General features: G+C 38.4%; 3 protein-coding genes and 4 long non-coding RNA genes across 16 annotated transcripts; 4 read left to right on the top strand and 3 right to left on the bottom strand.

Moving 5' to 3' along the window:
* Positions 1–1,845: 1,845 nt before the first annotated feature.
* Positions 1,846–2,820, bottom strand: LOC110379277 (large ribosomal subunit protein eL22). The gene has a single exon (XM_021338884.3). It carries the CDS (start codon positions 2,818–2,820, stop codon positions 1,846–1,848), a length of 975 nt encoding a protein of 324 aa, XP_021194559.3.
* A 1,461-nt stretch (positions 2,821–4,281) lies between these two features.
* LOC110379256 (uncharacterized) lies at positions 4,282–26,177 on the bottom strand. Of its 3 annotated transcripts, XR_010276902.1 has the most exons (8): positions 26,042–26,177; positions 25,542–25,604; positions 19,940–19,991; positions 14,508–14,622; positions 10,104–10,162; positions 8,629–8,693; positions 7,583–7,656; positions 4,282–5,520 (listed from the first exon to the last, which is right to left on the bottom strand). XR_010276902.1 is itself a non-coding variant. In XM_021338855.3 (4 exons), exons 2-4 carry the CDS (start codon positions 25,575–25,577, stop codon positions 18,898–18,900), a joined length of 312 nt encoding a protein of 103 aa, XP_021194530.1. In that variant the 5' UTR covers positions 25,578–25,604; positions 26,042–26,177; the 3' UTR covers positions 17,390–18,897. The 3 variants fall into 3 exon arrangements, 1 of the variants encoding a protein (XP_021194530.1); XR_010276903.1 differs by lacking the exons at positions 19,940–19,991; positions 25,542–25,604; positions 26,042–26,177 and adding an exon at positions 14,876–15,010; XM_021338855.3 differs by lacking the exons at positions 4,282–5,520; positions 7,583–7,656; positions 8,629–8,693; positions 10,104–10,162; positions 14,508–14,622 and adding an exon at positions 17,390–19,121.
* A 4,467-nt stretch (positions 26,178–30,644) lies between these two features.
* LOC110379255 (dentin sialophosphoprotein) lies at positions 30,645–38,256 on the top strand. Of its 3 annotated transcripts, none has more exons than XM_049836805.2 (3): positions 30,645–31,024; positions 31,220–32,242; positions 33,690–38,256. In XM_049836805.2, exons 1-3 carry the CDS (start codon positions 30,808–30,810, stop codon positions 33,758–33,760), a joined length of 1,311 nt encoding a protein of 436 aa, XP_049692762.2. In that variant the 5' UTR covers positions 30,645–30,807; the 3' UTR covers positions 33,761–38,256. The 3 variants fall into 3 exon arrangements, with proteins under 3 accessions (XP_049692762.2, XP_021194527.3, XP_021194526.3); XM_021338852.3 differs by having other exon boundaries at positions 30,645–31,917; positions 32,035–32,242; XM_021338851.3 differs by having other exon boundaries at positions 30,646–32,242.
* A 2,062-nt stretch (positions 38,257–40,318) lies between these two features.
* On the top strand, positions 40,319–48,624 carry LOC135117333 (uncharacterized). 2 transcript variants are annotated; one of them, XR_010276823.1, is made up of 6 exons: positions 40,319–40,496; positions 45,226–45,323; positions 45,479–46,068; positions 47,628–47,884; positions 47,975–48,063; positions 48,262–48,624. It is a non-coding gene; the product is annotated as an uncharacterized LOC135117333 (long non-coding RNA). The 2 variants fall into 2 exon arrangements; XR_010276816.1 differs by having other exon boundaries at positions 45,226–45,337.
* A 1,500-nt stretch (positions 48,625–50,124) lies between these two features.
* LOC110379274 (uncharacterized) lies at positions 50,125–68,167 on the top strand. 5 transcript variants are annotated; one of them, XR_010276841.1, is made up of 9 exons: positions 59,779–60,781; positions 60,877–60,965; positions 61,159–63,213; positions 64,301–64,430; positions 64,578–64,629; positions 64,770–65,153; positions 66,977–67,206; positions 67,307–67,389; positions 67,593–68,167. It is a non-coding gene; the product is annotated as an uncharacterized LOC110379274 (long non-coding RNA). The 5 variants fall into 5 exon arrangements; XR_010276830.1 differs by having other exon boundaries at positions 64,578–64,666; positions 67,593–68,166; XR_010276835.1 differs by lacking the exon at positions 64,301–64,430 and having other exon boundaries at positions 64,578–64,666.
* Positions 51,136–55,702, top strand: LOC110379270 (uncharacterized). Its single transcript, XR_010276855.1, has 2 exons — positions 51,136–51,548; positions 51,691–55,702. It is a non-coding gene; the product is annotated as an uncharacterized LOC110379270 (long non-coding RNA).
* LOC135117375 (uncharacterized) lies at positions 53,528–56,396 on the bottom strand. Its single transcript, XR_010276862.1, has 2 exons — positions 54,982–56,396; positions 53,528–53,663 (listed from the first exon to the last, which is right to left on the bottom strand). It is a non-coding gene; the product is annotated as an uncharacterized LOC135117375 (long non-coding RNA).
* Positions 68,168–71,863: the final 3,696 nt, after the last annotated feature.

Genomic DNA, 71,863 nt, shown 5'->3' with positions numbered 1-71,863 from the left:
TATGGGAATGCTTCACCTATAAAAGAAGTGAGATCTGAATAAGTTCCAAGTTCCATACCATACCTCGGTTAAAAATAGTTAAGTACTTTTTAATGATGTTACTTGGCAAGTTTTAATAGAAAATTATATACTTGATTCATTGCGTTTAGTAGGTTTATAACAAGGTATGTGAAAACTTATCAGTGTGCGGGTACTGTTTACGTCTTTGTATAACTCCAAAAGGTCGTATAATTCAAACGTTCAAAAGTTTGTCCGATTACATTTGAATTTTAAAAACTTTCGGAAAGTTTTTCCCGCGGTTTCACCCGCGTCTCGTGGAAACTAGTGCCCATACCGGGGTAAAATATAGCTTATGTTACTCGGGAATAGTGTAGCTTCACAACAGTGAAAGAATTTGTCAAATCGGTTCAGTAGTTTCAAAGCCTTTAGGGTCAATTCACACTGAAAGAGCAGCGGCCGGCAGCGGCCGGCAGCGGCCGTAATTGCAAGGGATTGAGCGTGAGCGCGGCGGGCCGCGCGGCGGCGCCGCGCGGCGCCGCATCGCGCCGCGCTCTTACATTTTCCGTGCTCTTACGGAAGCTGCTCTTTCAGTGTGAATTGACTCTTAGGTTTTTTGTTAGGGAGCAAAAAAAATCCTCTTTATTAATTTTAGATGAGTAATAGATTATTGTATTTTTTTTTTTTGGGAAGTGGCGGTGGCCTATTGGGCAAAGAATCAACCTCTCAAGTATGAGTGCGCGTCCAAGTCAGGCTTTCTAAGCTTGTATGTACTTTGTACACCAATGTCTGTGTTTCAAAGGGAACGTTAAACTGGTAGGTCCCCGCTGTCAAAGATTGAACATCTTTGGCAGTGGAAGACAGAGGCTTGTAAGTCTGACAACCATTCTTACCAAGGGGTATTGGGTTACCCTTGTAATTGGGTTGAGAAGGTCAGATAGCCAGTCGCTCCTTGTTAAACACTGGTACTCATAATAGTTGGTTTCGTTTTGAAGCTTGCTACCCTGTTAGACGACCACGACCACTCTGCCAAGAGTGTGACGACAAAGAAGAAGACTGATAGTTGGGAAAAGGCTCGGAAGGTGATCTGCAGATTAGTTTGAGGTTTATAACCGAGGACGTTAAGACCACGCCTCATATGTTAAGATCATATTATGCTCCTGTGGTCAATAATGATGATGATGATCAATAAAATTTTTGCTCATCAATCAACTTTGTCAATAATTGTGATCTACTTTATTTTATTTTAGATATGTAGATCTCTTATTGTGTGTAAGTGTAATATTTGTGATTGTTGTTATAGTAATTTTATAACTTATGTGTTATGTAATCTGTGGAAACTTTGTCTGGATTATGTGTTTGCTACGTAATGAATGTGTTATATTTGTTATTAAGTATATCTCTTTGTGCTGAATAGGTAATCTAAAATAAAACAACATACATTTGAGACCAAATCTTTATTTAAAATTAATTGAGTACATGAGTCTTAACCTAACACAATCAAGTTTACTTTGAATCCACAAAATTACGAATTACCCTTTTGAGATTAATTATTAGAGATTGAATTATATAATAGTAATTAATATTACTTTGCTTATACCTAAATGACTAAGAACACATTACAATGATGCGGCCAACTCGCAGGAACACACGTTACGAGAACAACTGGCGCGAAAGATTGAGAAACATCGACACACACTGACAAGATCACACAGAGTATTATTATATGATAATGGTAGGTATTATTATGAAATACCTCCAGATTTTAACACTACGAAAAGACAATCACACAAACATTGTCACGTATTACGTAGACACTTCATTATAGACCCGTAGACGACGGTACATTTACTCGTCGAAGAAGCCGGCGCTTGGTCCATACATCGCGTTGGCGCGATGCAACTCCTCGAGTGCAGCAGTCATGTCAGCATTCAGTTTTCTTAGCCTCTCTTGCTGACGAGCGTCTATGACTAGGTTATTTAGGACCTCCTCCTCATCCTCGCTGTCGTCGGGATACTCCTCTTGCAAAACGCTTGCAGGAATGCTTGGGTCAATCAACCCAGCTTCTTTTAGTTCGCGCTCCTGTATGGCTGCCTCCAAAATATTAATTTGATGAGCGTAACCTTTCGCACTGTTATATGTTAAGGTGTTTCTATATTTATCTGCTAAGGACAGCGGGACACCACCTCTCGGCTTCTTGAGACTCTTCATATAAAAGTCAAACAAATAATATGCGATTTCAAGTCGCAAAATTTCATCATTGACGTTTTCTGTGTGTTGTTTTGTGAGATAAAATATCAAATTCATTTTCTCAGGTTTCTGCGCCGATTTCCTGTAGTTCGCTTTGATTTCTTGACGCGATGTTGGGGCTTCCGCTGCTGGGGCCGCTGGCGCTGCTGCTCCTGTGGCCGCAGAAGCTGATGCCGGGGCCGCAGAAGCCGATGCCAGAGCCGATGCTGATGCTGCAACTGATCCTGAGGCTGATGCTGTGGCTGATGCTGTGGCTGATGCTGCGGCTGATTTTCCGGCTGCCTTAGATGCAACTGGTTTAGATCCCGCAATTGCAGCGGTTTGATTAGTACCACTAGACGCTTCAAAGCTGCTTTTTAAACAGCTCTGACTGCTGGCTTGTATTTTTTTGGTAGATGAGCTGGTAGGCGAGCTCTCCTCCGCTCTCGTTTCCATGCTGGCCTTGGTACGAGACCTGGTACCTGCGCTTGGTCCAGGCCCCGTGTCTGTATGCATAGTTGATCGAGTACGGGCGCGGGTACCCAAGTACGGCCCAAACGCGCCGAAGTTTGATCCTCCAGCCTTATTAGACATGATGATGTTGAAAATTGGCACTTAATTTATAAGTTATTTGAGCAATAATAAACACTTATTGTTCTGAGGGTACACTGATTTTTTTCCGCTGCAGACGCAGTATGTCCGCTCTCCGGGAATGTTATTTGACGAATGACAGAATGGTGTTACAAGAACAAAAAATATTTATGGTAATCACATCAAACTTTTTAATTGAGAGGGTGTAGATAAGAGGCATAAATATTAATTTCGATTTCGTTCAAAATTATCGATACAAAATAGCTAAAGAAATTAATAATTGTAGCTCCTGTATTTTTTGACTAGTCTTGTGAATAAATGTTTTATTATGTAAAATAGGGTTTGATTTTAAGTTCCACAATAAGGGCCGACTTTTTAGTTGTTGGATAACTTTTGTCTGAAGAATATGTTCGATGCTATGACATATTTTCCATTCAAAAAACTGTCAAAAGTCTTATATTTCAGATAAAAGTTGTCTGGCGATTCGAGTTTTGTCTATGGTGCGATAAAGTTACTTTCAAAGGGCACGTTAAACTACGGTCCCGTTTGTCGTTTAACATCCTTGGCAGTCGTTATTGGTAGTCAGAAGCCTGTAAATCTGACAAAAGTCTTACCAGGGGGTATGGGGTTGCTGGGTAACGGGGTTGAGGAGGTCAAATAGGCTGTCTCTCCTTGTAAAACACTGGTATTGAGTTGCATTCGGTTAGATCGGAAGCCGAACCCAACGTTGTTGGGAAAAGGGTCGTTAGATAATTTAGCTTAGACCCAAGTACCTACACCGTGCACTATTGAATTCAAAAGTTAAGTAAATGCCAAAGATAACTTTGCAAGGCTTAAACAAACGCAAGCTGGCTGATGCAAATATATACATATGTGACTAGCTGTTTACTCGCGTATTTGCTCGGGCCCCGAGTTTCTTCACGAACCCGGATAAAGTATAGCCTGTTACTTGGGTATATATTTTACTGGTGAAGGATGGTACATGTTTATGATATTAGTTTAGAAAGAGGTTTTAGAATGGAAATATTTGCTTACTGTCTCGTAAGGCGTTTGTTTCATAAAAAATATTAGCTAGCTATCGTTAAGTTTATGATGAAGGTACACAACAACTTTAGGCTTTTTGCATATACTTACTATAAGTTGAAGCCCCACAAAGCCAGCTATATATTGTCGCTGCAGCACATTATAGCATACTTACACATTCGCGTTTGACAGCAGCTAGAAAAAACGCTTAGCATCGTAAAAAACGCTTTGCGTACCTACATACTGCAAACTTTTAGTCGGCTGACAGTTTGTACGGACCCATATTAATATGGAAATTAATAGTAGTACGCACGTAGTGATCAGGTGTTTGGCCGCTATGAGACCGACTAAAACTTTGATTAAATTCACGATTTTCGGGCCATTGTCGGCTAGCAGTCTACAGTATGCGGATACTCTTAATGGTCTTGCAAAATAACTATGGGTGGCAGAATTTTAATTTTATTGAGCATTCATAAAAGGGTAAACAATAAGACAAATTACCACAGATCTATTAGACGAAGTGAATTTTATAAATAGGTTTTATCTTCACAAAACATTGCTAAATCATGACTATCAAGCTGCTATTGGTGAAAATAAAATGTCTACTTGTAACTGTTAATAAGAGCTACTAAAACTAAATTGCGAATAACCTGAGTTATACCATACAATCTATTTTTACCAGATATAAGTTAAGAATGTTAGAACTATAAGTTACACATGTTTTATCGCTATATTAGGTAATGAAATGGTATAAGTTAGTATATTATGATTGAATGAGAATATTAATACTGACATATTACTGATTATGAACCTACATATATAGGTAGGTATTGAGAACTCGACAAAGTTTTTTAAATGTGTCCATTTACGGTAGATTATCTTACATACTAACGTAATGAAGTGGAATATAATATATAGATACGTCTTAATAAGACCACTGAGGCCTCTTGTTGACGACAACGGACGATGAGACGGAACGATTTTTATAACAATTGATTGACTACTGGTATGTCGCTAATAATAAAAATACGAAATGTTTTTGGAGCTGTCTCATGTAACTGTTCTGACGTTCGAGAAGTGCTGTTTTTCAGCCCACTTTTCGTTTTGATAGAATATCAATTGTCTTGCGTACAACGGCTTAATGTAGGAATTTGCTAACGCGATGGGCTTCGACGCGTAGTTTCGTAGCAATAGATATTATTTGCCGGTATACACTAACCTATTGAATCGTCGCCCTTACAAAAATCCAGCTATCATCCGTTGTAGTTAACAAGAGCCTAAAGCCGATACTTATGCCTCTACATAGCTGGTTTTACTTGCGCGGTCGGCTCAAGCAGAATGTGATGATAAGGCATACTTTCCCGTGAAGACTACTTCATGGAAGAAAACCATATCATATCAGACATAAAGGATTATCAAGCACTCTTGCGGTCGATCCCAATATTCCATCTGTTGATTTACTTACTGGAGATAGAATGCAGACATTAGTCCTTCAGAAGTAGTGTCAAAATCCTGTCACTAGTAAGCTAAAATAGATAGATCGAATATTGGGATCGGCTGTAAGTAGGTAAGCTTAGTTCTTAGAATTAATGTTTATAAAGTACGTAGGGTTCGGTTTCCAGTGGAACCGGAGACAGCTGGGCACCAGGGTGTTACGTTGAGCGACCGATACTCTGCTACCTGTAAAAGTATATTATAAGTAAGGTAATTGAAAACTATCTTGAAGAAGAAACATCGTGGTGTTGGCTTTGTCAACTGTCTTGTAAAGTAAAATCCGTTTAAGACGATTTTAAAAAGACTCGAAAAATGCGTCTTAAGCTTATTGTAACAAAACATAAAACACGTATGTAAACTAGTAGTATGGTCTAATGATTTATGTGATTTGTTAAATAGGAAACAAGCTTGTTATTTTGTAGCACAATACCCACCCTTAGGGTGAGCACTTGTCTGATCTGAAAGAGATCATGTAGAGATTTTAAGCACTGGACCGGTTTCTCAAGTTCATCGTTTCGTCGCGTTTTTGTCTGCGAGAGAACACGTAGGCTTATTGAACGGTATGAACTTAAGGGGAAAATTTACAAGACTATGGCCAGATCTGCTGTCCTACATGGATCAGACTTCTGGCCCACAAAAGCGACGAATGAAAGACAATTGCATGTGGCAGAGATGAGAATGTTAAGAGGAATGTGTGGTGTTACGCGAATGAATGGACTGAGTGGGAATTGGCTGTCATGGTATGGGCATGTGATGCGAAGTAATGAGAGTCATGTTGTGAGAAAGGTTTTGAGCATGAACGTGGACGGATATAGGGGAAGAGGAAGGCCAAAGAAACGATGGATGGATTGTGTGAAAGTCGATATGGTAAGAAATAATGTTAATTGCGAGATGACGGCAGATAGAAGAGTATGGAAGGAGAAAACATGCAGCGCCGACCACAAATAAAATTGAGATAAGGGCAGGAGGATGATGATGATGATTGAATGGGATGACGAATCATGTTAAGTGTTTTGAGTAGGAGAACAGATGTATTCAGTGTTATGAGAATATTGTGTCAAGTTTTATTTTAAGCGCTTTAAGCGAGTTCTGCTGTATAACATAATGTACAAAGAGGTAAAGTTTATTACTTCCGGAGGTTAGAGTTTAATCACTGGATATAATAAATATACTGAAACCAATGTGAAAATTAGTTCTTCTCACACTTGGATAAAAAGTAGACAATATGTTATTCTGATATCTATAAGCAAAATAAAATAATTATAAGCTTTTTCAGTTACTGCAAACATAGACCTCGGGTTCAGTCTATGCGTAAATGGGTAGCAAGCGTCCACCAATCCAAAAGGACCATGCGTCAATTTGTACCGATTTTTTTACATTGCTCAATAGTGATCAAACCTACCATTTGAGAGCTCTTGACGAGCACTTTATTTTATGTCGAATGCGCATTCAGCCCAAACAAACATGTTGTGTTTTCGACTATTTAAAACTTATGTTATTTTACTTTCTAACGTGCAACTTGTAAAGGTGGAAAATATAATGAAACTAGCTTCCGCCCGCGGCTTCGCCCGCGTAGAGTTCGGTTATATCGCGTTTCCAAGAGAATTATTCAAAAATCCGGGATATCCTATGTTTTTTCCCAAGGTCAACTCTATCTCTGTACCAAATTTTATTAGAATTAGTTTAGACCTGAAAGCGTAACAGACAGACAGAGTTACTTTCGCATTAATAATATTAGTGGGGATAATGTGCTCACCGAGAGCTTTCATATGACAAGCATTTCATTATTGTTGAGCAATTTTGAAAGTGGGTGGGTACAGTGTTCTTACAAAAGTGCCCATGCTCCTTTCATGATTTTACAGCTACGTGCAGTGTCAGTGTGACAAAAAAATGAGTTTATTTGATACGCTCTCACGATGAAACTTCTGAACAAATTAGTAAGAATGTATGAGCGGTACCTACTCCTGAGGATAGTTACACATGAGTTACAATCTACCCTACTGCGCAACAAAACTTCTTCAGTAAGGGTAACAGCCTACTGCGGATTACACTAACCGAGCCATGCGTTGTTTTGTGATTGGATATTGAATTTAGTATTTTTTTTCCTACATATAATTTGAGCTTCAGATAAATTATTCTATCTTTCAAGGTCAAAAAATTGGATAGATCGTTTATTGTAATTCGCAGTAACTGTTACTAAAAACTTGTAGAAAATGAACCTGAAGCCCGTCAATTGAAGGACTCTTACTGTTGATGCAGCTGTCTGATCTGCCAGCCGGACTCCAGCGTAGCTCCTTGGAGACCGGCAGGAGCTCGGTGTTTCTGAAATCATTGACATCAAACACATTAATAACATTTGTGTTATGATGATGCTAATGACGTATTGCTCCTAGCAAAACACATACAAAGTGACGAAGGGTCTGTGGTTTGGGGGCTTTCTTCAGTAAATTTTAGACGTTCAAAAAGTGTTGTTTTACAGCCAAGTTTGAATAAATGATTTTTAGTTCGAGTTACAAGTGTTTTGTGAGTTTCAAGTCATTTGCGAGACAAAGCTTACCACGGAGATGCTAATTAATCAAGCTTTAAATTGTCTCGCAAATGACTTGAAACTCTGTGGTTAGCTTTGTAGCTTAGCTCAGCTTTTGTAACTTTTGTTAGGATAGGAGTCAGTAGGGGTGAAAATAACTGTACCGTTTTGTAGGCGGTCCCAATATTCTCCTATCCCCGATATCTTCCAGCTGTTGTTTGCCTTACTAGAGATAGGAATTTGACATTACCTGTAGGTATGGAGCTAATGTCTTCATTCTATCTCTAGCATGAACCAACAGATGGAATATTAGGAATTGCCGTTAATTGGTAACTGAAGGGGTCAGAAAGACACTTTTGTGTGTTACAAGCTTAATACCCCCTTGTACACAGCTGTTAAACTCGAAGCTGAAAATCTGTCTTTGGGGAATGCTTAGGTGATTGACGCTTGTAGCCCAAGAGCCAGTGAACGCCAGACCTACATCGATTTATTCATCTCATACGGGAGAATAGATGAAACCTAAGCTGTGTGTGTCTTGTCTCTTGTACGAAATCAACGATTGCTGTCATAGAAAAGGTGGTCTGTATTGATGTTTGAGTTAAGGTGAAGTATTTTTTTTAATATTTAACAAAGCCACCGACAGTCAAACTTGTAGTAGCCTATAGTTGTAAGGTAGATGCACAAAGTTTCAGCCTTTATAAAATAACGTAGGTTTGGCAGTCACTGGCTCTCGTAATATTAGGAATCATTTAAAGAAAAACACTTACAATATACGTAGTGATTGGGGTTTTTGCAGTGACTACTAAGTAGGCAGGTCACAAGGAAGTAATGTCTGGAACAGAAAACAGTGTATGGTAAGATAGGTCTCAATCTGTATTTTGAATTTATATTTAAGTCTGTTTCTTTGTAATGGATAAACTAAAAAACTACTAGATCGATTCAAAGTATTCTTTCAGCATTATTTGCGAATAGATACATTTTATCTCGGTATGGCCAGTAGTTCCCACAGTCCGCGGGCGAACCCGCGGGAAAACGGTTAGTTTAAAACTCATACTGTGGACAAATATTAATCATGTCAGCAAAAAAAATATACAAATCAGTTGGTAAATCCATACTGATATATTAAATTATGTAGTTTGTTTGTTTGTACCTAGGGGAGATGTTCCCAAAACGGGTAAGCTAAGGGAAGATGTTAAATAAAATAACCAAGAACATTACATGCGACTTGTATTTGTAGTCACATGGTTGTTTATATAATAAACTTTGGAAAACATAAGATAGTCTTAGTAATCTTCTTCAAAATTCAGAAAAAAAATCAAAAAAATAAACCCCTTCCAAATACCCGCTTTGCCCTCGGGGGGGTCCTAAAACGGGTAGCGCCTTTGGGCAAAGCAGGTAATGAATGAATATATGTGATAAATGAATTAGAAAACGTATCTTAGCCTCCTGTTATCCAGGAAATCTTTATCGTTAATTAGTCTCCTTAATTATGTTAAACAGTTTTCTTATTTTGATCAGTCTAGATCACATTTTTACTTTATTAAATGTTACATTTGAAATTATAATCCTACCAGCAGATAATTTTGTTAAAAATCAGAGAAAACATATTTTAATTTCTTTTTCACGCTGTTCCTGTACTTCTTCAGCTCTCTGTGGCTTCCTTTGTCTTCGATTAGCTTTTTGTGGGATCAATTGAGGAAGTGGCCCCTTATTTCAAATCGGGTAGTCACCCGTTATGCCCCTACCCGTTTTGCCCAAAAGCACGTTTTAAATTTCAACTACCTTAACCTTAAAATAGTAAACAAGGAGACCACTAAGTATTCACAATTAATAAGCATATAACATGCAAAATGATAATACAAAACTGCGAAAACCGTATCTTGCACCATATTTGAGTAGTCAGCACTAGCATAATCCGATTTTTTTTAGTAAACTCTGCAAAAAACTTTTTTTACATCTAATCTCGAAAACGCTGGTTCTAGGCGCGCGAGCCAACTGACCGTGATCGGCGGGGTGGTAGTGCACCGCTCTACACTCACAGGTTCACACTAAGACCTATAATATACGAATGGCAAAGCCTACCCGTTTTAGGAGGGGTACCCGTTTTAGGAACATCTCCCCTACTCCACAGGCTCCGAAACGCCTGGACCGATTTGAAAAAAAATCGCTGTTAGAAAACTAAACTCCTCGCACTTTGTAGCCGCGGCGGGTCGCTAGTTTTTACTAAAAAAAGTAAACTTACAGTACTTCGGGCTGGGGTTCTGGTGGGGGCCGAGCAGGCTCGTATCCACGAAGGACGATCTGAAGCAGAGAATAATGTATGTTAAGAGTGCATCTAAATAATGTCGCAACAAAATAAATAAATAAGTAATGCCGGGACACCTCATCACACACGGTCGGTTAACAACATGGCAAGTTATTAAATAACTTGTGCTATGGGTGCTAACACAACTGATTAAACTACATTTAGATACATATGTACACAAAATGTTTTATCACTTGACACTTAACTCTAAAGGAAAAAGATTAATTATGAGCGAGCAGCGGGTTTAGGGCCCCAATCTTTCTTTGATTATAATACCTACCTACTGCAAAACACCATGCAACAATTCACCATAATCCAACTCGATCATGTTCCCGCTCAAAACAATGTCACATCCAGAATAGACAAGATGGCGCCTCGACCCCGCTGAGGCAAATCCTCGGCTCTGATTGGTCAATAATTAACTCACTCGAATTATGAATTTTAAAAAGTAAAGGTAGAATTCCGTGCATCGCGATCGATCGCGACAATAGTCAACCTATGAAAATGTATGTCACCGCTGCCGACGCCCGCGACAGACGCGCGCGGCCGACGAATGGCGTGAGCCGCGCGCACGATGCATGGAATTCTACCTTTATATACATATATTATTAAAACACCCAGACCTCGGCCAACAAGCATGCTTATCACACATGCATGTCGCCCGAACCGGGAATAGAACGGGACCTCAGTAGTTTAAGCAGTCCAGCATTGTGACCATTGCGCCATCGAGATCGTCGCATCTACACGGTGCATGTAGCTAGAGCAAGTTAACATGCGCAAGTGACAAGAGTACATCATCATCATCATCCTCCTGCCCTTATCCCAGGAGGATGATGATGATGATGTGCAAGTGACAAGAGCACGCGGGTGGGTATTGTGCTTTGGAACACGCGCGATTCGCTGAAACCACACGTTTTTAAAATGCATGTAACCTGCGCATGTGTTTCAACATGCGCAAGCTACTTGCACCGTCTAGATGCACCCTAAATGTCGGTGATAAATATAAACCATGTAAATAAAAATAATTATTCAAGTCGGGTGGTAAATGATGGATTACAAATGTCCGAATCGGGAACCTCCTCCATTTTGGGAAGTCAGTTACAAATATGCAACAATAAGCACATCTATACATATAATAAATCTGTAGAAAAGTAATTTTTGTACATTGAAGAAATTGGCAAAAAAAATAGCCAGCATGTTAAAGGATAACTAACAGAACCCATTTCCATCATTTTTGTCATTTTTGTCTGTTTGTCTGTTTGTCTGTTTGTCTGTTTGTCTGTTTGTCTGTTTATCTGTTTATCTGTTTGTTCGTTCGGGATTCACGTAAAATCTACGAATTCAATGCAGACAATGCTTATATACAAAAATTCTACGTAACTTGGGGTATTACTTAGTTTTTGTTGCATCGAAATCGATTCACTCTATCAAAAGATATGATTAATTTTGTGAATTCAAGATGTAAAATATTACGACACGCAATCTGTTTGTCAAAACTGTACATTTGAATGTTGTACTTATATTAGTTGATCGGCCTATTATTAACCTTTACACAGAAAATCACACCTTCATAAGTAACTTCGGAAGAAAAAAAAATGAAAATTGTGTTTAGCCAAGGTTAAAGTAGCTCCATCTGTGGTAATCTGTGTTAAATAAAATACATAAAATTTGTCAAAGGAGCGAGGTGGTAAATGAAAATAAATTACCATACATTCTTTATAGAGGATTATTATTTCAACAGATGGAGTTGTGTATTTTCCGTAATTCACCATATTTTAACACGTAGTGTAATTTTTCGATAGACATTTCAATAGTGTTTGTCAGTTTGCCGTGCCACATCAAAATCCAATTATAATTATTACCTTGATGAAAGGAAAATAATAGTTCTCAGCCAAATTTAAAACGGTGCCATCTAAATTATTTTTTGAATATTATGTAAAAAATGATGACTTTAGTATAACAATTAATTATCATTTAAAGTTACAGATGGAGTTTATATCAGGATTTTTTCATAAACATAGTTTAGCTTCTCTTCCACTAATGTGGTGGCCTTAAAACAAATTACTTTGAGTGAATTAAGTAAAGAAGTATTAAGTAGACCTTCATTATTTTTTCTGATGCAAAGTATGTAAACTTAATCCTAGAAGAAAGGAGGATCTGTCTCTCGCAAGTGCTGCTAAGCGTGAGGTAGGTAGGTAATGTAGGATTCTGTAGCTTTAAGAACAAGCCCAGATACAAAGTGCAGATAAGAAATGGGAGCTTTCTCGATTTAATACCATCTGAAAACGTACCAATTGCGCGTCGCATACCAGAGACATGCTTACTTTCAACTTCTGATCGCAAATACACTGGTCACGATTACGAACAGTCACAGTAAGACCCGAGCCAAGTCTAAAAAAACACCTTTTATATAAAACTACGTTTGATGTCATTCAATCATAAAGACAGAATTGTTTTCTGTTGCAAATCCTATCCACCTGTATCCTATCCTAATCCAGCATGCATTGCAGGTGGGCATTGCACAAAAACCAATGGTATCCTATTCGAGAAGTCAAAAGAGTCGACCTGCCAACGTCAGCTTCTGCGCTGAGCAAATGTTCTTAATAGTACCATCAGAATTACATTCATGGTTGAATGAGGTGAATAAATTTTCAGAAACCACAATAACAGTAGGAGCCAAAGCATATGATCGCTTCATAGAGCTCTGATTGGCCCCAGTTGACCAAGTCAGGTCTGATTTGTTCGTTCATCAGATCTTTGAAAGTTTTTCGGTGGACTTTTTTTACTTACTGTCGTCCTGTTTACGTGTGACACAAAATATGGTATATAAACGCAAGAGCGAAATTTTCCTGGTGTGCGGTAGTGACGCCCAGTATACAACACTTCTGTTTCTTTTGATTTGCTGGCTCCACCAAGAAATGACAAGTTGAGAGCGTACATTTTGAAAATCTTGGCAAAACTGCAGGTTTCAAGTACGAACACATGAAGTGGACTCTCACAGATACGTACATTTTGCCTATTCGTGAACTAATGCAAACATTTCGGTGGAGTCCCGGCTTAGGCCTCCCCCACATTAGGCGTGCGCGATCCTCGGGCGTGTGAGTAGCGCGGGCGTCGCGAGCACGCTGCATGAACGTCGCGTTTTGCTGCCCTGCGGCATTTACCTACAGCGAGGTCGCGGCGCGCACGCGCCGCCCTCCTTGACGTTTAACTGCTAAGGCGTTTAGCGGGTGGCGGGGATAGCAGGCGAAGGGGTAAGAACGCAACTCGAGCGCCGCGTCGCTTGCACTCCACATGCTGCAGGGCAGCAAAACGCGACGTTCATGCAGCGTGCTCGCGACGCCCGCGCTACTCACACGCCCGAGGATCGCGCACGCCTAATGTGGGGTCAGCCTTACCATAGTGAGTAAGTGCACAGAAAATCCCCGTCATACAAGTGTTTCTCCCCAGTAGTGAAACTATCCTACCCTATGCGCCTGCTGATGATGATGACTCATTTTATCATCCATCCGGCTATTCCCCAACTATGTTGGTGTTGGCTTCCAGTCACCGAATCTGTTTGAGTACCAATATTTTGCTTGGAGCGACTACCTATCTACCTATCTTCAATCCAGTCAACTACACAAGCCAATATCCATGGTAAGACTGACAGACTTTCTGGCTTCTGATTAGTCGCAGCAGCTGCAGAAAATGTACAAATGACAGCTTTGTCAGACTCAAAGCATATCATCATCATCATCATCATCATCATCAGCCTATCGCAGTCCACTGCTGGACATAGGCCTCTCTAAGTGCACTGCCACTGAGATCAAAGCATATAGACATAGATTATAACTGTTTCCTGTGAAATTTACTTACGCACCATAGGTAATAATTTTCCAAATTGGCTGACTAGATCCAGAGATATTCACAACGTCACAAACTTTACTTCTTTTGTTTAGATAAATGGTCACATCCACAACACAACCTTGATCAATGAATCTATGCGACTGCTAAGTGCTAATCCTAATTATACTGTCACGTGAAAGAATGCACCTACGGGATAAGTAGTATTTTGACTATTCTATATTGCCCACGCAGACGAAGTTGCGGGCAACAGCTAGTTGGACATAAGATTGGGAGAATAGAACCTTTATCTTTGTCTGTACCAATATTATAAAGAGGAAAAATTTGTGTTTTTGTGTTTGTATTTTTGTAATAGATAAATTCAAAAACTACTTTACCGATTTACACTCTTCCTGAGTAACATAAGCTATATTTTATCCCGTTACACGCAGTAGTTCCCACGAGATGCAGGAAAAATACGTAATATATCATTATTATAAAATAAAGTGTACTTACAGGTTTTCCAGTTGGGAACAAAGGGCTGGGCGTAGGACCGGCCATATCTCTGGGTAGCAGGAGTTCTAAGCACTCGTCAGATGTGAACCGGATCACTGCTATGTCACTGTTGCACCTATAATATAACGAACACCAATAAATTTGAGAGTCGATGCACACTTACTTAGAAACTCCGTAAAGATCTCCATAGGGTTGATAAAGGGGTTAAAAAATAGTGATTCTAACTAGTCCTCATTTTAAATTGGCCAAAAGTATTGGACACGTAATTTTTAATTTAACATAAAAAAAATATTTAAGTAAGGCTTACCCTTACTTAAATATTTTTTTTTTATCTAAAAGCGGACTAATAACTTTTTCGTTCACCTTACCTATAGAAACTCTTTGCTTCGGAGTACACAAAGTTCGTTGGCAAACTCAAAAATTACTGTTTATAGTAAGTAATTAAAAACAGATATTTATTGCAAATACACTGTCGAACAAGTGAGCGGATTAACAAAAACGCATCGTTCGATAAAGTTACGCATGCGTGTTTGGGAGTGAATAGTTGCCAGTGCAGATTTAATAGGTGGTTGCAATTTAAGGAGCCTTATCTACTGAACATAATAGTCTATTCCTTATATTCGAAACAAGGCATGTGAATTTGATGATGAACTATTTAATATAATACCTATTCTTTAAAAAGACGAAATCGGTAGAATTGAATGAGTACTAGTTACTTGTTATACAAGAGTTCGAAGCTGATTTAGAGTGCTGAATTTTGATGATAGAGCTAAGGATTCTAAATTCAAAAATAAGAATCCTGAGGAATGGCGAGTAGAATACGGAGCAAGGAAAGTTAGCAGAGATGCCATACATACATAAGGAATGTAGATCGGGTGCCTTCTTGTAGGTCAAGTTATGTACCTACGGTAAGCGTGATTTTTTACTAGAACTAACGAGACATTCGGGTTCAGGTCACTACGAGATTTTATTTTAAAAATATTGGGCAGGTTCCATAGGAGTGTAAGGCTGGATCTAGTAACGTTTCTCGTCCCCCGAACACCCGCACATTGGCGCGCTACTTTCTTAGAAGATTTTGCGTTATGACATCTCTGCTAATCATTTTTTAATCCATGGATTAGAAGTAAATACCTAGATTTAATGATGAGAAGAAAAATCTGATTTAGCACTGAGTAATCGAAGAGCAAAAATACTCACTGCATGATGATTGAATAAAAACATATTCTTCGTAAATGGGGAATTTACGAAACTTGCACTCGAAAAACTTATCAGCTTCATAAACTATAGATATTAGTCTTTTAGCCATAGCAATTGATATTTACAAACAATAAACTGATTATAGGTAAATGCTTCAGAGCGGGCAGAACTTAAATACAAAATACAACTGAAATTCAAGAGCGTAAATAAACGTTTTGAATGCGACTGCATCTACCGACCGCACATGCAGCGACTGCATGACATCAATTGATACATAAGGGCGACTACCCTCGCTGCTGCCGCTTCGATCCAAAACGGTTTCATGTAAATACATACAAACCAGTAGTGCAGCTGCGGCCGACTTCATTCAGTCATAGCATATTGTGGGGTAATAAATAATAATCTGTATTTAATATATTATTTGTAATCGCCCCTCTGGGCTTCAATCAATAAGATCTGGTTTCAGCTGCAGTTCATTTCTATACGATAAGAAAAAAAGGTGAAATCAGTAAAAAAAACATAAAAGAATACATAAATTAAAAGTAAGTCTGACAACCGGTCTAACTTAGGGGTATTAGGTTGCCCAGGTAACTAACTGGGGTTGTAAAGGTCAGATTAGCAGTCGCTCCTTGTAAAACACTGGTACTCAACCGCATCCGGTTAGACTGGAAGCCGACCACAGATGGGAAAAGAGTATGCAGATGACGACTTACTTTTGGTTGATGTTTGGTCGGGTAGAAAAAGACAGATAGTTGCTACGTTAATTTATTTAAGTAAAATTATTTAAACATTACATTCTTAGACATAAAGGTTAGTAAAATGTTGACACATACTATTTCTAGGGTTCAAAAAATCTTTAATTGCTACGTCTATCGTCTAACAGCCGATACCAAACGGCCGTGATACTGAAGATTGGATAAAAGAAGACCAACCAACCCCAAGTACGTAATAAATTGGAATAAGAACAGTAGAATGATGACCTATTCCTAGTAATTATAAAATGCTTTGTTCCTGACTTTACGTTAATTAATAGGAAGAAACACTTGAGCACGGTCTAATTAAAGTACGTACATAATATATTTTTTTATACAAAAGTATGAATATAAAGCAATCTAACTTAAAAATACAATCGTAAAAGTTATTAAGAAGTATATAATAAAAAAAAATACAGTTTACACCTTTTCCGAGAGCTTCAGTCGAGACAACACCCTGATACTTTCCCCTGTGAGGGACGGGCTCTTAACCTAGGTATTATATAATATTTTACGTAGATATGAATATCAGTGGTTAGAATACAAAAGACCTTATTCAAATGTATTAAAGGTGCGTCTACACGGTGCATGTAGCTGGAGCAAGTTAACATGTGCAGGTGACAAGTGACAAGAGCACACGGGTGGGTATCGAGTCGCTAGACCCGTAGTTATTAACATGCGCTAGCTACTTGCACTGTGTAGACTCACCCTAAATGCTGTAAGGTACGTTTTGCAAGCAAGCTGTCGACTGCAACTGCAGCCTGACATCGGCATATAGATGAGAGCGACTGTATGTACAAATACATACAAATCAGAGGTGCGGTGATGGCCAATTCAAAGCAGTCGGTAGCTCGCTTTCAAAACGTAACTTTACCTTTGGCGGCCGTTCCCAATATTCTGTCTTCTGTTGATTTGCTAGTATTAGTAGTGCTATCGCTAGTAACAATAGAATTTATAATGTCACATTAAGTGAAAAGGTAGAATATTGCGAATAGCCGTAGGTACATAACTAAGTACTAGACGTTAACAGTAAAATCGTTCTAAGTTTGACATTGATATTGTAATTGAAAAACTGGTTATTATCAATATGATTGAAATCTGACTCTTATATCTAGAACACCTAATTAAAAGTCCTTTAAATATGATGCAATTAATGTATTGACAGTTTTCCTGCACACCGTTAAATACTGATTAATTAGTACTAAAATTGAGACAAATATCATCAAACACATTAAATATTATATGAGATAGTCAACGCCCATGCGCTCTGTGGAGTTGCTAGCGCACGGAAACTTGCCTATCTTTGAAAAATAACTTACAACACCAGTTATCTTGCCTATAGTATAATCCTTGCCTATGTATCTAATTGTATACCTTTTCCTAAATGGCGGGCCCACACGATACAGACTTTAAGTTTGTACAAATATCTGTACGAACTTAAAGTTGGAGTAAAAATCTAAAGTCTGAGTGAAAATATGATGACAAGACGTTTGTGCAGACTTACCTATCATTGGCTCAGACTTTACACTAACTCAATTTATTACGCAGACAAAAGTCTGTGTGAAGTTGATATCGTGTGCACTTACCATGAAGGACTTTCATACAGTATATTATAGTTCTTAACCTACTCATTCTTATGTACCTCTATACCTGGACTGCTCGCAGTTTTTCTTATGTCACCTAGCCAAAAGAAAGCTTACATCTATTTAATTTTAAATGGGGCTATTCTGTATAGGTACCTTACAATTAAGTTTTATCCTTTATCTACTTGATACAAGATTAGAAACGAGACTTACGAATGCAGTAGTCATATTTGGAGCGAATTTTGTTAAGAGTCAGAAACTGCCAGACTTTCTATCTATGAATGACATGAGTGATCATGAAAAAATGACCATGTGTATGTACGTAACTTAAAGGCTCTGAAACGAATGAACTGATATGAAAATTTTACTGGTAAAAAGCCATGTTATTTTCGAGCGACATAGGCTACGTTTTCTCCATATACAGGAAGTAGTTCTACGGAACGCCAGTTAAACTGCGGGGCACAGTTAGTATGTTATAAGGGCTAAAACTTCGTGTGTGCCTAATAATATAATTTATATATCTTTCAAAGGCACCATCAGTTTTTCTCTATATTCAATCTTTAAGAGACACACAAAAACTTTCAGCCTTTATAAACTACTAGCATCCACCAGCGGTTTCACCCGCGTCCCGTAGAAACTACTTCCTACACCTAGACAATATTAACCTTCCTGAATAAAAGGGAAAAATATCCATATCTAACACTGAAATATTTTTTCAAAACCGTCCTGTCGTTCATGAGATCAGGGCGTTCAAACAAACTAACCTATTACCTTTATAATACTAATATAGATAGGTCTGTCAGTTGCTGGCTCTAGATTAATAAACAAAAGAAGATACGAAACGGGAATTCGAAACATCTAAAAAAGGTCCAGTCCATTATTTCTTATCAAATTCTCGATCTTTTTTTGTTTCAATTCCAGTTCTTGTCTACCCGGAGGTGATTGCTTGAGCAACTGCTTGAGTCTGAGGAAGTATGTGTCGAGAAGACGCTCGTTGTCAAGGTACTTCTCCATCATTTCATCCAGCATGTCGTCCAAAGGCTGGTTGTCTTCCAGAGGACACGCCTTCGATATCTTCTCGCCTGGAATGTTGGTCAGTCATGTGCTTTATACGTTCGTTCTCTTTTTAAGCTGTGTTCGAACGAAAGTGACTGTCAGCCGCCGAATGTGAGCAGCAGCAAAATAAACGGTATTTTTTTTTCGTGCACAGTATGCTGACAATACGCTATTGCTTACAATATGCCAAGCATAGCGTAATAAGGTATCGTTGGTTAGATGTCAATGAAAAAGTCAATGGAAATACAATAATAAAAAAAGTTAAGTGTAGTTCCACTGTAAGACATGTTATCGGCACGAAAGAAAAAGAAGAAGAATGTAAATACAATAAACTGCGTAACGGTCGCTCATTTTCGTTCGGCGGCTGACAGTCAGTTTGGTATGAACACAGCCTTACACTTTATTTACAACAAAAATAAACACACATATTAAATAAAGATAATACATTTACCAGAATAAAAAAGTATAATGTAAATAAAAAGGAAAATAAAAACTTACTACTAAAAATTGTCAAAAAAGTCCTCCCCATCGCTATTGACTGCGAGCGTGCTCAAAAGGCTGGCAGCATTGCCACGCTGGATGGCAATGCTTGCCCGTTGTCTAAGGTAATAGCCAGCCCTTTGGTCACGAGAAGGTTCAACCAGCCATTCGGATCCCACAATACGACGGTTTAAACTTTATTGGTCATAATTTAATAAACTGTGTAATGTCGAAGCCACGATAAACTGTAAGTCCCGGCTATCATTTGAATGACGTTGGCAGTAGTAGTAGTTACGGGTATTCAGAAGATAAAGTCTACCGAAGTAGTAGTTACCGAAAAAGAAAGAAATAACTTGATACTCACTCAAAGCATTGTATTCAGTCAACGTTATACGAATTATCTCGTTCATCAGACTCTGTAAAATAAAATATACAATTACGCTATCTAAAGAAAATACAAGTAATATTTATGACACATAAGTATGTTTTTTAAAACTTTATACAAATTATAAAAGAGACAACAAATCAAAGGCAATCTGTCAAAGATTGGTCTTGACTGTTTGGCGATTATATTTTGAAAATAATGGGCGGGTTCCACAGAGGGCGTTTAAGGGTGGAGCTAGTAACGTTCCTCGTCCCCCGAACACCCGCATTTTGGGGCGCTACTTTCATAGATTTTGCATTATGACATCTCCGCTAGTCATTTTGTTATCCATAGCCTAACAACAGTCGCTATTGTTTCTATAAATGTACCTATAGTTCGCAAAATAAATGAATTTCGCAAGCAGGTAATGTAGGCTCGGCACTCATAGATACTAATATTATAAAGCTTAAGAGTTTGTTTGCTTGAACGCGCCAATCTCAGGAAAAACTGGCCCGATTTGAAAAATTCTTTCAGTGTTAGATATATGTAGGCTATAGGCTATATATTATCACGCTAAGATCAAAAGGAGCGGAGCTCCAATGAAGAATGTTTCAAAAGGGAGATATTTTCCTACTGAGAGAGCTAACGCTGCGTGCGCTGCGTAAACGGTTAAAGTTTCGTATAAATCATGTATGACAGAATTGTTCCCCTTTAAAAGTTCAAAAAAAAGTCCGCGACAGCAGATGTGTATCTTTTAAGGTTAGCTCACTATAACCTTTTTTATGCTAACCAAATTTGTTCCAAAATGTAACTATTACACGTGGACGAACTCGCGGGCGGAAGCTAATAAGTAATTATGCGTGTTCGCAATGAGCAATATATGGATTGATGGTCGCAAATGCATTGAATCCTTTAATATATACAGGGTTACTGGTAAGTAGACCGCATCCTTTCAGGAGGTGATAGTATAGGTCAATACGGACAAATTTGACCCTGGGATACACTGGGCAAAAGTTAACCCGTTTCAAGATAATCGAATTTTAAGATCTTTTCTTTACAAGTCGTCTAGGTACACGTATACATTTTTATTACTAGTTAAAAGTCTCGTTTTTGCGGATTTTTGTGTGTTTTGTGGCTTTTTGGATAGCTAGATAAATGTAGATGTTTTTTAAGTATTCTGCACAAAAAAATGAAGAGTAATATTTTTGAGAAAATATCTACTAAAAATGTAATTGCTGTTCGCTATAATTTCCTCTGTGATTTGTACAGTTTTATGGTTTTTTATTATGAAATGATTCATCTTCTATCCAAAAACACACAAAAATCCACAAAAACGAGACTTTTGACTAATAATGAAAATTTATAAGGTAAACGTACCAATAGTCGTCGGATTTCGGAAATCACTGACTTTGAAGCGCTACTGTGTGTTAAATATTCAATAGAAAATGAAAATTTTTGCATGACGTGATAGAGTATTTATTCATTATTCTAATTAACTAATGTTTTTTTAATCATTTTGATGGGTTTATATACTTATTAAGGCAAAAGTAAAAAAAGGGCGATTTGTACCAATAGTCGTCTGATTTGTACGGATACTCGTCAAATTATCCCAGTACTCGTCAACTTTTAATGCTAATGTAAACTCTCTGCTCTTGAACATAAGGTTCAAGTTATGTAAATTTTTTTTGTGCTTAAATTTTTTAAGCATACTTGTGCTTTTGAAACATCATGTAGGTAGATAGATAAAAAAACAAATTCCTATTTAGAATAGCAGGTCATAATCTGTTAGAAGAGCAGGTATTCAATAAAACAGATACATGGTTGCATTTTAATTTATATTCCTATCTATCAAACGCTTGGAATCACAAAACCAGTCTATGTATAAAATATCTATATAGTTATCGGCACGAATTTTGAGCTCTGATCTACATCTGCGCAGAAGTGATTTATTAGCAAAGAACCAATCCCGAGTGACCGCTATGACGCGATGCACTGCGGGCCAATCACCGCTTTAGCCCGCCCCCGCGCCTCACTTCATACCACAAAAGGGACCCAATAAATACTTCTGCGCAGGAGTAGGTCAGAGCTCAAGATTCGTGCCGATAACTATACTAATATTATAAAGCTGAAGAGTTTGTTTGTTTGAATGCGCTAATCTCAGGAACTACTGGTCCGATTTGAATATTTCTTTCAGTGTTAGATAGCCCATGTATCGAGGAAGGCTGTAGGCTACTTTTTATCCCGGTACGAGAAGTAGTTCCCACGGGATGCGGGTGAAACCGCTGGCAGAAGCTAGTATGTTATATTTTTTAATCATATTAACGATGCAGTCATGTGCATATGTAGCACGAGTAAAATAATTACTTTTAAAATATTTAAATTGTAAAATAAAATAATTAGTATTCACAAAAAATAAAAGCCACATTCATTTATATAGCTTATCGCGAAATAATTACTAACATTCATAGATATGTAGGTAAGGTTGTCATTCATCAAAACTTCTGAACTGCTTAGCGCATGCTAAGTACCATTTGCAAAAATCTCTATAGACAGTTTAAATTGTCTACTGTCTTAAAGGTATCAATCAAAAAATAAAATATGATTAGGTACAACTAACCGTTCAAACTCAATAATAATAATATCTAATAAGCCCCACAGGGCATCTGAGGTGGATGACGGGGAGTAGCGACCCCGCGGGGCTATATATCCGAGTGCTCCGGGGAGAGTATACTGTCCCCCATCTCCGGCCTGCTGGAGTGAAGGTCTCCCGCCTCTTGGCTTGCCTTCATTGGCCGACCAGAGTGGAGTCGCTAGAGCAGGGTTAGCAGCCCTGCTCGGAGGGTAGGTGCCTCGTGGTAAGTGGCGAGTGGGCCGGTGATGCTGGACCCACAGGGAGCGCGTGATCTGCGTTTAAAGTCCGCCGAGGTATCCTCACCCTTCAGCCGTTCATGTACCTGTTGCCCTCTTGTTGCGATTTAGCAACTGATTCTCGGGGGCCCAGTAAGTGAGGTGGCGAGTCTCCACCTGCCATTTTAACATGTATTTTATACATTGTCATCGGCAGGTGCCATAGTTCCTCATCATCATCATCCTCCGAGCCTTTTTACCCAACTATGTTGGGGTCGGCTTCCAGTCTAACCGGATTCAGCCGAGTACCAGTACTTTACAAGAAGCGACTGCCTATCTGACCTCCTCAACCCAGTTACCCAAGCAACCCAATACCCCTTGGTAAGACTGGTGTGAGACTTACTGACTTTTGACTACCCGTAACGACTGCCAAGGATGTTCAAGGATAGCCGGGACCTACAGTTTAAAGTGCCATCCGAAACACAGTCATTGGTGTCATTGCAGGATATACTTAGAAAGTACATACAAACTTAGAAAAGTTGCGTTGGTATTGGTACATGCCTGACCTGGAATCGAACCCGCGCTCTCATACTTGAGAGGTTGATTCTGGCCCGTAGTGTTCCCATAGTTCCTATAGTTTCCTATATCCAACCAACATCCCTCGCAACGCAATAGCCCAAGTAGTTTTCCTCCATAGTTAGCAATACTTTAGCACAGAACCGGAGATTGTCTTTGGGTTCATTTCTATAGTATATACAGGGATAATCGTCGGTTTTGTGTCACCATTTCATTAAAGTTGTCTTGAAAGGGCGTTTTAAATTTTTTTGCTGCATCTGATGTTGTGTGTGGGCCCTTGATTTACAGCTTTTATGACTTTAAAAAGGCCCTCTTGCTTGTAGTTTCTTTCAGTCATGATCTGCTATTAAAATTACGATCATGCAATCACTAAATACAGATAATTTTAAATAAAAAATCTTACTTAAGATTACCCTTTACCCATCAATGTCGAATACGACAAGCAAAGGAGTGACAGCGATGGAAGCTATGTCATCTTAGTTTTAAAACTGATTTTAATATATTTGCGTCAAAACTAGTTGAATGACATAATTTTTATACAGGCGCTATTAAGGCACGTTAGGAAGACGCGGTACAATACGCATAACGAAATGCAGTTATTTCGAACAAAAAGCATAGTGTAAGAACAGTCAATTTTTGTTTGCCACAAATTGTAATCCAAGCGTAGTAGAAACAAAGGCTAGTGCTAGACCTACTTGTACCCAAAGCGGTAGATCTTAATCAAATGGCGGAGGCCTCCAGCGGCCAATATATACCTGAAAAAACACTCGTAGAAAGTGCATACTTATAGAAAACAGGGGATTTAACCATTAAGAAACATATTAATTGAATCGAATAACATGACTGTGTACGTGCATCTAGAACCAGCAGAGTAAAATTTACCCCTAAGAAAAAGCTTAAAAGAAACGCAGTTTTATGAACAAATGTAATCTTAACCTTAAATATGTTTGTTCTAGACAGTTATCAATTTTGTAAAAGTCCCGATATTAGCTATTTATTCGCATTTTGTACTGTAAAACACAAAATATCCTCATTATGACGAGTTTAGGTGCAACTTTTGAGCATGTCCCAGTAGTCGTCATAATAATTGTAAAATTGACGGGTTTTGGGTCAAATGGGAGTTTTGAAGTACCAATAGATGTCACATTAAAAAAATATATCTTCTATGTTAAAAGTATTCCAAATTGCATATTACATCGCTAGCAAATAAACTTAACTATCTAATTGAACAAAGAAACATACCACAGACCCCACTGGAGTTATGTAAATCAAAACACAAAACCACGTGCTGAGTTTCACTTTTGACAGCTGAACTTCACGAAAAAACGATTTTGTTAGGGCACACACGTTTGAAATAACATATCTTAGAAGCCGTGACTGTTAAAACCCCGTATTGTTATTTCAATTGTGCAATATATTATCAAGAATATGTTGATATATAAACCGGCCCATTTTAAGTTCAGTAGAAAATAATAATAAAAGTTTTAAGATTAATTGACGACTATTGGGGCATGACGACTTCACCCGCGTTTACCTTACGTGTACCTAAAAGACTGATCTTGAAATTCGATTATCTTGAAACGGGTTAACTTTTGCCCAGTGTATCCCAGGGTCAAATTTGTCCGTATTGACCTATACTATCACCTCCTGAAAGGATGCGGTCTACTTACCAGTAACCCGGTATTTTTACTACAATATAAAAAGGAGCAAACATTTTTTATTGTTTGTTTTCTGTACCTACTTATTAGTTTCTTTGTTAGGTTAAAGACTCCGAAACTACTGAATCGATTTGAAAGATTTCACTGTTAGAAAGCTACACTCTTCCCGAGTAACATAGGCCATATTTTATTTATTTTATTCCGATACGGATTTCACCCTCGTTCTATGGGAACTACAGCCCATACCGGGATACAATAAGTATAATCATCGGCAGGGATATTGAGCACTGACCTTCACCTGCGCAGAAGCGATTTATTGGTTTATTGCCTTATGTGTACAGTGCGCAAAGCGATCCCCACTCTCCCGCCGAGAGCTCAATATCCGTGCCGATAAGTATACTTCTTATGTTAGTCGGGAAGTATGTAGTTTTCCAACCGCGAAAAAACTACCACTATATAAACCTAGATCTTATACCGAAGCATTGACATTGAACTAAAACAATAGACAATTGAATACTCACGTTGACATCTGCCGTCGCTAAGTCGAAGGCGACCATCTTGACAAACAGTTGAAGTCAGTTCACCTGGAAACCAAATAACTATCATTATTATGGTGCCTTTAACAAAGAAATAAAACATGTTTCCTCATTAACACATTCAATCATTCACACTTAATCGATGATGCGTTAGTGCGTCGGTTTATGATAAGTATGCTTAACGTATTTTCCGTCAGACGTGAACCTTTAAGTAAACAAAGCACGATCTCTATTTACATACCTAGGTACATAGGTACATATATGCTCGTACAAACACAGTCAGATACCCATACACAAAAGAAACGCATTGCAACAATATGTACCTGTACCAAATCAGTATCTATAGGTACCTACCTATAAATTGTTAGGTACGTTGTAAATGTCGAGGTATCAACAAAGACTTTTCTAGAACCTGACAGGCATTACCTGAAGACTTCCATACGATTAATTCACTAGCACACAAGTACATAGGAATAGGTACTTACAGGATACACGTCCGCAAACTGACACACAAAATCACAGCACTTCTTTGTTTGCCTGACAATAGTTAGTCAGATATTAATGAAGCGACCGATCTCCTGTCTAGACACAAAGAGACTGCCGCTAACGCCACGCTGTCACCTAGGAATCGATTTTGGCGCATGCGGGGTGAATTTCTAGACTTAGGGTGCTTCTACACGGCGCCTAAGTCGTGGTGTCCTAGTGGGTAAAGCACCGACCTCGCATGTTTGGGGTGTGGGTTCGATTCCAGGTCAGGCAAGTAACAATGCAACTTTTCTAAGTTTGTATGTACTTTCTTAGTATGTCTTACAGCCAGTTTCTTCATCAAAAGTAAAAGCCAAAGTAATGTCATAAAGTAAAAGTATTGGTCAAATTCGTTTTTTCAAGGCTAAAAAGTAACAACAAAACTAATAGTTAAAATCGGAAAAAAACGAATTTGACCGCTACGTTTACTTTATGACATTACCTTTACTTTTGATGAAAAAAAACTGGCTGCTAGAAAGCTGAAGTAAAACATCTCGAGGAAACCTGGACTTAGGCCCCGCCCCTTATCGGCATCGGCACGACTGAGGATTTTAGGTGGCAAATAGCAATATACATTAATATAATGACAATAAAGTAGAAATTTCCATTTTATATGGTCGTAATAACAAAAAAAAAATACCGCTTCGGTATGCTTGCTGCTATCAGTAGCCTTAAGAATGCTTCGGGATCCTTTGGTACGCCGCCGGCGACGGCGCCGACGCACCACTCTGGGTGAACCAGCGGGAAACAGCTAGAGTATTGTCTGTGGTCATCCCTTATCTATAGGTACAGATAGATATCCATCCATCCATCCAGGATCATGTACCTATATGTTCATCATTCCTTGAATTTCAAAAAATGAATGAATTTCAAAATTCAAAGAAGGAATGATGATTCTTGATGTGCGCGAAGTATAATGGCGACCACGGCGGCTGTTCTCATTTAAGGACATAAGCCAGCTGCGCAGGACATATTATAGTGCACGAGCATTTGTGCAGACACAGGTTTACAGTACACTCCATATTCCTTCACTCTCATAACAAGATGGGACGGCAATCCGACACGACCGGAAAGAAATCAGGCGCAGGAACGACATTTACGTGCTCTCCGATGCACGGGTGAATCAATCACCAACTTCCAGACTACGGGCTGCTTTGTGATAGTTTAAGAAAACCCACAAAGCGATTTTGGCCCGACCCGGGAATCGAACCCGAAACCTCGAGCACAGCAGCTGCGCTTGCGGCCACTAAACCAACGAGGCAATCAAGATTTTTTGTCGAGGCGAAGTATAGTTCCTCGACAAAAAACGCGGGTGAAACACAAAACAGACAATTATACCGAATCCTTCAACCAAGGCATTGTTAAAAATTGTATCTAAGGCTCTAAATGGACGGACTGCAATGTCTGCAATCCAACTGCGCAGTTCGGGTGCAGTTTAAATGCAGTTGACACGACTGCAATAGAACTGCAAACCAACCGTGCGGTCCTATTGCAGTCGTGTGAACTGCACGCCGTCTGCATCCGAACTGCAAATTTGCAGGTGGACTGCAGTCCGTCTGTCTAGACCCTATTACCTAGATATCAAACAAATAACATTTAACAATAAAAAAAGACTCGGAGGATGAAATACTAGGTATGTTTCTGATTTGCCATAAAACATAATGTTATTTTATAGTTACTTACAATGAAACAATAACAATTAAATCAAACCGATCATCAGTCAGATCAGTCATCGTCGGTTTGGTTTAATTTTTTTATGTGCAATTAAAAAATATTATAAGGTTTAAGTTTTAACAAGAAAGTTTTTTCCAGAATAGTCTATTTAATTAATAATTCGGCACATAATTTACTTTGCTATAGGAATCTTTTGTTAAAAAAACCTTTGTCCCTGGGCTGGGCCTAACCTTTTCTCAACTATGTTGAGAGGTCGCTTCCAGGCTAACCGGATTCACCTGAGTACCAGTGTTTTACAAGGAAAGACTGCCCTATCTGACCTCGTCAATCTAGTTAACGAGCCACCCCTAGGAATGGTAATAGGTAAGACTGGTGTCAGACCTACTGGCTTTAGACTTCTCGTAACGACTGCCAAAGATGTTCAAATGACAGCCTGCGACATTTTGGCAATCTTGTGACCCCATTTATGAAACTGTTAACGCGCAGGGGCCCGATTCTCCTAAGTTAATAATGTCAAAATCGAATAGAAATTGAATCGCAAAATGATCGCGATAGCAGTTTTAACCATATCGGACATTCTGCTACTAATATAAGACCAATCGTATTCGAACGACATTCGATTGGTTTGCGATTGGTCTGCATTTTGGTGATTTTGGTCTATACGGTTGTTTGTTCTACAATCATATTGCAATCGTAAATCATTTGCAGACAATATGATTCATTATTGAATGACAGAAAAGGATAAAAACGTTTATTTCAAAGAAAAAATAGCGGAATGCCACATACGCTTCAATCGTAATTGAGTCGGGATTGGATCTCAGTCGAACGTGAATCGTATGTCGCTTAAGTAAAATTAGGAGAATCGGGCCCCTGGATGTCTTGCACTATGGCCCAGCGCACACCGCTGGAAACGCGTCGGGGCGCATTTGAAGGCAAAAATTTAATATAAACCTTAACTACCTTGTCATCTCTTGTCTACCTTGTTTTCCAGCGGTGTGCGCTGGGCCTATGATTGGAATATGTAAAATAAAAAACTTTTTACAAAAAAATAAAATAAAACCGACTCCCAAAAACACTGAAAAACAAAAAAAAACTATTCTTAGGTGCATCGGCCTAGAAGTCAGTGTCTAATCATCTAATGGATGTAACTAAGTTTATAACGCCACCAACTTGATGCACCTAAGAATAGTATTTTTTGCTTTTCAGTGTTTTTGGGAGTCGGTTTTATTTTTTTTGTAAAAAGTTTTTTATTTTTAGCTTTTCAGTAACAAGCATAGTTGTCACTATCCGCATGTCATATCATAATATCCGCAGTGGAAAGTTCTCATCAATACGAACAATATAAGCCCAAACACGAGGTAGTTTACATATTCAATTGTCGAGTTCCCTCGACCTTCGCTGGTCTCCATCATCAGGTCAGCTTCAAACCTTCACTGTTGCAAAGGTGTCGGAAATACGAACAAAATAAGTCCAAACACGAGGTAGTTTACACATTCATTGTTCAAGTTCCCTCGACCTTCTCTGGTCTTCATCATCAGGTCAGCTCCAAACCTTCACCATTGCATAGTGTTATCAGACATACGCCTTAGTGTCAAGTTTTTACCCTACGTATGCCTACAATTTTCGAAAGTTGCCCTCGATTTCTCAGGGTTTCCATCATCAGATCCTGACCTGTAGCCTTATTCGCTAACTCCACTGACAGCTCGCAGATATCATCAATTGGTAAAGTGTACATTAGTAAATTGTCAAACAGCTATTTTCTTATTCGCTAACGCCAGTTACCAAATGAGATGACGTCATCAGGCTGATATCCACCATGACTCATTTTGACAGCTGTTTCTGTATCGATAAACGTTATATTACGATTCCGTAAGCCCAGTGGACATAATGGATAATGGATAAAAAAATAGAGCTGTCAAATTGTCATCGTAGTTTTGGCGTCAGCAACCGTGTAACGATATCCACCGATATCCACTTCATGCGATACAGAATACCAATGTTTTGAACTTATCGGTTGACATCAAAGTTCCGATGACAACTGAGGCCAGTTGACATCTGAGAATTCGAAAGTTAGCGAATAAGCCAGCTGGTGACTATGGGACCACCTGGGAGGTAAACCCTATCAAACAAAAAAAATTTGCAGATCGGTCGAGGTGTCTCCGAGTAATCGGTGAACATACATAAAAAAAAAAGATCCCGACGAATTGAGAACCTCCTCCTTTTTGGAAGTCGGTTAATAAATTCTTATCAACAGCACTTAGTTTTTATCGATTAGGTATTAAAATGTTTTCCAAAATAATCCTGCGATAAAATATTTCGAAACGATACCTACAAAGAAAATTTTAAAGTAGGTGAAACGGTATTTTTTATTGAACGAAGCAAGTTGCGTTTTATTATTGCATATTGTTTTGTAAACAGGAAAAGCTTTTCCAAGTAAAACGAACATGTTTCTTGTTCAATCTTCATCGTCTGTTAAGTCGTAATAAACATATTTTTTGTTATTACTATATCAGATTAATGTTATTAAAGATAATAATTTAAAAACTTATTTTCGTCCGAAAATAACGAGACGCAAGAAATGACAGTTTGCCGGGTAGTGATGTCTGTAACTGAATTTGATATCGAAATACAAGTGACGATAAAAAAAAAACTTGGTAGTACTAATGTTAAAACATTTACTTAGAATGAATAATCTTTTCAATTAGTTTTTTTTTATCTGACGTAATTTTTACCTCGGTCCAAACAATAACATAATAAGCTAAGAATAGTTTTGCTTCATCAAATCTAAGTATGTACATCATTTATAAAGCTATTTGGAGAAAATATTTATTAGTCATCATGATTTAAAATTTTATATTCTTTTTTATTATATTAATAGTCTATTTCGTAGCCATATTTTTTACAAAAAGAATTTCGAATATCGATATTGAAACACACGATGCAAAGCACCGCGCATAATAGGACATCACTACTAACTTCAATTTTAAAAAAATAATAAAAACTTTAAATTATTTGATTAATGTATTTGTGTGGTGTAACTTGAATAGGTACAATGTCTTCATCGGACTCGGATTATGATATTTACGGAAATATAGCACAAAAACTAGAGGAAATAAAAAACAGCTTATTAAAAGCTGAAACTGCTGTTACGAGCAACAGAACTGACATCGGTCCAAGTAGCTCAACATTACCGACCGTAACTGTTGATGAAGAGTTAAACAGCCCTGTGAACAGTACGGATAACAATACGAAGGCAAAACCGAGGCGAGGCCGTGGAGATAGGCGCAAAGCTTCCAGTAATAGCTGTGGCTCCAGTAACAGAACTGACGTCGGTCCAAGTAGCTCCACATTACCGACCGTAACTGTTGATGAAGAGTTAAACAGCCCTGTGAACAGTACGGATAGTGATGAATACACATTAGACGCGATTATAGCTAACAATACGAAGGCAAAACCGAGGCGAGGCCGTGGAGGTAGGCGTATAGCTTCCAGTAATAGCTGTGGCTCCAGTAACAGAACAACCAGGACTGTGCGAGCTAGACGGTCTGCCAGGCAGAGTACTAGCAATTCTAATGAAGATGACACTTTTGATAAAGAAGATGCTCCTACAACCTCAAATAGGGGCCAACGTGCTGGCAAAGGGCGGTCTCCCCGTGCTGGCAGAGGGCGGTCTCCCCGTGCTGGCAGAGAGCGCTCTACCCGTGCTGCCAGAGAGCGCTCTACCCGTGCTGCCAGACGGCAGTCTGCCGGTGCTGGCAGAGGACTGTCTACCCATGCTGGCAGAGAGCGGTCTACCCGAGCTAGAAGCAGGGGAGTGTCCTCCAGAGAAAGGGGACGCACGGCAAGAAATGAGTTAATCGAAATATTCGATGATTTTTCCTCCCCAGACAGACGTTCTCCAGTCACTTCCAATGATTGTCCTATAATAAGCATTGGTAATACGGATGAGTATCCAGACCAATGTGAAAATCAGCAGCTGTTCTCGTCAAATGTGAGACGTCCTAGCGATGATGTTGAAATTGTAGACATGGACTCTCTAGAAGATGATAATGAAGAAATGTCCGTCAAAGTCTACTGGCGTAGTTTAGAAATATTCAAATTCAATATAAGAAAGTACCAGAAAATAACTCAATTATTTAATTATTTTAGCGAAAAAGAAGGTGTTAGTATTAACCATTTGGTTTTTATTTATAATGATAAGATATTAAAAATGGATGATACACCGGATTCTATAAACTATAATATTGCTAAGTTTATTGATGGAGGTATTGTTGATCAGGATGTGCGAGAGTTAACTGCGGGGAATAATGAAAATAATGAATCCAGTGGCTTTAAATTAAAATTCCAATGTCAAAATAAGAAGAAACCATTTGAAACATTTATGAATCCTCATGAGAAATTAATGTTGGCTATGATAAAATGTGCAGAGCATTTAGAAACACCTTTAGAGAGACTTAAGTTTTATTTCGATGGAGATTTAATATCAAGTAAGTTTTTTGCCTTTGTTTTGCTTTCATTTTTATTATAGCAAGATAAGAAAAGCCTTTGCATTATCCTGCTGTAAGGGCACAGGCCCCCTCTTATACAAAGAAAGAATCAGTGTTCTTTAATTGAGTTTTATTCATCTCAATAGATGTTTTATTTTAGTTTTACTGTTTACAAAAGTGTTCAGCTTATAGCTAAAACTTAACCTATGTGAGGTAGCAATGGAGGTGTAGCGTTTACAATATAATTTAAATAACTTGTATGTGAATAATTACATATATAAATAAACCAAACTACACAATAATAACATTACAGAAAAAGTAGACATACAAATATTATATTTCCAATAACAAAGACATTAATATATGGTGAGATATCAATACTAATCATACCTACATAACAAATACTTATTGGTATTCTATACCCTGCTCTTTGTACTTTTTGTTGACACTATTTAATTTTGAGCTTACAAATACTTACACTTAAAATTACTTAATCTCAATCTATCTGAAACTTGTCTGTTTTAAACAGATCACTTTATATGATGACCACCAAATATGCCGTCTATTATAATTTGTTAGAAGTTATCCTAAATTCTAACTAATATTATAAATGTGTAAGTAACTCTTAGTAGTTGTGGTGACCTAGCGGGTAAAGAACCAACCTCTTGAGTATGAGGGTATGGGTTTGATTAAAGGTAGGGCAAGTACCAATGCAACAAAAGTTTGTATGTACTTTCTAAGTATATTTTACAGCCAGTTTCTTCTTCTAACTAAGTATATCTTGGACACCAATGGCTGATAAAAGGTGAAGGAAAACATCTTGATGAAACCTGGACTATTAGGTCTGAAATCACCAACCCGCATTTAGCAAGCGTGGTGATCAATGCTCAAACCTTCTACGTGTGAGAGGAGGCCTGTGCCCAGCAGTGGGACGATAAAAAGCTGTAGCTGTAACAGTAACAGTGAGTAATTCTTGTCTGTCTGTCTGTCGCGCTTTTACGCCAAAACTACAGAACCATTAAAACTAATTTTGGTTCTCAGTCTAGAACCAAAGAAAGATATATAAGGTACTTTTCATCTGGGTGCGGGCAGGACAATGGTATACATTGTCCAGTGGGAAGTGCACTGGACAAAGGTGAAACTATTGGAAGAAACTGTTTATAAAATGATGTTATAAACAGTTAATTATAATTATATTAACTTCCGCCAGCGGCTTCGCCCGCGTGGTGTGTTAATAAAAAGCCTATGTGTTAATCCAGGGTATCACCTATGTACATACCAAATTTCAACCAAATCTGTCCAGCCGTTTTTGCATGAAGGAATAACAACACATACATCTATACATTCTCACAAACTTTCACATTTATAATATTAGTAGGATACATATATGTATATGAAATCATTGTGCCGATCTATATTTATGATTAATTTTTTTTTTTAATTACAGGTAAAAACACACCTCAAGATCTGGAGTTAGAAGGAGGCGAGTGTATAGACGTTAAGATAAGTAGCTTATAGATATTTATTTATAATTTTTTTTGTCATTTATTTATACATATATTTTACATTTTTTTAACATATATTTTACACTTTTAAATATTAAATAACACAATATTTATTATTACTAAAGTTAGTTACTATAATATTAATAGTATTCTATTACTTGGGGTGGTACAAGTAAGACTACACTCATAAACTTGGAACGTGCACAAAGAGATGTATTAAAAGTCAGTTGTTTTCTACCCAGACTACACCCTACCTTTGAACTGTATCAACATTGCAAAGTTTTGACTGTTAGACAGCTCTTCATTCTAATGACAGTTCTCAAAAAACATTCTTTGACACACAACTCAATTAGTACTTCCCAGAATAAAAGGATCCCCACTGTATCTAAATATATAAAACTCAAAGGTGACTGACTGACTGACATAGTGATCTATCAACGCACAGCTGAAACCGCTGGACGGATCGGGCTGAAATATGGCATGCAGGTAGATGTTATGACGTAGGCATCCGCTAAGAAAGGATTTTGATCAATTCTACCCCCAAGGGGATAAAATAGGGGATGAAAGTTTGTATGAAACTTTGTCAATTTTAAACCGATCGGACTGAGACTTTGCATGCATAAAGCTACTATGGCGTAGGCAACCCTTAAGAAAGGATTTTGATAAATTCCATCCCTAAGGGGATAAAATAGGGGATGAAGGTTTGTATACATCTTCTTAGATTTTATCAAGAAGTCCTGATGACGAATCAGAATTTTATGATGACGTTCGCTTAAATACGATTTTGATTAATTCAACCCCCATTCAACCCCCACGGGTGATAAAATAAGGGATGATGAAGGATGTAAAATGTATTAGTTTGAGCCTATCAGTACGTAATGGAACGAACAAAATAATGTTTAGTTCTAATAAATGTTGAGAAGTTCTGCCTACCGCTATTAGATGGCGCTGTGCATTTTCGTCTCATTTCTGAATCGCGGTGTTAAGATTCTCCGCCAGTTAATTACCTTCGAACTGAACTGTAGGTAATCTGTTTGTTTGATTGCTGCGGATTGCCTTCCTCACTGATATATTAAACATAAATATTTCTAGCGGATTATATTAGTAAAGAATATTGTGTACAAAGAAGTTTTGTAGGCTCTAATTTTTTACACACGCTAAACAAAAGTAAAGCCGCAAAAACCATACCTAATTAATAATAATACTTCTTAACGCGAGCGAAGCCGCGGGCAAAAGCTAGTGCACAATAAACAGGTACAACACCAGTTTCTCACATAATTTTTTTTGGTTTTCTTGGGACATTCCTTTACAATAAAATAAACCAAAAATTACATATCGTTACCAATACTAAATTACAATGTAAGAAGAAACTGACTACATGGCTTCAAAACTTAGATTATGACTCAACAGAAAAATTATTAAAACCTATAAACTAAGCTAAATTAGTAATTATTTATAGTAAAAAAAAAACCTTCATTGTAGGACTACACGTCAAACACTATTGATACCTATGCTATTTATACATATTGATAACTAATAATGCAAAACATAAATTAGATATAAAATAAAAAAATAAATAAAATAAAATTGATGATATTACCTAAAATATGAAACAAAAATTAAAATTATTAAATACACCACTACTAACTACCTACTAAATTAAATTTAGAAAAAATAAAAGTACTTTGCTAACTAAAAAACTTTCTAGGATTAATTCATCTGCCCTACCACAAATTTTATATCCTAAATAAATTATATTTTAAGACTTGATTAGTAATTAAACTACATTTGATCTCAAAATGACTACACTTTTAAGTTACTATTAATTAGAAATTTCGCCATCGTATGTACTATGTGCATAATTGTGAATGTAATTGTACCCACGGAAAAGTGGCTCTTAATATTAAGTTAATTTTGTGTTATTATTATTTATTATTGATAACGCGTATTCATAAGTGGAAAAAGCTATAATTATATGTTATGTGTTTATTAATTATATGTTATGTATTATTGCAAATAAACATTTAAATATTTAAATGTTTATTTGCAATAATAAGTGCAGTGACTTATGTTTGTTAACGTATTCCTATTTTCTGTTATTTTAATTTATCTATGGTATAAGCATTACGATAATAAGCATAGATGTATTTTAGATTTCTCTTTGCCTCTCTCCTTACAAAATGTACTGTATAAAATTCAATAGTAATAATGGTGATCTGTAACACAGGGGTAACTTTAAGCAGACATCATTCTCTTAGAAATGCAACTTGTATTGTAATGTACTTTAACACTGTAATTGAAGAGAAAAATAAAGATTTTTTTATTATTATTATGTCTCTTCCAGACCTCGGGACTACAGAGTCCCGGATTTTTGGGAGGCGAACGTGGGGCCGAAGCCAACGCGCTGAAGCCCTTTTGAGACAACTTTAATGAAATGGTGACACAAAACCGACGATTATCCCTGTATACACTATAGAAATGTACCCAAGGACAATCCCCGGTTCTGTGCTAAACTATTGCTAACTATGGATGAAAACTACTTGGGCTATTGTGATGGGATGCTAATGGACTAGGAATGGGGAAACTACGGGAACTATGGCACCTGCCGATGACAATGTATTAAATACATGTTAAAATGGCAGGTGGAGACTCGCCAACTCACTTACTGGGCCCCCGGGAATCAGTCACTGAAAAGCAACAAGAGGGCAACAGGGACATGAGCGGCTGAGAAGGATGAGGATACCTCGGCGGACTTTAAACGCAGATCACGCGCTCCCTGTGGGTCCAGCATCACCGGCCCACTCGCCACTTACCACGAGGCACCTACCCTCCGAGCAGGATTAACCTTGCTCTAGCGACTCCACTCTGACCGGCCGATGAAGGCAAGCCAAGAGGATTATTTATTATTACTTGTATAGTCAATATAATCAATAGTATTAATATCAATGTAATCAATTTAATTTTCAATTTTTGTATTATTATAATTTAATGCATGCTGTGATTTCCTATAATTAAGGAAACACAAGAAAAGATAATATTTGTTCCTAAAACTTGTCTGTAATGTGTATTTCTTGTTGGAAATCCAAATAAATAAATAAATAACACAACAGAGTACATAGATTGTAGTAAACAAAAATATGTTTTGCGGCGTTATAGTATTATTTTATGGGTGTTTACCTAAGGATTTCTTGTAGCAACAGTAAATACACTGCAACTGTTATGTATGCCACACCTGGCATCTACCAATAAAATGTACCGGTACAATTTACGTAAATGAAATATCTACGTGTACTAGATAAAAAGTATTATAAAAGACACAAGATAACTTAAAAAAGGCCTTAGATTGTTTGAAAAATAAACCGAAAAATTAAAATTTTATTCCGAATACTTTTCCATATTTTATTTTATTAACTACATAATTAATATTCAAATCTATTTGAATAATATTTTTCATAAACATGTTTGTACTTTTAGTTAATAAGAATCACTTTAATCTCATTTAGAGTATGAAGTACAATTTAGGAAACCTAAAATACAATTAAGGAAACCGGTTTCCTAAATTGTACTTTTTGAGACTTTTTAAAAAACTTTATTTTCATATTTATTTTTGAAATTCTTCATTTTCTTTCAATGTAAAATTATTGCTAATAGAACAACCTTTTTATTTATAGTAATATATTCCCTTAAAATAAAGTAGTTTTTGTGGTAGCTTGTGAAGTTTGTTAACTGGTACAATATAGGCAACTCTCATATATTAGTAATAGAAGTAGTATAATTTAAGTAAGTTTAATTTATTATATTTCTAGCATATCAATAATATTTAAGATTCTTTATTTGTAACGCCTTCAAAGAAGGAGTCAGTTGATTTCAATGAAACTCAGAGATACATGATAGTACCTCCTTTATCTAAATAAAATCTAAGGCTATTCACTGGTAACTGATAAAGTATCAATTACTTATCGAATAGTTAATGCAGCTCATAATTTTTGCCAAGTATTGCTATCCGAGATCTGTGAAGCTAATAGTTATAGTTTATTTGTCAGATAGGTTCCTGATATGTTATCAGTAACCGGTGAAACAAGCTATAAATGATGAAAGTATGATAAACCAAAGAACCAACCTCTCAAGTATGAACCTCTCAAGTTGTCTTTTACATTATTTTGTTTGTTGTTATCTTGATATTTGGTTGAGGGTCCGTTCAGGCAGACTGGCTCGGAGAGCAGAACAAATTGTTAACACGTTGAAAATTTAGTAGGTACTTAGTATTTGAAGTAAGGTTTATCGTGTATTTTTTTTTGACGTTTGGCTCCGTTTGCATGCTTTTTAATGCTCGCGCAGTTGATGGGCTCCGGTCTGTGTGAAAAGAAAAATGCGCGCGATGCTCTCCGACCCTGTGTATCTGAACGGACCCTTACGTTAAAGTTATTATGTTGCTTTAGTTGTTCATAAGACTGATTCTGTGATTTTGTTTAACATTGATCTCAATAAAAAGTAAAATTTTGATTATAATATAGTTTTTAATTTCTGTGTATGAACATGGCATCCTGATACTGTTTTTAACCGACTTCCCAAAAAGGAGGAGGTTCTCAATTCGGCCATTTTTTTTTTTCTATGTATGTACATCGATTACTCCGAGGTTTATAGACCGATTTACGTGATTCTTTTTTTGTTCGACGCGGAATAGCTGCCAGTTGGTCCCATAGTCATCAGGTCAGGATCTGATGATGGAAACCCTGAGAAATTGAGGGCAACCTTCGAAAGTTGTAGACATAGGGTAAAAACTTGACACTCAGGTGTATGCTTGAAAGCACTATTGAACAGTGCAGGTTTGGAGCTGACCTGATGATGGAGACCAGAGAAGGTCGAGGGAACTCGACAACTGAACATGTAAACTACCTCGTGTTTGGACTTATATTATTTGTATTGACGAGACCTTTGAAGCAGTGAAGGTTTGGAGCTGACCTGATGATGGAGACCAGAGAAGGTCGAGGGAACTCGACAACTGAATATGTAAAATACCTCGTATTTGGGCTTATTGATGAGAACTTTCCACTTATATGGATAGTGACAACTATGTGGATCACTGAAAAGCTGTAAATAAAAAACTTTTTTACAAAAAAATTAAACCGACTTCCAAAAACACTAAAAAGCAAAAAAAAAAACTAATTTTTGGTGCATCGGCCTAGAAGGCGGTGGCAAAATTAACTTTGTACCATCCATTAGACACCGACTTCTAGGCCGATGCACCAAAAATTAGTTTTTTTTTTTGCTTTTTAGTGTTTTTGGAAGTCGGTTTAATTTTTTTGTAAAAAAGTTTTATACTGCAATTTACTTTATTTCTATTTATCAAAGATAGATATTTAAGCTACATAACAGGACTGAAATTATTTGAAAAAAGTTAACAATTACAATTAAAAAATTCTTAGAAAAAAAGTGCACGAATCCTTATGCTTTGCCCTATTCCATATCAATGAATTTTCTTAGAATAGGTATTTTAATCATCTAATTCAGCGGTCGGCTTGGTTTGAACTTTTCTACCCGCTTTAGTTCAATGCCATTTATTATTATTTATAACCAACTTCCAAGGTTGTATTTTTCTCGTGGTCTCGTGGTCGTGGTGGCCTAGTGGGTAAAGAACCAACATCTCGAGTATGAGGGTGTGGGTTCGATTCTAGGTCAGGCAAGTACCAATGCAACTTTTCTAAGTTTGTATGTACTTTGTAAGTAATCTTAGTGTCTAAACACACTATGCCGAGAATACGCGACGGAAGTTCGGCATGATTACGCCTGCAATGCTATTTGAATTACTGGCGACACATTATGCCGAAATTACGTTGCGTTATAGCGTACAGCCGAACTTCAGTCGGGCGTAAGTTCAGCGGAAATTCGGCGGCAACGTATTCTGTAGAACACACATTATACGCGACCGAAGTCGAACACAGAATATACACACAAAATTGCGCAACTGAACTTCTGCCGCGTAAGTTCGGCACTTACGGTGTGTCATATCAGGCGATTACGTTGGAACGTAAAATCAGCCGCGGAACTTCGGTCGCGTACGTTCGGCATAGTGTGTAGACACTTAGACACCAATGGCTGATAAAAAGGGTGAAGGAAAACATCTTGAGGAAACCTGGACTATAAAGTCTGAAATCACCAACCCGCATTGAGCAAGCGTGGTGATTAATGCTCAATCTATCTCCGTGTGAGAGGAGGCCTGAGCCCAGCAGTGGGACGATAAAAAAAGGGCTGTAACAGTATTTTTCTACAAGAACCAATCCAAGTATAAAAAAACTCTGCTAACAGAAAACAATGGGATTGGAGTAAATAGATACAAGCCAAAATATTATCACATCGAGAATTCTAGAATTTCGTTTATTGCTGTCCAAACGAAATAATATCATGTCTTTTATATGTGCATTTTGTACATAAGTGCCGTAGATTTAGGGTTGCAATTGGCTTAGTATGTTTCCAGACTTGTAACGTGTACGCCTGATGCACCACAGTGCGCAAGTCAGCTCCAGGCCGCTGCAGCGCTCAGCTCCATCGATCTTCATTCGGCCATTACTCTTATTTGAGATCACACGTTCTCGTGCCTCTCACGAGATGTAATTATCTCTAAATATTATTTTATGTAAAATCTTGTAAATACACTCTCTGTAGTTATTTCTTATATGTAGTTTTTAGCTCAATTTGGCCGAAAGTATTTTTTTAAGTGTTGTGCAATTAGCGGTGTTCGTCGGGTCAGGGTAAGTGTTAGAATATTTTTTTTTTTTTCAGAAAGGACTTTGTTATTTTGATTGTACATATTACAAAAACTAATTTGTAATTTTTGACCAGTCCAGCTTACTTTCCGATTATTTTTAAAGTTGGCTTCCGTCTCTGGAACCAAAAGAAAATTGAGAAAAAACAATCTGATTCGGGGATAATTACTGTCGCACCATATCTCAATAATATTAAAATAAATATGTTAAGATAAATAGATGTTATATGTACAACCAAAATGTCCAACAGTGGGAACAGCGGTACTTACCTATACCAAAATGGCGGAAGCTGAAAATCAATATCCTAGACGCATGTGCCGAAAATTTTTGGGTGCGCAGTAGAAGGGGGACAGCGGGGTTCGGATGTGGGGGGTGACAGTGCGCGGGAGGGGGTATGAAGAGGGGTGCAAGGGTGCAAATGGGCTGAGGGGTCGTAAGGGAACAAAGAACGGGTGCATACAGGCGTGGGGTGTGTGGCGAACGAATTTAATGATACTTTTTTTGCTTTATTTAGTTTTTTTTTGTTATGATCTTCTATAATATAAAAATGAATCGCAAAATGTGTTGGTAAGCGCATAACTCAACAACCGCTGGACCAATTTGGCTAATTCTTGTTTTGTTGTGTTTGTTATTGTCAAGAGAAGGTTCTTATGAAAAAAAAAATAGGGTAAAGTAGAGAAGTCAGTTGACGGGAGCGAAGCCGCAGGCAAAAGCTAGTTTATTATAAGTTTAGTAAGATAATTTATAGTTTTAGTAAGATTTGTTTTGTTAACGTAACATAAAATGATTAATTAACTATTTAGATCTTACCTAGCTTTAGGTACCTACTTATTATTTCTGTACGCTTTACGAGCAGGGCAGGCATAGTGAGACAGTATTATGTACCTTACATACTTACTAACACTTTTGTAATCTATGAACACAGAATAAAGAGCTTTGACTATAAGCTTGCTCAGTCAATCAGAACTAACGTACTTGTTTTTCTATCGCTCTGCTGTGTGGCGGGCACTGAAAATTGATAAATTAAACAATGTAGACGACTATCGTGATTGTCATCGGGCGTGGGAGGGGTGCAACTTGGAGAAGGGCGGGGCAAGCGCGGCGGGTGTGTCCGAAGAGCGGGTACACATAGGCTTAGAAAGAAAGAAAGAAAGAAACATTTATTAGCATTGAACATAGGTAGAGGTGGTACCAATTTTTACAGACATTAAAAGTTCAAGCTATATTCTGCCTAACTTGGCATGCAAATATTTATTTTATATTGTATATCAGTTTGAAGGAGTTAATAGCGGAATACATAGGAGGAAAACTGGACTAAACTGGAGAAGGCAGTTGCTGCCTTCAAGCGGCTTCTGCCCAATCTAGGAGGCCAAACGCCATCCGCCAAACGCCGGGATTCATGCGGTCCATGGCCCTTTACGGGTTCGTGTGGTTGTGGTCGGTACGGCCGCGGGCTGTACACTACCTGAACGTGCCAATACGGGTGATAGCCAATAGGCTAATTCGGGGGTACCGCACGATCTCCCGCCAAGCAGCTGGCCTACTAGCCGGACTGCCACCGTGGGCTCTGGAGGCGACAGTCTTCTTGCGCGAGGAGGCACAGCACCGGGGGCAAATCCCGTAGCTCCGGCGCGATCTCATGGTGGACTAGAGGGAGCGAATGTCGCAACCCAGTGCAGGGCAAGCCACCTTAGTGGCGGTAAGACCCCTCTTTGAGGAGTAGCTCGGGAGGAGTCACGGCGCCCTCACGTACCGCATGACGCAGGTCCTCACCGGACACGGTTGTTTCGGGAGGTAGCTGCATCGAATCGGTCGTGAGTAGGCGCCCGGGTGTCACCACTGTGTGGACAGACTCGAGGGCACAGAGTACCACACAGTCCAGGAGTGGCCTGCGTGGGAAGGAGGGCATCGCCGGGTCCTCGTCGAGGCTTTAGGTGGCGATGACCTTTCGCGTCCGACCCTGGTTCAGGCCATGGTCTGGGGCGAAAGGGAATAGGATGCCATCACTTTCTTCTGCGAAGCAGTCATGCTTGAGAAGGAGGCGGCAGAACGTCAGAGAGTTCGCACCTCTCATCCTGGCCGCCACGCTGAACCAGGTACTCACCACGGGCGCCGGGTGTCGCGAGATGACTCCCGGCCACCGTAGATGTGGGTTTGTGGGCGGTGAGTTCGGGTGGCTCATCGCTCATGTCTAGATAGACAACCGACCAACAGACCCGTGTCGGCGGCGCGCGCTCCTCAAAGAGTATGCAACCCCAGCGGGGCCCAACGGGACCAAGGTCTGCCGGGGCTGCGGGATTGTTCGAAAGAGTTACCGAGGCCCTGATACATAAATGGCCTACGACGAAACACGACGGTTTTTTGATGATTTTTGACGTCGTTAAAAAAAAGGGCTGTGGGGAAGGAGGGGAGAATGAAAAAGAGTGGATCCCCACGTTTTTATATGGGATTTTTAATTATAATAGTAGGCAATCAAAACTCACTTAATTTTCTATAGGTAAAATTTCGTATAATCGCAGTGGCACTGACAAAAATGGCGGACACTGAAGATCAATAAATCATGCAATTTATACGCATGTCCCGATTATCATTGGGCGTGGGAGGGGTGCAACCTGGTGGAAGGGCAGGGCAAGCAGGGCGGAGCGGGGGAACACATCGGGGGTTGCACAGTCAGCTACATCGATCTCAGTCAAAAGTCGCGCTTATTAGAGATAACATATACAACTTTTTCATTTTTGTGACGCTGTTAATTAAGATAGATTTTGGAATTACATATTTAGGATTTCTTATCTTATTACGTGACACGCTACTTCTTCGCGTAAGTAGGTTTACTTTTAATGCTTTCAACTTGAGTTTGTGTCTGTTCGTTTGGGCTTTCGACGCTTTAAGTAAAAAAAAACTATTTCATCTAGTATTCTGAAATACCTGGTCATGTACGGGGTAGCTGAAGATAATTGCTTTATGGCAGGTTTTCGGTTTAAAATATACGTTTAATCTATTTTATAGTATAAATTGTCGTCTTATTTTGAGGGTGCCCATATAAAGTAGCCCCGGTCTCCCTGAGCAGGGAATCTACCGCCCTACCTCTCATAAGCAGGGTGTGGGGCGTGTCGCTTTAACTAATAACTTTAAAATCAATATCCCGCACTCGTCCTGAAATTATAAAAAAGTTGCAGGACGCGGGGAGGGCAGACCGGGGCGAGTTGCAGCCCAGTGCTCAGGTCGCAGGTTGGGGGCCCGTGCAACGCTCTGCTGCATCGATCTCAGTTGCGAGTCGCGCTTATTAGAGATAACGTCTACTTGTACATCTCTTAAGACGGATTCCATTGAGATATTGTTACGGTTAAAATTAGTTTTAAATAATCATTTAGGGTACGGTCTTATCTGTGATTTTGTGTCGTGCCACTTCTTTGGGTAAGTAGGTTTACCTATTCAGTTTTCAATAGGTACCTATACATGTATTTGGGTTGTACTTTCCGTTAAATTCGGTAATCTGGTATTTATTATTAAAATTTGTTTTTTTTTAGTATTTATATTTTTTTTTGTTAAGGTCAATATTAATGATTTAATAATTTGTCTTAACTATGTAGGGTCTGAAATAATTGCATTCCAATTGCAAATTTAGTCATTTATGTGGTAGGTGAAGATGTTTAATTGCTCAAGGCAGGGCGTGTTGTAAAATCAATATCTCACGCACATCCTGAAATCACTGAAAAGCGCTGGTCGCCTTCGGGAACGAGTGAGGTGCAGGGGGGGAACGCATCGGGGCGAGTTGCAGCTTTGTGCGCAGGTCAGCCCGGGGGCCGACGCAACGCTCAGGTCCATCGATCTCAGTCGCGAATCGCGCTTATTAGAGATAACATGTGAAGAGCTATAGTTTTTTTGTTGTGTGGTGCTTTTAAAAAATATGTGCAAAACTGTAGTGCTTTACTCTCGTCCAAAAAGGTAACTAAAATTTCGGAATGCGATTTTTGAAGGGAGGGGTTCAAAAGGGGGAATACATCGGGGTGAATTGCAGCCTTGGGCGCAGGTCCGGACTCGCGCTTTTAGAGATAACACTTAGAAAGCTGTAACTTTCCGATACATAGGTCGGCCGGTAGGTGTGGTGCAGTTTCTTAGTTTTATTACCGACTTTATTCGTTAAACGAAATCTTTGCTGCGAATACTTTGGACCATGCTCTCAATTCCGGTGTGGCTCTATTCTTAACTGTTTACTTCTAGTATTTTTTTTTGAAAACTTGTGAGAATTCGATTATTAATATGGGTACTTAAATATTTTACGCATTTAAAACGCTTGCTCCCCCATGCTAGAGATGTCAGGGTGCAGTGCGTATGGGGTGAGGGGGTAAAGGGTCTGGGGGTGTGTTGGGTGAGAGGGGAGGGAGGGTGATGAAGGGAGGAGGGTGAGAGGTGAGGGGCGGTTGTGTCAGGCCGGGGGGTAGGGGTGCAAAGGGGGTCGCACGATTGGTGTTCAAAATTGGAGTGCGGTAGATGATTTTGGGCGTGGTTTCCTTATTATTGATTAGGTACCTAGACATAGGTAATGTGATTCCAGATATAAGTAGGTGTTTTTACTTTCGTCAAACTTTTTGGCGGATCAGAACATCGCGCGAACGCCGTGCAGACTATACACTCGGAAATTTGTTGCGAGCCGCCATCAAGTTTGGCGATTTAGTTATTAAATTATAATATAAATAATTTCCTTTAATTTTAGATTGGAACCATGGATACACCATCATCAGATGGTCCAACTGGGTGTTTCAACAGCATATTACCTAACAGTACCTAAGCAGTATTTGCTGAAAATGGAAGGTTGGGACGACCAGGTTTTAAAAAATTTTGATTGCTTCATTAACATTTATTTTTGTTTCTTTTTTAGTCAATGAGACCCGTTATAAAATGAGCTACCTATAATATTTTTAGTTTTGTTGTTTATTTAAGTACCTGATGCTAATTTCTGATTTCAGAACCAATTATTGGGATGATGAACTATTGTCACTGTATAAGTATATTACGGAGGTTTCATTATTTTATTTTGTATCTGATAGCAGAAAAAAGTAAGTATTATATTATTTAAGATTCTTGCTATTAATCAAAACCAAAGAGGAGATTACTAAATAACTGCCATTTTTATGTTTATTTTCAGATCTGTATAGCAGCACAATTAATTTCATTCAAGTTTCAAATACACATTATCTACGAAAGAAGATTAAGTAAGGTTCTTCCCAGGAGAGGTTTCGAGGCTAAAGAATTATACAAACTTCTTCTATTTACAGAATTTAAGGACATCTGAATTATGACCTCCAAAGGACCGGATCACAGCGAGGCATATCGCTGCCCTAAACACACATTATGTCTAATCAAAACTTCTCTGAAAATGTCTTGCACATGGGTTTTCGCACATCGTTTAGAAGGCAATCCTGTCAAACAGAAAAACCATCGAAATAGCTGAATACCTTCAACTGGCCGACTGATTTCCTTGAAAAGTCACCCCTGGTCTCCATTGCTTACAGACCCACGTGGCCGCTGCCTCGACGCTTCGCTGCGATCTTCCACGGTGAGTTATCTATTTTTATTATTGGGAACGGCTATTACCCGAATTTTAAAATTGAAATTATATATCTTAATTAGATTATATATCTTAATTAGATATATCTAATTAACGAAGTTGTCTTGTCTATATTTTTATTCTATATTTTTTTGTTGCGTAGCGAATGTATTTTTTGCGTAGCGAATGTATTTTTTGCGTTGCGAATGTATTTTTTGCGCTGCGAATGTATTTTTTGCGTTGCGAATGTATTTTTGCATTGCGAATGTATTTTTTGCATTGCGAATGTATTTATTGCGTTGCGAATGTATTTTTTGCGTTGCGAATGTATTTTTTGCGTTGCGAATGTATTTATTGTTTTTTTTTTTGTTTTCTCTTTCTCTCTTTTCAATTTTGATGTTGTGTGTTGTGTATACCTAAATGTTCGCCAGGCGATGGTTTCTTTCAGAGCCGAGATCTTCGATCATCAACTACAGGTGAGTATAAAACAAGAAATTTCTCTTAAAACTTTAATGGAACTGCAAAAAAGCAGAATCTGAAACATTAAACAAATAAAGATATGTACTTTATTTTGCGTTAAATATGTACACACTATATATAAAAACTTCGATGCGATGCGGTATCGCATCGCATCGCAGTTTTGTGTGGGCGCCCTTAGACACGGTCAGTGATCTAAAGATAAAGATAACAAATTAGGAGGGAACACAATTATTGTACATATATCATCATTATAACCCTAACTAATTCTATGTGTACGTTCTGCATTTCAGTTATTATTATTAATTTTCTTGCTTAAACCCTATATATTGTGATAAATATATTTTTATTTTCCTTTTTTACATTTATTCAAATTTACAACTAAAAAACTTAAACCGTACCTACGTACCTGGTAGTTTTTTTTATTAAAGTGTAAATATTTTGAACATGTGTACATTTATTTCTTACTAATATTTTTTTAGTTTACTTTTTATAAAAAAAAAAAATTACTAACATCAATTCTTTTACTTTGTTTAACTATGCTTTTTAAATTATTTTGGCCGATTTTAGTTCCTTTTTTGTTGGAGTATTCTGTTTAGATCGACGCTGTGTAGTCTCGTCACCCGGTCGTGGGGAGAGCATGTCTTGTTAGGTGAGTAAGTGAAAAGATATTTAACGTTAATATTTTTAAAATCGGACAGTTGAAGTATTCCAAGTTTTTGTTGGTTTGTCTGTTTGACATCTACCATAAGCGATGTGAATTATAATACTAACAACAAATCGCCGATTTGAGCATTGGTCGGCAAGAACGCGGCTGGTTATGGATTGGTTATCGTCATAGTGAAGGGGCCCAACTTACCCATATTGTGGTATTTTAATTTCTTCGCTTGTTTTTCAGCCATCGATTCCAAGAAGCTGTCATGGACGCGGTCGCAAATTGTCGTCGTGTGTAATGTGTCTTGTCAAAGCAAGGTTTGATGAGCTGAGCGTGCGATAGAAGCTCTGCGTTGTGTTATAATTTTTGCGAACAAAAAGCGACTAGTAATTAAATATGATAATTTTGACTTAAAAGGTATTCTATTTATTTTTAGCTGTGCCACAGCGGCGTTTGGAGTCGTTTGCAGTTGGGTATTTTGAGCACATTATGGCGAGTGGGAAAAGACCCTGTGGTAGGAGTCTAATTCGCTGGACAGACCAAATGCGTTCAAGCTCCACGTTAAACAGCAGTCTGTGACACCATCCACGCCGCCGAAGATAGGACAAGATGGCGAAAGATAGTCCAGGAGAAACTGATTCATCGAGGTCTAGACCCTCAGCATTGAGAACAGTAGACACAAGGAGGATATCTGTACGTCTGTAATTTTTTTGTATGAAAATTAAGCCATGTATTTATGCAGTAAAACGATGAGAATGACTGATGAAAATTAAATTGTTGCAGGTGCAGTATTAACTGTTAGGTGCGTACCTGGTACCCATGTCTGCCTCACTGTGATGGTCATACGTCGTTTCAACAGGGACATAAGCTTGGTAAGTAGTGTTTCAATAGATAGATAATAAATTATAACTACTACATCCAAAATTATAGACAATCGAATGTACGCACTTTTCTATGGTCGATATAACGATGCATACTTGTCTAAAAATGGCACGGTCAGTTGGCCTTTTTGTAATATTATTTTCTTTTTATGTTAGTCCAAATTCTAAATAGTGCTGTATTGTTCACAGGTACCTTCGCCTCCATCATTGACCTTCCTGGCCACATCGACATCACGTCTATTGGTTAAAATGAGGCAATAATTTTGAAATGTATAATCTGCATGCAAATATTTGAGGAAAACAGAATAATCTATAAATCTTTATTTGGTTCACATTAATGATCCCTAACTTTAGGAGGCTCCAGCTGTTGTAAACGTAGTTTGCTACAACTTATCACATTTCCTATGTACCTGTAGATATATGGTATGTATGTAGGTAGGTAATTAATAATGTAGAGGGGCCTACCTACTTATTTATCAGTTACAAAAGTCAGACCTACAGTGTCTTATATTTGTCATATATTTTCTTTTTGTAATAAACGTCATTATGTTAGCATTTTGTTTTATTTACCCAAGAGTATGAATGCTCTCATTTTATCATCTACTATCAGTTTCACACGGCTTAGCCCACGTCCCGAGGAAACAACTACCCGTAAAGGCTACTACACACAGTGCCGGCGGCAGGGCCGCCGGGCAATCCACCGCCCAAGCCGCCGTGCACCTGGTGGCATACAAAGCCGCCGGCTTTGCCGCACAAAGAAGCCGCCGGCATAGCCGCTCGGCATAAAAACCGGCTGCATTGCCGCCGGCACGTGTTAAGTAGACTTTACAGGATAAAATAAAAGAAGAGTGTAGTTTCCCAAAAGTGACATAATTTTTCAAATCAAATTCAACAAAAAAATTTTCCTCTTCAGTACATAACTGGAGTGGAGACCACGGACTAGTAAGCGCAGCGTAGGACGTCCACCAACGAGGTAGACAGACGACCTTATAAAGGTCGCCGGAAGACGCTGGATGCAGGTCGCTTCCAACAGGTATCTGTGGAGATCAAACAGGGAGGCCTATGTTCAGCAGTGGACGTCCTATGGCTGAGATGATGATGATGAGTACATTACTATAAATACAGGTCTTAACCTTAGTTTATCCAGCGATATGCGGCTAAACTTAATTTTATTCTCTCATCTTCGGTAAGAACTTATTGTAGCATTCATCGTAGACCTGTGGCTAACGTCTTGTGTGTCCTATTCACATCGGCTCTAACCTAGCTCTAGCTAGGTTTTCGATTCAGTAGAGCTGTTCTTTGGTTTTTTTTGAGAGTCATCATCATCTGCCGAGCCTTTTTCCAACTATCTTGGGATCGGCTTGCAGTCTAACCAAATACAACTGAGTAGCAGTGCTTTACAAGGAACGGCTGCCTATCTAATCTCCTCTAACCGGATGCCTGGGTTAACCAATACACTATAAGACTGAGGTAAGACTGGTTATCTGACTTTCTGTACTCTGAATACCCGTAACGACTGCCAAAGATGTTGAAATGGCAGCTGGGACCAGCAGTTTATCGTGCCTTTTGAAACATGGAAGAACTCGTCATGAAAAGGTGGACATCCACTTACCGACCGCACCAGGGGTTGCTCGTCCTTGTAATCGTTCGAACCTCGCTGTTTTGACTTACCCACGAGCTCTTTCTTTCGTGAATCTCCTTTCGTTTGTGAGTTTCATTTTTTTGAGACTCTTCTTCTTCTTCCTTTCCTGTTCTCAATTTCATTATAGTTCGGCGCAATATGTCTTCCGCTTCCATACTTCTCTGTCACTCGTCATACTGACACTCACCCCCTCTCATCTTTTCTTTGGTCTTCTTATCCATCCAACTACACTCTTACATGTTATTATTATTTATCTTGTCTTTGCCATCTGATTCTCTCTGATCTGATATTGAATATTAAAAGCCCCTTGTCCATGTTGGCTCATTAAAACTATATCCCGTGCACGTCCAGGAATCAATAAATAGCGCAGGACGCGGTTGGGAAAATGCGGGGTGCGGGGAAAGAGAACATGTCGGGGTGAGATGCAGCCTCAGTCGCGAGTCGCGCGTATCGGAGATGACATGTACGCGTGCATCTCTTATGACGGGTTCAATTGAGATAATTGTTAAGCTTAAATCTTGTTTTAAAGAGTCATTCAGGATATGGTCTTGTGATACTGTGAACTGTGATTTGGTGATATGCCACTTCTTTGGGTAAGTAGGTTTAATAGTTTACCTGTGGGTTGATTTTTCCGTTAAATGTGATAATATGGTTTTTGTAATATTTATGGTTTTTCTTTAAAATTTGGAGTCTGAAATAGAATGTTCATAGCCCTTTTTAAATGATTAAATTCCCTTTACATTTGCATCTGTTTGTCTGGGCTTTCAATGATATAAACTCGGAAACAATTTCATATAGTTTTCTGAAATATACGTCGTGTATGGGGTAGCTGAAGGTAGTCCATTGTTCTAGGCAGGGCGTGTCGTTAAAATCAATATCTCACGCATGCCCTGAAATCATAAAATAGTGCAGGACGAGATTCGGAAGGCTTGGGGTGCGGGGCGGGAAGCATATCGGGGGAATGGCAGCTTTGTGCGCAGGTCGGCCCGGGGGCCCGTGCAACGCTCAGCTCCATCGATCTCAGTAGAGAGTCGCGCCTTGTAGAGATAACACGTACCTACTTGTTCATCTCGAATAATCTCTCAATTAGTTTAATTTATAAATTAAAGCCTTGATGTGGTGTGGCGTAGCCGTGGTGCAGTTTCTTAGTTCTAGTGCGGACTTTATTCGTCAAACGAAACCTTTTCTGCGTATACTTTGGACCATGCTCTCAAATCCGGTGAGACTCTATTCTTAAATGTTTTTTTTTCCTATATTTCTTTTAGAAAACTTATTTTAAGTAGATTTTTAGTATAGGTGCTTGCTCACCCAAGATAGAGATGTCAGGGTGCAGCTGCGTATGGGGTGAGAGGGGCAAGGGGTCGAGGGGTGTGGTGGGTGATTGGGGGCGAGGGGGTGAGATGCGGGCGTGAGGGCGGGGTGCAGGGGTGCAACGGGGTTCGCACGATTGGTGTACAAAATTGGGGTGCGGTAGATGATTTTGGGCGTGGTTTCCTTATTATTGATTAGGTACTAGATAACTAGATTATTATGTAATACTTACATAGGAGATAAGTAGATGTTATGATTTTTGCCAAGCTTATCGGCAGGTCGGAACATCGCGCAAACGTCGTGCAGACTCTACACTCGTAAATCAGTTGCTAGCCGCCATTAAGTTTATCGATAACATAGCTACAAATATAATAACGTAAATAATTACGATTTTAGGTTGGAACCATGGACGTTGACCACCATCAGATGTTGCAGCCGGGTGTTGCAATAGCACTGGGTGTTTCGATAACAGTATCTAAGCTTTATGCAGTATTTACTGAAAATGAATGGCCGGGATGATGAGGTTTTTAAATATTTTGATTGCTTAATAAACATTTATTCTTGTTTCAACTTAAATCAATGAGGCTCTTTATTAAATGAGCTACTTATAGTATTTTAGTTTTGTTATTTATTTGAGTACTTAATAATATTATTTCTGATTTCAGATCCAATTATTGGGATGATGAAAAATTTACACTGTATAATTATATTACGGAGGTACTCTTTTTGATTTTTTATCTATCAGCAGAAAAAAGTAAGTAGTGTACTACCTAATTGTATTATTTAAAAATCCTGCTATTAATCAAAACCAAAGAGAAGATCATTAAATATCTGCCATTTTTATGTTTATGTTTCAGATCTGTATAGTAGCACAAATACACAATATCTACCAAAGAAGATTAAGTAAGCTTCTCTCCAAAAGAAGATTCGAGGCTAAGGAATTATACAAACTTCTTCTATTTTCAGAATTTAAGGACATTCGAATTAGGAACTCCAAAGTACCGGATCACAGCGAGGCACACCGTGGCCCTAATCACACATTATGTCTATTCAAAACTTCTCTGAAAATGTCTTGCAAATGGGTTTTCGTACATCGTTTAGAAGACAATCCTGTCAAACAGAAAAACCATCGAAGTATCGGAATACCTTCAACTGGTCGACTGATTTCCTTGGAAAATCACCCCTGGTCTCCATTGCTTACAGACCCACGTGGCCGCTGCGTCGACGCTTCGCTGCGACCTTCCGCGGTGAGATGTCTATTTTTTTTATTGGGAACGGCTATTACCCGGTTCGATTCCGGTCGTACGTACGTACAGACATATCTAATAAACAAAGTTGTCTTGTGAAGTTCAAATGTAGTCCAGATGTACAAAAAGAAAGGCGTAACGAATTTTTATTGCGTAACGAACGTATTTATTGCGTTTTTTTTTTCGTTACGGAATTTCTGGATTTGGTCCCCGCGCTCAAGGCCTGCGATAGAAGCTATGCAATAGCTTAAAAATCTCTCAACCCATAGTAATTTCGAGTAAAATAGTTCTCATCAGAGTTCATAGTGGTAATAAATGGATGCGCCCAGCATGTTCAACGAAAAGCGAGCAAGATAAATCTTACGAATCCTAAAAACACGTCCATTACGGCTGAATATAGTTGAAAGTATGGTTACCCTACCAAACGGGCTGCCGAACAAAATAGCACTGCGTCGCAGTTGTGTGTGGGCGCCCTTAGACACGGTCAGTGCTCTAAAGATAAAGATAACAAATTAGGCGGGTACATCATTATTGTACACTAGCTTTCCCGCCGTCTCACCCGCGTTCCGTAGCCGGATGGTGACAAAAACTATCCTAAAACCTTCTCCCGGGTCTAAGTTACCTCCCCTTTTATTTTCAGCAAAATCGGTCAAGCCGTTTTCATGTTATGTCGTGACAACGGAAAGCGGGTTTCATTTTTATATATATAAAAAATAAAACAGTTTAGAATAACACTTTATTCTAAACTGTATGAAACTAAGCTGAATGTCTGCTAATTATAACATTATTAAAAATTAAAAATGACTTACCAGCTGATAATTTATTATCCAGCAAATAAAAATTATGTCAACAATTGTACGACTATTATTGTAAGGTTAAGGTAGTGTAAATTTGCAAAAAAAGAACAAATCTTTTAATAGTTTCGGAGAGTGATAAGTAGGTACATAACTACCTATCTTATATAGGTATGTATGTGTTCTTTGTAATTTTTTACTCAAACAAAAGACTGGCTTTAGGTAGCCCACACAAAACTGCACCGCGGCGTCGCATCGCATCGCATTTTTGTATCAGCCCCATGCAAATTTCTGCGATGCGATTTGGTCCGGCAAACCGGTTAGGAGGGTAACCACACATTCCAATGAATCGTTTTGTGGGCATGGGGCATGTTGATAATAAACGCAAAAGCTCTTCAAATGAAGATAAGGACATTCTAAATAAAAATAAAACAATCTCTTAACCCATAGTAATTTCGAGGAAAATAGTTCTCATCAGAGTTCATAGTGGTAATAAATGGATGCGCCCAGCATGTTCAACGAAAAGCGAGCAAGATAAATCTTACGAATCCTAAAAACACGTCCATTACGGCTAAATATAGTTGAAAGTACGGTTACCTTACTAAACGGGCTGCCGAACAAAATAGCATTGCATTGCAGTTTTGTGTAAAATAGTTCCCATCAGAGTTCATAGTGGTAATAAATGGATGCGCCCAGCATGTTCAACGAAAAGCGAGCAAGATAAATCTTACGAATCCTAAAAACACGTCCATTACGGCTGAATATAGTTGAAAGTATGGTTACCATGCCAAACGGGTTGCCGAACAAAATAGCACTGCGTCGCAGTTTTGTGTAAAATAGTTCTCATCAGAGTTCATAGTGGTAATAAATGGATGCGCCCAGCATGTTCAACGAAAAGCGAGCAAGATAAATCTTACGAATCCTAAAAACACGTCCATTACGGCTGAATATAGTTGAAAGTATGGTTACCATGCCAAACGGGTTGCCGAACAAAATAGCACTGCGTCGCAGTATTGTGTGGGCGCCCTTAGACACGGTCAGTGTGCTAAAGATAAAGATAACAATAAACACTAGCTGTCCCTCCGTTTCACCCGCGTCCCGTAGCCGGATGGTGACAAAAACTATTCTAAAACTTTCTCCCGGGTCTAAGTTACCTCCCCTGTTATTTTCAGCAAAATCGGTCAAGCCGTTTTCATGTTATGTCGTGACAACGGAAAGCGGGTTTCATTTTTATATATATATAGAAAAATAAAACAGTTTAGAATAAAGTGTTATTCTAAACTGTATGAAACTAAGCTGAATGTCTGCTAATTATAACATTATTAAAAATGACTTACCAGCTGATGATTTATTATCCAGCAAATAAAAATTATGTCAACATTTGCACGACTACTATAAGGTAGTGTAAATTTGTAAAAAAAAAACAAATCTTTTAATAGTTTTGGAGAGTGAGATAAGTAGGTACATAACTACCTATCTTATATAGGTATGTATGTGTTATATGAAAACAAAAGAATAGCTTTAGGGAGCCCACACAAAACTGCACCGCGGCGTCGCATCGCATCGCATTTTTGTATCAGCCCCATGCAAATTTCTGCGATGCGATTTGGTCCGGCAAACCGGTTAGGAGGGTAACCACACATTCCAATGAATCGTTTTGTGGGCATGGGTCATGTTGATAATAAACTCAAAAGCTCTTCAAATAAAGATATGCTCAACCTAAATAATAAAAATAAAAAAATCTGGGTTGCTCTCAACCCATTGTACCTACTTTCGAGTAAAATAGTTCCTATCAGAGTCCATAGTGGTAATAAATGGATGCGCCCAGCATGTTCAACGAAAAGCGAGCAAGATAAATCTTACGAATCCTAAAAACACGTCCATTACGCCTAAATATAGTTGAAAGTACGGTTACCCTACCAAACGGGCTGCCGAACAAAATAGCATTGCATTGCAGTTTTGTGTAAAATAGTTCTCATCAGAGTTCATAGTGGTAATAAATGGATGCGCCCAGCATGTTCAACGAAAAGCGAGCAAGATAAATCTTACGAATCCTAAAAACACGTCCATTACGGCTGAATATAGTTGAAAGTATGGTTACCCTACCAAACGGGTTGCCGAACAAAATAGCACTACGTCGCAGTTTTGTGTGGGCGCCCTTAGACACGGTCAGTGTGCTAAAGATAAAGATAACAATAAACACTAGCTGTCCCGCCGTTTCACCCGCGTCCCGTAGCCGGATGGTGACAAAAACTATTCTAAAACTTTCTCCCGGGTCTAAGTTACCTCCCCTGTTATTTTCAGCAAAATCGGTCAAGCCGTTTTCATATTATGTCGTGACAATGGAAAGCGGGTTTCATTTTTATATATACAGAAAAATAAAACTGTTTAGAATAACACTTTATTCTAAACAGTATGAAACTAAGCTGAATGTCTGCTAATTATAACATTATTAAAAATGACTTACCAGCTGATGATTTATTATCCAGCAAATAAAAATTATGTCAACAATTGCACGAATACTATAAGGTAGTGTAAATTTGTAAAAAAAATCAAATCTTTTAATAGTTTCGGAGAGTGAGATAAGTAGGTACATAACTACCTATCTTATATAGGTATGTATGTGTTATATGAAATTTTTTAATCAAACAAAAGAATAGCTTAAGGGAGCCCACACAAAACTGCTATGCGACGTCGCATCGCATCGCATTTTTGTATCGGCCCCATTCAAATTTCTGCGATGCGATTTGGTCCGGCAAACCGTTTAGTAGGGTAATCATACTTTCGAGTGTATCATTTTGTGGGCATGGGTCTTGTTGATAATAAACTCAAAAGCTCTTCAAATGAAGATATGCTCAACCTACATAATTAAAAAAAAAAAAATCTGGGTTGCTCTCAACCCATTGTACCTACTTTCGAGTAAAATAGTTCCTATCAGAGTCCATAGTGGTAATAAATGGATGCGCCCAGCATGTTCAACGAAAAGCGAGCAAGATAAATCTTACGAATCCTAAAAACACGTCCATTACGGCTGAATATAGTTGAAAGTATGGTTACCATGCCAAACGGGTTGCCGAACAAAGTAGCACTGCGTCGCAGTTGTGTGTGGGCGCCCTTAGACACGGTCAGTGCTCTAAAGATAAAGATAACAAATTAGGCGGGTACATCATTATTGTACACTAGCTTTCCCGCTGTTTCACCCGCGTCCCGTAGCCGGATGGTGACTAACCTTCTCCCGGGTCTAAGTTACCTCCCCTCTAATTTTCAGCAAAATTGGTCAAGCCGTTTTCATGTTAGGTCGTGACAACGGAAAGCGGGTTTCATTTTACTATATACTAGCTTCTGCCCGCGACTTCGTACGCGGATCCTGTCCCTTATGCCAGCGACTACGGGGTCAGCAAAATCAAAGATCTGAATAGTCTGAAATTTAATTTTAAGGGCCCGTTGACTTGAAACAACGGAATACGTATAACCATTAGAAACGTTCCATATATTCCCGGGGGCCCAGTAAGTAAGGTGGCGAGTCTCCACCTGCCATTTTTACATGTACCTAATACATTGTCATCCACTAACATCCCATCACAATAGCCCAAGTAGTTTTCCTCCATAGTTAGCAATAGTTTAGCACAGAACCGGGGATTGTCTTTTTTTAAGGACGTCCACCGGGGATTGTTCTTGGGCTCATTTCTATAGTGTATAAAGGGATATTCGTCGGTTTTGTGTCACCATTTCATTAAAGTTGTCTCAAAAGGGCTTCAGCGTGTTGGCTTCGGCCCCACGTTTGCCTCCCAAAAATTCGGAACTCTGTAGTCCCGAGGTCTGGAAGAGACATACCTACAAAATAATAATGAGATATAACGCAACAAATTCGGAGAGTGGGGGCTCGTGACGCCACGTCTAGGTATGTAAAATTTGTACTAAGCAGTGACTTGTCACGAAATTCAAGCGTTGTTGTATCTTAGTTATTATTTGTTTGTGAGAGAGAGAAAAGAAAAATACGTGTCCATTATTTTAGGGTTATCTAAAAGACGGACTAATTACTTATTTTGATTCACTATACCTATTTCATAACATTCATTTCTATACATTTCAAGTGTAGTATTGCTCTTGAAGTTCCACATCAGGTGTTCTAGATCTTCGATGTTTATACGTCAATAGAGAGTGCTTATCAGATTGAACCACTTTTGCTAAAACGTCATACCTCTATATGCTATAGTGTAGCTGGGCCCCTCGAGTTCCACATCAGGTGTTTAAGATCTTCAATTTGTATAAGTCAATAGAAAGTGCTTATCAAATTGAACAACTTTTGCTAAAACGTCATACCTGTATATGGTACAGAGAAGCTGGGCTCTTGGGGTTCCACATCAGGTGTTCCAGATCTTAAAATTTATTATCTCAGCTGAAAATGCTCATCACATGGAACAATTTTTGCCATGGCACCATTTTTGTATCTCTTATAGTTTTGTTGGTCTGTTGGTGTTCTGCATCAGGTCTTCAAGTTTCGAAGATAAATTATAGCCTATATGTTGACCAGGCTTAATACTGATACAACAAAGAAAAAATCATTGAAATCCGTTCAGTAGTTCGGAAGATTAGCGTGTACAAACAAACAGACATACAGACATACAGACATACAGACAAACAGACAGAATTTTTTTTTTGGATTTGTGCTCCATTACTGTTTCTAAACCCCACCCAATTATTATTTTTTTTATATATTCAATGTACAGACACAGTTTTTTTACAGATTTATTATATGTATAGATATAGACATATAGATATGTTTAAAATTGTCATTATGTACACCAACAAGGTTATCGGTACCGTACAATAAATTGTCACTCAAAATCCTTAAATCTGAAAGTTCAGATGTTTATCAAAAATTTACCTACTTTTTATTAATGTTTTACAGCGAATAAGCGTGTTCCTAACTAATTCTATGTGTACGTTCTGCATTTCAGTTATTTTTATTAATTTGCTTGCGTAACCCCTATTGGTGATAAACATATTTTTTAAGTTTAGTTTTTTACATTTATAACATTAGGATGATGGGTAAAATTGGCCGGTATATCCAATAAAAACGATTCGCATATCAAATGATAGCTTATATGCTAAGCTTCATTTTTTATTATGGGCTAAATATTGTAAACCACCGGAGAACGAAGATATAACACTTGATAGCATAGGACAGCCTATGGACTTGAGCCAATTCATTTTGTATTCTTCTTCTTTCGAGTCGATGACATGTCTTATTGTGAGACTACACTATGTCAGCCCAATATGCCGCCACAGCGAGAGCACGGCCGGATGCGCTCATTAAGTCCTCCCGCGAGCAGGTTTCAGTGTAGAGAGATGTTTAAGTGCATTATATTATTGTCCATATTAGCTTATACCCTAAACTTCAATTTTCGTTCTGGGTGGAACATTGTTAACCACTGGGGAAAAAAGATCAGTCCTGTAAGCCTACGACTGCCTATGGAATTAAACCACTTTGACATGCATGGTATATAAAGAAAACCTATCTTCTTATTATAAACTAGCCGATTTCCCGCGGTTTCACCCGCGTCCCGTGGTAACTACTTCCCGTACCGGGATAAAATATAGCCTATGTTACTCGTGGATAATGTAGCTTTCGAATGGTGAAAGAATTTTTAAAAACTGTCCAGTAGTTTTTGAGACACATTACAACCAAACAAACAAACAAACAAAGTTTTCCTCTTTATAATATTAGTATAGATAACGCAGCTTTTCCACCACTGAAAGATTTTTCAAATCAGTTCAGTTAAGTTCGTAGCCCATTTAATGCAAATACTTATCGTGAGTTGTACAGACATCATCTAATGGCCAGGATAATACATCTTGCTTTGAAATATAATCCTGTGGAATTGGAGGTGTGCTGACATCAATCTATCTTAACCTTGATGACTGTCGACTGCCCTGGCTAACAAGTATGATGAGAACTCTGTGAAAGATGACAAACTGTACTTAAATAACGTTATTCTACTGATAAAACCCCTCATGTATCCTTGCGGACCTGACCACCCGGTTGGTTACTATTTGTGTACACTACATAGCATAAAACAAAGTCGCTTTTTCAGTCCTTATATCCCTATGTCCATTTGCAAGCTTAACTCTTCCAAACTACGCAACGGATTTTGATGCGGCTTTTTAATATATTATTATATTCAAAGATAGAGTGATTGAAGAGGAAGGTTTGTATGTGTAATAACATACGTTAAATAGTGATGAAATACTGTTTTCCCGTGCGAAGCTAGGGTGGGTCGCTACTTTTCTAATAATTCAACAACCCAGGGCCGACTATCCTGGTGCCGCAGAACGAAGAAATGCTATGGCATAGCAATAGCATAACATAATGGAAATAGTATACGGTGGTAGAAGTAAAAGTTTTTAAGTTTTGTTTTGCTATTAAAACAAATTATGCCCAGTTTAGACCGATTTTTATTGATAGGCTTATTTAAATAAGTGAAAAGTTAACTAAAATACATCATACAATGAATTTTTCTACTACATATTTTATTTTAACAAAAAAAAGGGTCTTGACAGACAGACAGACGGACAACAAAGTGATCCTATAAGGGTTCCGTTTTTTCCTTTTGAGGTACGGGACCCTACAAATGTACCCGACTGTACTTATTTCCGGTAGATTCCTGACATGAACTGTTTTATTTCAGTAACTGTAGGGTATAAACTATAATATAATATACATTAGAACTTTCTGAAAACCAAGCCAGGGTTCATACAATATTGCACATCATCCTTTACAACTAAAAAAACTTAAATCGTTCTGATATTTTTAATTAAAGAGTAAATTTTTGTCAATGTGTACTTTTTACTACACTTATTTCTTACTTTATTTTACTTTTTATATTTTTTTTTTTAGTTTATTGAACTATGCTTTTTAAATTATTTTGGCCGATTTTAGTTCCTTTTTTGTTGAAGTATTCTGTTTAGATTCACGCTGTGTAGTCTTGTCACCCGGTCGTGGAGAGAGCATGTCTTGTTAGGTAAGTAAGTGAAAAGATATTTAACGTTAATATTTTTTAAATCGGACGGTTGAAGTATTCCAAGTTTTTGTTGGTTTGCCTGTTTGACATCTACCATAAGCGATGTGAATTATAATACGAACAACAAATCGCCAATTTGAGCATTGGTCGGCAAGAACGCGGCTAGTTATGGATTGGTTATCGTCATAGTGAAGGGGCCCAACTCACCCATATTGTGGTATTTTAATTTCTTCACTTGTTTTACAGCCATCGATTCCAAGAAGCTGTCATGGACGCGGTCGCAAATCGTCGTCGTGTGTAATGTGTCTTGTCAAAACAAGGTTTGATGAGCTGAGCGTGCGATAGAAGCTCTGCGTTGTATTATAATTTTTGCGAACAAAAAACGACTAGTAATTAAATATGATAATTTTGACTTAAAAGTTGTTCTATTTATTTTTAGCTGTGCCACAGCGGCGTTTGGAGTCGTTTGCAGTTGGGTATTTCGAGCGCATTATGGCGAATGGGAAAAGACCCTGAGGTAGGAGTCCAATTCGCTGGACAGACCAAATGAGCTCCACGTTAAACAGCAGTCTGTGACACCATCCACGCCGCCAAAAATAGGACAAGATGGCGAAAGATAGTCCAGGAGAAACTGATTCATCGAGGTCTAGACCCTCAGCACTGAGAATAGTAGACACAAGGAGGATATCTGTACGTCTGTCTGTTATTTTTTTTGTATGCAAATCAAGCCATGTATTTATGCAGTAAAACGATGAGAATGACTGATGAAAATTAAATTGTTGCAGGTGCAGTATTAACTGTTAGGTGCGTACCTAGTATCTATGTGTACCTCACTGTGATGGTCATACGTCGTTTCAACAGGCACATAAGCTTTGTAAGTAGTGTTTCAATATAGATAGATAATAAATTATACCTACTGCATCCAAAATTATAGACAATCGAATGTACGCACTTTCCTATGGTCTATATAACGTTACCTACTTGTCTAAAAATGGCACGGTCAGTTGGCCTTTTTGTAATATTATTTTCTTTTTATGTTAGTCTTAATAGTGCTGTATTGTTCACAGGTACCTTCGCCTCCATTGACCTTCCTGGCCACATCGACATCACGTCTATTGGTTAAAATAAGGCAATAATTTTGAAATGTATAATCTGCATGCAAATATTTGAGGAAAACAGAATAATCTAGAAATCTTTATTTGGTTCACATTAATGATCCCTAACTTTAGGAGGCTCCAGCTGTTGTAGACGTAGTTTGCTATAACTTATCACATTTCCTATGTACCTGTAGATATATGGTATGTATGTAGGTAGGTTATTAATAATGTAGAGGGGCCTACCTACTTATTTATCAGTTACAAAAGTCAGACCTACAGTGTCTTATATTTGTCATATATTTTCTTTTTGTAATAAACGTGATTATGTTAGCATTTTGTTTTATTTACCCAAGAGTATGAATGCTCTCATTATATCATCTACTATCAGTTTCACACGGCTTAGCCCGCGTCCCGAGGAAACAACTACCCGTAAAGGCTACTACACACAGTGCCGGCGGCAGGGCCGCCGGGCAATCCACCGCCCAAGCCGCCGTGCACCTGGTGGCATACAAAGCCGCCGGCTTTGCCGCACAAAGAAGCCGCCGGCATAGCCGCTCGGCATGAAACCGGCGGCATTGCCGCCGGCACGTGTTTAGTAGCCTTTACAGGATAAAATAGAAGAAGAGTGTAGCTTCCCAAAAGTGACATAATTTTTCAAATCAAATTCAACAAAAAAAATCTCCTCTTCAGTACATTACTGGAGCGGAAACCACGGACTAGTAAGCGCAGCGTAGGACGTCCACCAACGAGGTGGACAGACGACCTTATAAAGGTCGCCGGAAGACGCTGGATGCAGGTCGCTTCCAACAGGTATCTGTGGAGATCAAAGGGGGAGGCCTATGTTCAGCAGTGGACGTCCTATGCCTGAGATGATGATGATGAGTACATTACTATAAATACAGGTCTTAACCTTAGTTTATCCAGCGATATGCGGCTAAACTTAATTTTATTCTCTCATCTTCGGTAAGAACTCATTGTAGCCTTCATCGTAGACTTGTGGCTAACGTCTTGTGTGTCCTATTCACATCGGCCCTAACCTAGCTCTAGCTAGGTTTTCGATTCAGTAGAGCTGTTCTTTGGTTTGTTTTGAGAGTCATCATCATCTGCCGAGCCTTTTTCCAACTATCTTGGGATCGGCTTGCAGTCTAACCGAATACAACTGAGTAGCAGTGCTTTACAAGGAACGGCTGCCTATCTAATCTCCTCTAACCGGATGCCTGGGTTAACCAATACACTATAAGACTGAGGTAACACTGGTTATCTGACTTGCTGTACTCTGAATAATCGTAACGACTGCCAAAGATGTTGAAATGGCAGCCGGGACCAGCAGTTTATCGTGCCTTCCGAAACATGGAAGAACTTGTCATGAAAAGGTGGACATCCACTTACCGACCGCACCAGGGGTTGCTCGTCCTTGTAATCGTTCGATCCTCGCTGTTTTGACTTACTCACGAGCTGTTCCTTCGTTTCTCTCTTTCTTTCGTGAATCTCGTTTCGTTTGTGAGTTTAATTTTTTTGAGACTCTTCTTCTTCTTCCTAACCTGTTCTCAATTTCATTATAGTTCGGCGCAATATGTCTTCCGCTTCCATACTTCTCTGTCACTCGTCATACTGACACTCACCCCCTTTCATCTTTTCTGTGGTCTTCTTATCCATCCAACTACACTCTTACATGTTATTATTAATCTTGTCTTTGCCAACTGATTCTCTCTGATCTGATATTGAATATTAAAAGCCCCTTGTCCATGTTGGCTCATTAAAACTATATCCCCTGCACGTCCTGAAATCAATAAATAGCGCAGGACGCGGTTGGGGAGATGCGGGGTGCGGGGAAAGGGAACATGTCGGGGTGAGATGCAGCCTCAGTCGCGAGTCGCGCGTATCGGAGATGACATGTACGCGTGCATCTCTTATGACGGGTTCAATTGAGATAATTGTTACGCTTAAATCTTGTTTTAAAGAGTCATTCAGGATATGGTCTTGTGATACTGTGAACTGTGATTTGGTGATATGCCACTTCTTTGGGTAAGTAGGTTTAATAGTTTACCTGTGGGTTGATTTTTCCGTTAAATGTGATAATATGGTTTTTGTAATATTTATGGTTTTTCTTTAAAATTTGGAGTCTGAAATAGAATGTTCATAGCCCTTTTTAAATGATTAAATTCCCTTTACATTTGCATCTGTTTGTCTGGGCTTTCAATGATATAAACTTGGAAACAATTTCATATAGTTTTCTGAAATATACGTCGTGTATGGGGTAGCTGAAGGTAGTCCATTGTTCTAGGCAGGGCGTGTCGTTAAAATCAATATCTCACGCATGCCCTGAAATCATAAAATAGTGCAGGACGAGATTCGGAAGGCCTGGGGTGCGGGGCGGGAACATATCGGGGGAATGGCAGCTTTGTGCGCAGGTCGGCCTGGGGGCCCGTGCAACGCTCAGCTCCATCGATCTCAGTAGAGAGTCGCGCTTTGTAGAGATAACACGCATCTACTTGTTCATCTCGAATAATCTCTCAATTAGTTTAATTTATAAATTAAAGCCTTGATGTGGTGTCGCGTAGGCGTGGTGCAGTTTCTTAGTTTTAGTGCGGACTTTATTCGTCAAACGAAACCTTTGCTTCGGATACTTTGGAGCATGCTCTCAAATCCGATGAGACTCTATTCTTAAATGTTTTTTTCCTGATTTTCTTTTAGAAAACTCATTTTAAGAAGATTTTTAGTATAGGTTCTTGCTCACCCAAGATAGAGATGTCAGGGTGCCGCTGCTTATGGGGTGCGAGGGGTGTGGTGGGTGATTGGGGGTGAGATGCGTGTGTGAAGGCGGGGTGCAGGGGTGCAATGGGGGCTCGCACGATTGGTGTACAAAATTGGGGTGCGGTAGATGATTTTGGGCGTGGTTTCCTTATTATTGATTAGGTACTAGATAACTAGATTATTATGTTATACTTACAAAGGAGATAAGTAGATGTTATGATTTTTGCCAAGCTTATCGGCAGGTCGGAACATCGCGCGAACGTCGTGCAGACTCTACACTCGTAAATCAGTTGCTAGCCGCCATTAAGTTTGGCGATAACATAGCTGCATAAATTAACGTAAACAATTACGATTTTAGGTTGGAACCATTGACGCCATACACCACCATCAGATGTTGCAGCTGGGTGTTTCAAAAGCACTGGGTGTTTCGATATCAGTATCTAAGCAGCATTTCGTATTTACTGAAAACTAATGGCCGGGATGATCAGGTTTTTAAATATTTTGATTGCTTCATTAACATTTATTCTTGTTTCAACTTAAATCAATGAGGCCCTTTATTAAATGAGCTACTTATAATATTTAAGTTTTGTTGTTTATTTGACTAGGTACTTAATAATACTTATTTCTGATTTCAGAACCAATTATTGGGATGATGAAAAATTTACACTGTATAATTATATTACGGAGGTACTCTTTTTGATTTTGTATCTATCAGCAGAAAAAAGTAAGTAGTGTACTACCTAATTGTATTATTTAAAAATCCTGCTATTAATCAAAACCAAAGAGAAGATCATTAAATAACTGCCATTTTTATGTTTATGTTTCAGATCTGTATAGGAGCACAAATACACAATATCTACCAAAGAAGATTAAGTAAGCTTCTCTCCAAAAGAAGATTCCAGGCTAAGGAATTATACAACGTATTTCTATTTTCAGAATTTAAGGACATTTGAATTAGGAACTCCAAAGTACCGGATCACAGCGAGGCATACCGTGGCCCTAAAACACACATTATGTCTAATCAAAACTTCTCTGAAAATGTCTTGCACATGGGTTTTCGCACATCGTTTAGAAGACAATCCTGTCAAACAGAAAAACCATCGAAATATCTGAATACCTTCAACTGGCCGACTGATTTCCTTGGAAAATCACCCCTGGTCTCCATTGCTTACAGACCCACGTGGCCGCTGCCTCGACGCTTCGCTTCCGCGGTGAGATGTCAAGTATTTCAAAGTCAAAGTAAAAGCATTCATTTCATTAAAGTCTTTTAAAACACTTATGAATGTCAAAAATATAAAGTTTGATTCTAGTAAAATAATTTTCAATTCAATAAGAGTATAGAACACTTTATATACAAACTTAAACTACTTTGCTAAAAATAAAATACTAAATACAAAATACGATATATTCTAGTTGGGTTGGGTTGGGAATTGGGAGAACGGCTATTACCCGGTTCGATTCCGGTAACTTATTTATTTCATATGTACTGATTTATAGTTGAACTTGGTTTTTATCAGTCATATCTAATTGCTAATGAAACAAACTTGTCTGAGCCTTTTAAATTATTATTTAATCGTTTTTACTTGTCTTGCGAAATTCAAATGTCAGCGAATTTTTTTAAAGCTCATGTTTTTAATTGTTTAGTTTTCACCCCAGACAGAGTCAGAGAGGCTATAATAAATAAAAAATAAAAATATTGTTAAGCCGTCCCCAATAATGATGTTGCGCATAGGTTGTGTACTAATCGTAACAAAAATTTACTTTTTAACGTTTCACAGGAAATAACCAATTCTTTGTGTACGTTTTGCATTTCAGTTATTATGGTTAATTTGCTTGCGTAAGTCAATACTTTTAAATATAATGAAAATGGCAAACAATATCAATGGTGATCATAACTTTTAGTTTACTATTTCACATTTACAATAAAAAAAAACTAAAACTAAAAGGCCAATAGCTTTAGTTTTTTTTTGTAAATGTGTATTTAAAACATAAAGTAAATATGGTTTTATAAGTAAGTATAGTCTTTGATTTAAAAGGAGTGTAACTCTGATTCTCGGACGGTAGTACGTCATCCTTTGGCCACGGTAAGCAGTTATCTAGGGTAGCGGGTGAAACCGCCGGCGAAAGCTAGTTTCTGTATAAATAAATCTAAAGTATAATTGACCGAATCGAAAAAATAGGTTTACATTTTACTTTTAATTTGATTAACTTTACTTTATTATTTTTAGTTTACTTTTTAACAACATTTTTTTTTAACTTTGTTTAACTATGCTTTTTACATTATTTTTGCTGATTTTAGTTCCTTTTTTGTTGAATTATTCTGTTTAGATCGACGCTGTGTAGTCGCCCGCTCGTCGAAGAGCATGTCTTGTCAGACAAGGTAAGTGAGTAAAATGATATTCAACATGAATATTTGTAAACACGGACAGTTGAAGTATTCCTAGTTTTTGTTGGTTTTTCTGTTTGATGGATTTTATACGATATCCGATGTACTATTATCTCATGTTCTAACAACAGAACATTATCGTCCAGCGCTTATTCTAGGTAACAGCAAATCATCAAATTGTAGAGATTTACAAATGCGATGTCTTTTGCATAAGAACCCGGTGTTTCTTCCTGACCGTTTGTTTCTAAAGTTTACAAACGTAAACTAAAAACTAAAACCGTCTCCTTAAGCTGGGTTTCATTTATAATTTTCGTTCCTTTCTGTTCCATTTTCGGTCGTCAAATCGCCGATTTGACCAATGGGTTGTTATGGATTGGTTATCGTTATAGTGAAAGGGCGCAACTCAACCATATTGTGGTATTTTAATTTCTTCGCTTGTTTTTCAGCCATCGATTCCAAGAAGCTGTCATGGACGCGGTCGCAAATCGTCGTCGTGTGTAATGTGTCTTGTCAAAGCAAGGTTTGATAAGCTGAGCGTGCGATAGAAGCTCTGCGTTATTTTATGATGCTTGCGAACAGCGACTGGTAATTAAATATGAGCGTTTTTAATGATAATTTTGACTTAAAAAGTGTTCTATTTATTTTTAGCTGTGCCATAGCGGCGGCGGCGTTTGGAGTCGTTTGCAGTTGGGTGTTTGGCGAAAGGAAAAAACCCAGAGGGAATCCGATTGGCTAGCCAGAAAAAATCTGCTCCACGGTAAACAGTAGTCTGTGACGCCATCCGCGCCGCCGAAGATAGGACAAGATGGCGAAAGATAGTCCAGGCGAAACTGATTCATCGAGGTCACGACGGTTAATATTGAGGATAAAAGACACAAGTAAGATTTCTGTACATTTGTCAGTTTGTGTATAAAAAACATGCTATGTATGTACACAGTAAAACGATGAGAATCGCTGATGAAAATTAAATTGTTGCAGGTGCTGTTTTGTCTATCAGGTACAAATCCATTTCTACCTCACTGTGACGGTCATAAGACGCTGCAATCCGGGGAGTAAGCTCTGTAAGTATTATTTGTAATACAGATTGGTTGTATTAAAAATGATACCTATACTATATCCAAAATGGTGGACAAAAGAAAGTATGTACTTACCTGTGGCCGATATAACGTTACCTACCTGTCCAAGGCACCGTCAGTTGCCCTTATTGTAATATTATATTAAGTTTCTTGTTATGTTAGTCTGAACAGGGCTGTATTGTTCACAGGTACCTTCACCTTCATCATTGACCTTCCTGGCCACTTCATCCTCTCGTCGGTCTGAAGAACGAAGTCTTGCTAAACTACTTAACAGTTCTCGTCAAATAATGCCCCTAACATGTCAATCACTTTAAGGTTCTCTTATACGCATTATGTTTTAAATTGAGACTACAATACACATAATAATGTAGAAATAAAAAATGTCTTATTTGTCAGTTATTTGCTACTAGCTGTTGCCCGCGACTTCGTCTGCGTGAGCAATATAGAATTGCCAATTTCGTTTATTTAATCATTCATTGCTCAACCCCCGTAGGTGATAGCGTGATAATATATAGCCTATGTGTTGAACCGGCCCCCAGGTAATAGTCATGCAAAATTTGATTTAAATCCATGCAGTACTTTTTGAGTTTATCCGGGACAAACATACAGACAAACAGATAAACAGACATACAGACAAAAATTCTAAAAACTACATATTTGGGTTCAGAATCGATTATGGATCACCCTCCAAGTATTCTTTTAAAAAAATATTCAATGTACAGTTTTGACTTTCCTATCATTTTATTATATGTATAGATTTGTATTAAACGTCATTGTGTAAGTGTAAGCCCTTTGTTTTATTTACCCAACTAGCGTCTGCCAGCGGTCTCACCCGCATCCCGTGGGAACCTTTGCACGAACCCGTATAAAAAGTAGCCTATAGCCTTCCTCGATAAAAGGGCTACCTAACACTGAAAGAATCTTTCAAATCAGACCAGTAGTTCCTAAAATCAGCGCGTTCAAGCAAACAAACAAACAAACAAAAAAACTCTTCAGCTTTATAATATCAGTATAGATTAAATGCTGTCATTATATTCACTACTACCTGTTTCACGCGGTTTTATCTGCGTCCCGTGGGATACGTGGTATGTTACTCAGGAAGAATGTAGCTTTCCATATAATAAAGAGGAACCGATTTGAAAGCTATACTCTGCCCGAGTAACATGAGCTATAATTTATCCCGGTACGTGCAGTAGTTCCCACGAGGTATGGATAAAACCGCGGGCAAACGGTTAGTAAACAAAAATCTATCTTCTTCTTCTTATATATAAAAATGAATTGCTGTTCGTTAGTCTTACTAAAACTCCAGAACGGCTGGACCGATTTGGCTCATTTTGGTTTTAAAATGTTTGTAGAGGGCCAGGGAAGGTTTAAACGATAACGAAGTTCGCGGGATCAGCTAGTCTTATATGTATATAAAATGAATTGATGTTCGTTAGTCTCACTAAAACTCGAGAATGGCTGGACCGATTTGGGTTATTTTGGTTTTAAAATGTTCGTAGAGGTCCAGGGAAGCTTTAAACGATACAAAGTTTGTTGGGTCAGCTAGTTTGAAATAAATACATCCAAGCTAAATACCAGTGACGTACCCATGGGTTGTGTGGCTGACGGTACCAAAAGGCCGAGTATCTGGTTTTAATGAACACAGCAGATTTAACTGTGATCAAACACTGCAGAATCTGTAAACTTAAATATGACATCTTTACTGTGTGTTATTATCTGTGGTCGCCGTCTCTTCTCAATGCTCGCCTCTTTGCTTGTATATTTCTTGTGGAACCAAATTAAATCCGGTTATATCCTATGAAAGCATTCTTCTTCGCCCTTCCATTTGGTTATGGTCCTGCGCTCCTGGCGACGGAGGTTGAGTGCAACGGGTACTTGTTTATTTATATCATTGAGGATCTCTAGCAAAAGATGTAACGTAACATGACATGGGCATGCCAAAACAATAGGAATACTATAGGTGAACCTACTCCTTCACTTATAGAAGACCACAGCATGCACAATAATACTATAGCTAAACTAAACTAATAACTTACAAATGAAATTTCACAGGAGTTTGGATCATCAGCTGAGAGAAGTGGAGGCTGTTCTAAGGAGGTCGTCTCTTCGGCTGAGGGCTGTATGGTGACAGATCAGCCTTGGCACCGACGCCTCGCCCTCCTGAATTCCAGGAGTATCAACCTAAAAAAAGGTATGGCTTCAGGTGTTTATTATAATAATAATGACGTAAAATCTTGTTTTGCCTGCGTTGAGGGAAAGCAAACTAAAGGTATTACACGTTCTGATCTTTGTAGAGCTATGTCTGAAAAGTCTTTCAGTGCAGCTCGATTCTTCATAACCTTTATGGATGATTTTTCAAGTTTTTTTTTTACAATGGTGGTAAATATATAAATATAAAGTTTCAGAAGTTCCTGGAAGCAGTACTCAGAACGGCGTAGCAGGGTGGGCCAAGTGGCCTTGACCAAAGGTTCTGGGCACAATCTATGAACACGGCAGTGTATGTGAAGAACGTGCCAAGAGGCCAGCCTTTAAAGGTGATTTGTTGATCTACACCTGAAGAAACTGGAGCAATAAAAAGGTAACTATCAGCCATTCACGAATATTTAATATGCATTGTGGAGCAAGTTAACATGCGCAAGTCACAAGTGACAAGAGCACACGGGTTGGTATTTTGTGTGATAACAGTAAGGGCTATCACTTAATAGATCCTTCTAACCCTAAGCGCTTTATAAGAGCAAGGCATGTCACTTTCTTGGAAGATTGTATATGGAAGAAAAAATAGGTCTACTTTGTCACATGATGAAAGTTTACCAGAGTAAACATTTCATTTGTGAGAAAAACTTGGAAATAGTGGTTGTATCTCTGGTTTTTTGCCCCAAAAAAGAACAAACAGTGTCTGAATCATAAAGTTAGGTTACTCTTCAATATGGATACAATAAGAGTGGAAAAATATTTGTTACTAACAAAGTGATAATGAAGCAGATAATCCGTTCCATGAAACTTACATTCCAGAGGATTCATCGGGGGACTCCAAGAACTCTGCATTTCTGGAAGAAGAGGGTGCAGAAGCAGCGCAGATGGCAGCCATACTGGGAGCAGAGTACATCATAGATGATGAGCCTCAGACTGTGGGGGAAGCTCTGCAAGGCGATGAAACATCAAAATGGTAGGAAGCAATGGAAAATGAGTATTCTTCATTCATTTCTAACAAATGCTGAGAGAGGTGTTAAAATATAAGGCAAGACTTGTGGCCAAAGGATATACAAGGATGTCACTTTTGCACCCCTAATAAGGTACTCTACTATACGCTTATAAAACATGTCGAGGAAACCTGGACTATAAAGTCTGAAATCAACAACCCGCATTGAGCAAGCGTGGTGATTAATGCTCAATCTTTCTGCGTATGAGAGGAGCCCAGCAGTGGGACGATAAGAAGGCTGTCACTGACTGTACTCTTGCTACTAGCATTAGCAGTAAAATATAAATTAGAAATTAATCAATTTCTAATTTATATTTTAAGTCACCTGAGTGAAATTGTGCCGATGGAACAGTCGAAAGGTTATAAAGTATCTGGTGAAGTGGTGAGGAACATGAAGTGTATAAGCTCAACAAAGCTTTTTAAGTCCTGACATGATAAAAATAATGGAGTTCAAGTGAATAAGTTAAATTTTAAAAGGATGTCTTCTGAATCATGTGGATACTATAAAGGGAATGGGGAGGATATGATTATAATTACCCTATAAGCAGACGATATAATGATTTTTGTGTCAGAAGCCTCAACAGAGAGGAAATCAGTGACCAACCGAACAACTCATGAAGAAGTTCCAGATACAGGAATTAGGATATGCCCATCAACTTCTTGGCATGAAAATTGCAAGTAGAGATGGTACAATTTGTTTGGATCAAACTGAAAAAAACTTCTACAAAGATTTCCTATTCCTATTAATAGGATGTTGTATTATCTTGCAATATCTTCAGGGCCTGACATAGCCCATGCAGTCAGCGTTCTCAGCCAGATCAACGAAATGATACTAAGAGACTCACTGGAAAGCCACAAAAAGAGTATTGATGTATTTCAAAGGTCTCATTATTGCCCAACATTCAAGCTATTCGGGTGGAAACGAGATAACCAGACTCTCGTACTGTATAATATTAGGGTGGGTCTACGCCCGTGCACGCGGGTGGGTGTGCTTTGGTAAATGTAGATGCGCAAGTCGCGGGACAAGCACATTTTCAAAATGCATGTAACCTTAACCTGCACATGTTCCTCGACATGCGCAAGCTACTTGCACCGTGTAGAGGCTCCCTTATGTTATATAGTTCAGTTATATCTTGGGAGAATCGAAAGCAGAGAACTGTGGCGCTTTCTGTGGCTGTACCGAGTACTGTACCGAGGCTGAATATATGGTGCTATCTGTAGCTTGTAAAAAGCTATGTTTTTAAGTTTTTTCTGTCT

Source organism: Helicoverpa armigera, chromosome 1 (assembly GCF_030705265.1).
Source record: "Helicoverpa armigera isolate CAAS_96S chromosome 1, ASM3070526v1, whole genome shotgun sequence".
Lineage (NCBI taxonomy): Eukaryota > Metazoa > Arthropoda > Insecta > Lepidoptera > Noctuidae > Helicoverpa > Helicoverpa armigera.
This window is presented reverse-complemented; position numbering and strand designations above follow the sequence as displayed.

Coding starts and splice junctions, on each gene's coding strand:
- LOC110379256 (XM_021338855.3), bottom strand. CDS start 25,577: ATGGTCGCCTTCGACTTAGCGACGGCAGATGTCAAC. Junction 19,992..25,541: donor TAGCGACGGCAGATGTCAAC/GTGAGTATTCAA, acceptor TTTATTTTACAG/AGTCTGATGAACGAGATAAT. Junction 19,122..19,939: donor GACTGAATACAATGCTTTGA/GTGAGTATCAAG, acceptor CCAACATTCCAG/GCGAGAAGATATCGAAGGCG.
- LOC110379255 (XM_021338851.3), top strand. CDS start 30,808: ATGTCTTCATCGGACTCGGATTATGATATTTACGGAAATATAGCACAA. Junction 32,243..33,689: donor CGATGGAGATTTAATATCAA/GTAAGTTTTTTG, acceptor TTTTAATTACAG/GTAAAAACACACCTCAAGAT.
- LOC110379277 (XM_021338884.3), bottom strand. CDS start 2,820: ATGTCTAATAAGGCTGGAGGATCAAACTTCGGCGCGTTTGGGCCGTAC.